Source organism: Carettochelys insculpta, chromosome 2 (assembly GCF_033958435.1).
Source record: "Carettochelys insculpta isolate YL-2023 chromosome 2, ASM3395843v1, whole genome shotgun sequence".
Lineage (NCBI taxonomy): Eukaryota > Metazoa > Chordata > Testudines > Carettochelyidae > Carettochelys > Carettochelys insculpta.
Window position 1 is genome coordinate 47,235,832 of NC_134138.1, and position 71,400 is coordinate 47,307,231.

Sequence of the window (71,400 nt, forward strand, 5' to 3'; positions counted from 1 at the left end):
ACTTCTCAAATTTTCATTATCTCTGATACATAACAAACAAGCAGAAGCTTCCTTATCCACTAAGGCCTTTTGCCTAATATTGCCTGTTCCCTGTAACAATAATATCTACAGTGGTGCAACCCGAATTATCGTTTGATATGAGTGCTACCACTCAGAGGTCCTGGGAACCTTGGCCCCTTCATGGTGTGCCAGTGATAGAGGCTGTGACTTGCATCCCGCCAGTGGCTGCAACTATTTTGGCTTTTTCTCTCTTGAGTTTGCCCAGTCTCATACGCTACCAATTTGGTAAACATCTCTTCAGCTGACAACCTTTGCTGAACCAATTGCTCCCATGGTATATACTCAGCCAGCCTCCTCATTAAAACCTTTTTCATATTTTTCATTTACACTGAAGTACTTTAACCTGAATTCTTGTTCATGCCCATGAGGGTCTTACAACTGAAAACACTCTTTATTATTGAAAGCAGCTATCCATTTCTGTGTCACTGCTGCTTGAGCACTGTCAGTTGGAATTGAGCTGCTGGATTTTACACCTGGGCTTGTCATTTGTTGGAGATCATAAGTCTCCCTGGCCCTAAAGTCAAAATCCCTTAAAGTCACATGCCTAGTATTTATACGACCCAAGACCAATCAGATGTAAGGGCTTAAACCTTGTAGGTACAGATATGTAAGCTCAGGGACGTTATATGCTATTATTCCCCCAACAATATGTCCCAAACCAGTCAACCAAAGCAGTAATTTCTTATACAAGAAATACTTTTCAGGATGTTCATTTGGATTTTGCCATTCTGCATAGGCTCTTCTCACTATATTCTCACATCGAAAGTATGCCTTTACCCCACCTATGTAATTCCACATGATTTAAATTATCATTAATCATGATTTTACGAGGCAGAGTGGCAAATTCCTCTGTTGCCATATACTGCCTAAGCATGGTAACAAAATCTTCATGAGTAAGATTGAGGTGACTGAAACTCAAGCTAAGCATTTAAGAACAGTGTCCCTATTACAAGACCCTAGATGCTCTCCGAAAGCTGGGCCTGTTCTGGGATGTAAGCTTTTCTTTGCTTATAATAGAGGGAGATTGTCTATTCACCTCATATGTTGTCACTGTGGTGACTACTGATATCAGAGGCAATCCTTCAATCAACCCTTGTTGGTGTTCTTCTACTGCAGCTGATGGGACCCCCCTTTACTGCTTTCCTTTCGGCACACTGTGAATATCTCCCTGTTCATGAAATCTGAGGCCCAGTCCTCCTGCTGCTCACTAAATGCAGCCAGCAAGTTACCGCTGACTGCCCCTTTAAACAGCTGCAGTTGTTTCTCCAGATTCATTATGCTGTGCTGACACCCATTATGGTCATGAGGCCTCACCATTGGGCTGCGTCACTCTTTTAGCTGATACCGCACTGCGGCCTGTGATTCTGTCACCTCGATTCCTTTTATCTTGGCCACCTGCTTGGCTTCCGCCATCCACTGCATAGCCTCTCCAGTTGTGAGACGTGCAGAGTTAGGAAGCTGGCTTTTGCCTTTGCAGACATCAAGTAGGCATCCTGCTGTTGTAATAGCTGCTCCTTTTGCCTACCTGGCTCTAGGGCCTGAGCAATTGCTACTGTAGACAGGAGAACTGGTGATCCAGCTCCCTGCTCACAACTGCTAACCTACAGAGGAGGGCACTCTGTCTATCTGCTTTCTTGGGTACTGGTTTACATATATGGTACCTCTGCCATAATTCTTCAAATTTCTTTAGAGAATTCACCCCCAGCAGGGACCCCTCTTTCCAGGGATTTCCCCTGTTATTAAATAACTCAAGGCAAGCATTTAAAGAATTTTTATTATAATGTAACTCCCATCCTTTGCCACTGAACAACTGGTCCTTTGCTGTTAGCCTAAGAATGGCTTACCCCTGTTCTAATGAGAAAAGTTTATGCATGCAACAGAGATACTCCATAGGGGCTATAGCTACTTCTCTGCCTACTTGGAATAGCAGTTAACTAAAATACTAATAATTCCAAAAACTGCTACTTCTGACTGGGCAGTGCTGCAAATAAGAGTAGGAGAGCTCACCTCCCAAACAAGCATTATTCCATCTCTAAAATTGGCACCCAACGAGCCAAGATAGTGACCACTTCATGCAAGGTCCACACGGTCAGAGCACTAACAGTTAGCAACTGGGGTCAGGTCAACTACTGCTACCCCGTTCCGGGCCAAGGCATCCCCCAGTTTACCAGTCACAGGATTTGTCAAGACACCTTGCCAATGGACAAGTAGGCCAAGTGCACTGGACATCACTGCTTGGTTTCACAGCTACTGCTGCTGCTTCTTGCGGAGGAGCGCTGTGCCTTGATCCCACTCACAGGCTGTTGGGCCAACCTGTGATTTCCACTGAATTAAATAAACCCCAAAACCCCTCAGGACCCGTTCTGAACCACTAATTCCGGAGGAGTCCTGCCACAGTCTCCAGTATGTTCCCCCAGAGATTTGGGCAAACAAGCACTAATTACTGCCCTGGACCAAAGACCAGATTCGTCCCCAACTCCATCTGTATCTGTCCACAGGGATTCAGTGCTGAACTCCCTTCCCTCTCCTTTATGTGGTGGTAAAAAGGGAAGAGGAGGGGATATCAAGGTGAAACAGATTGGTGGTACTGAGGGATAATTTACTGAGTACGGATGCTGAGGAGGTGGGGAATCCGATGCAACTGATAAACTCAAACAATAAGCACTAAAAGCAAGTAGAACGTAAAACATAATGCCCAAATACAGCTATCCCTTGGCTAGCTGGAAACAAATGGTAAGTATTTCCCAACATGAATTAATCTTCTTGTCTCGTTACAGAATCATAACGGTGATTGCAGAGTTGCCCAGGACCTGCTACCTTAGCTGAGTTGGAAAAGCTTCAGGAAGGAATGCTGGGGCGTCCACCAATGTCTGGAACTCGAGTGAAGGGGCACCACAGCTGGATGATCAGGATGGTAGATGGATAGTGTCCCTCTTCTTTCTGCCACTGGTGCTGCTGGGCCTTTCCCTTGACGGTGATGGTGAGTCATGGGAACCTGTGAATATGCTGCTACTGGGGCAGACAGCACCCAAGTGCCAGCAGCGAAGTCCTTATGCAGGTTTAGAGGCAGGAAAACGTAAACCCATGTGAGCCCTTTGGCAGGAACATCCAGAGGTAATAGAATTTTCAGAGCCCAAGGCAGGAAAAGCTGGTTTAGTCCATTTGAGCAACAGTCAGCCCTGAAGTAAAAGCCCGCCAAATTGACAGACTCCATCCTGCATCACCTAACTCCATTTTGAATTACTGTTGCCCATAAATCATGTGCATAAAACATACAACTATGCCCCAACAAGGAGTAGGCAGGCTTGCTTTTCTGGGCTGTAGGACTTTCAGCTGCAGGGGCCAGGGGTTGGGAGCGTTCCCCTTCGGAAGGCAGAGCCAAAATAGAGAATGAGATACACTTGAGTCAAGTTCATCTTCTCCTCGTTCTGTGAAGACCCTAGGACTTTAAGGGGACCATTTTCCAACCCCTGTTCCAGCCAGGTTCATGGCTGGCCTTAGGTTCCTTCTTCTCTTCATGAGGCATCCAAGGGTGCACACACTCATGGAGGAAGGGCTCTGCCTTCATTCCTTTACTCCAGGATACCTTGGGGCCAGCGGGAGCTGAGGGTTTAGCTCTAGTTCCTCTCCTGCAATGTGTACAGCAGAGGGAATGAGTGGAGAAAGACCCCTCACCCAGGGGGAGATTGGGAGCTGACAGTAGAATATACTGATGGAGCCCCCTCTCCTTGCCTTCTATTAGAACTCAGCACAGTTCCCCACAGTAGGGAACTTGGTGGCTTAGCAATAACAATCTATGAGTGATTCTGCCAAGGACATAAGCTGTCTGTCCAGGCAGTAGCTTTACTGGCTCTTACACCAGCGGTAAGGAAATCCAGCTAGGAAATGGGACCCGACAGAAAAGTGACACTGATAGAAGCCAGTCACCAGGACCCCTGAAGAAATGATCCACCTCCCATATGAAAGTGTTCTCCATTGGGTAACAGGAGCCCTGTTAAAACTCACCAAATCCTCTGAGACTGACCCTGACTGGAGGATAAGTCTGTCTCTCTCCTCGCCCGCTGACTCCATTTAGGATCAACGCCCCTCCCCAGGTACCAAGAATACTCCACCCACTGTAGGAAGCCCTGCTAGTCTGTGGGGCCAAAGATGCAACCCAATGAGAATGGAAGAATACATCCACCAAAACCAGAGAAATTTGAAGTGGTGTGTTACTGCCACCCTTCCATCTGCACCGCTTCTAGTGGCAGTACTGCCTTCTGAGCTAGGCAGCCACAGAACAATTACCTCTGGTCACTGCACAGCTCAGGCGGCAGCACCCACTGCCAGAAGCAGCGCAGAAGGAAGGGTGGTGTGGTATGGTATTGTCACTTTTCCACCTGCGCTGCTGGTGGTTGTGGCACTGCCTTTGGATCTGGGCAGTGCACCATAAAGTTTGGCAGGTGATAGTACTCCTGTCCTTCTTTCTGCGCCACTGCTGGTGGCAGCTTGATCTTCTAATCTGGGCAGCCGAAAAGGCAGTGCCACTCCCAGCAACACTGCAGAAGGAAGTGTGGCATGGTATGATATTGCCTCCCTTCTTTGTGTACCACTGATTGCAGCAGTACTGCCTTCTAAAGCCGTGTCTACACGTGCATGCTACTTCGAAGTAGTGGCACTAACTTTGAAATAGCGCCCGTCACGGCTACACGCGCCGGGCGCTATTTCGAAGTTAACTTCGACGTTAGGCGGCGAGACGTCGAAGTCGCTAACCCCATGAGGGGATAGGAATAGCGCCCTACTTCGATGTTCAACGTCGAAGTAGGGACCGTGTAGTCGTTGCGCGTCCTGCAACTTCGAAATAGCGGGGTCTGCCATGGCGACCATCAGCTGAGGGGTTGAGAGACGCTCTCTCTCCAGCCCCTGCGGGGCTCTATGGTCACCGTGGGCAGCAGCCCTTAGCCCAGGGCTTCTGGCTGCTGCTGCGGCAGCTGGGGATCCATGCTGCAGGCACAGGGTCTGCAACCAGTTGTCGGCTCTGTGTATTTTGTGTTGTTTAGTGCAACTGTGTCTGGGAGGGGCCCTTTAAGGGAGCGGCTGGCTGTTGAGTCCGCCCTGTGACCCTGTCTGCAGCTGTGCCTGGCACCCTTATTTCGATGTGTGCTACTTTGGCGTGTAGACGTTCCCTCGCAGTGCCTATTTCGATGTGGTGCTGCGCAACGTCGAAGTTGAACATCAACGTTGCCAGCCCTGGAGGACGTGTAGACGTTATTCATCGAAATAGCCTATTTCGATGTTGCTACATCGAAATAAGCTATTTCGATGTAGACTTCACGTGTAGACGTAGCCTAAAGGAGAGGGTCAAAAGGTGCTGGCTGTTGGTCAAGTGCCCAACCTAGATAGCAATCCAACCTCCACCAGCACTGAAGAAAGAAGTGTTCTAATACTGCCTTCCTTCCTTCTGTGCTGCTGCTGGCAGTGGCTTTAACTTCTAAGCTGGGCAGCAAACAGGTGTGAGCACCAAGCACACAAGGCAGTCTGCCACCAACAGCAGTGCAGTAGGTCTGATACCGCCATGCTTGCTTCCGTGCCGCTGATGGTTGTAGCACCTGCTTTCCCAGCTAAGCAGCTAGAGAGAGTGGTGGCTGCTGGCAGGACACACAGCTCAGAAGCCAGTGTCACCATCAGCAGCACAGAAGGAAGAGTAGCACTGTATGCTATTGCCACCTTTCCTTCTGCACTGTTGCTGGTGGTGGGGCTGCTTCTGAGCTGGGTGGCTGCAGAACAAGGGCCTCCAGTGAGGTGTCCAGCTTAGATTGCAGCATTGCTGCTAGCAGCATCCCAGAAAGAAGGATGGTGTGACATGGTATTTTCACCCATCCTCATGTGCCCCAGCTGGTGGCATCACTACCTTCCAAGCTGAGTGGCCAGAAAGAAGAAAAGCCCAGATTTGAAGTCAGTGCCACCACAAGCAGCACAGAAAGAAGTGCATATACCATATACTTTCTTATACAAAGAAACCTCTTACTTACTCAACGACAAAAATATTATGTCTACATTCCACTTGTATCACCTAGAATTTATATAATCTCCTATTAATTCTGTAGCGTTCTGCTGCCTCCTCCTTCATTTTCTTGAATAGCAAAAATTAAACTTAGCCTCTGAGAGATTCCAGGTCATAGCAAAATTCTTTGTCCTGGGAGTACAGCCAGCCTTTGAGTGGACCAACATCAGGAGCCAAATAAAGGAATCATGAGGTTGCCTTAAAATAATGAGATTAAAGAGAAATAAACAAATAATTCCTTTTGGGTCTGTAGTGGACTTGGCATGCAGCGGGCGCCCCTTCTAGGTGGTGCAGACCTCCACACCTTGCCCCCTCGGCATCCAGCCAGCCTTGGGGCCTTGTCCCCTTTAACAGGGCTGCCACCCAGGAACAGATGTCCCCAGACCCTGGCTCAGAGCAGGGCAGCAGGCAACGGTCAGTAGGCCGGCACTGGTTCAGGGCAGGGCGGCAGGCACAGTTAGCCACCAAAGCAGAGTGGCTTGGAAGAGACGTGGGGCTGCCTTTCCAGGGGTGGGGTAGGGTGATTCAGGCCCTCCCTCTCCACTGCGTCCCAGCCCAGGGCCCTAGCAACAGCTCTCACCCCGAGCTTGGTAGTGGGGATCCAGGCTGCAACACACTACCATGGGCTCAGGTGGAGCATTCCCCAGGCCACTTCCTACCTCCACTTCCATCAGTGCTTGCTCCCACTAGGATTGTTCAGCAAGTCCAGGCAGGCAAGTCTCCTCCAGGGAGGTAGCAGCTGGCACCTCTGGCCAGTTGAGCACCTCCACGTCATTCGGGTAGTCCACTGGGGGCAGGACCATGGGCTCCAGGCAGTCAGAGGCCTCAGCACTGTGGGTGTTAGGCAGGCCCCCAGGGTAACTGGTCATGGGCAGCCTCTCCAGCTCCAGCAGGGCCTCGGGTGGTGGGGTCTGCCACAAGCCCAAGGACTCTGGTAGATTAGAGAAGTCTGGTTACAGGGCTAACGGCAGGGTTGGCTGTGGCCCTCTGGGTTAGGCTGGGCAGCTGGCCAGTGGCTCTTGCCAGCCCAGCAATCTGGCCTGGGTATCCCAGCTCCGGTCCCCAGGAGCATGGTCAGAGAGCTCTGCCCTGGTTGGAGGCCAGTCTTTTAATGAGCCTCAAGCCCCACCCCTGGTCCTTCTGGCCCCAGGTGCTGCTCTCTGAGGTGTGGGGCACAGGTGTTCTGGCTCAGGGCCGGCCCACCCAGCCACCCACCCACCAAAATCTCTGAGCAGCCTCCTCTGCCTCTGAGTCATGGGGAGGCCACTGCACCTCACTACAGTGTCTTTTTATGTATCTGGCTTCTGAGCCTTGAGGACTCAAGGTCATGTTTCAGCCTTTTCTCTGGAAACCTGAGGACCTGAAACTCTTTTTATATGAAAGGTGAGGCTGCATCTACACTAAAGAACCTATCTTGACATAGCTATACCAGCATGGCCCCTTTGCTTAGATGCAGCTGACATGTACACAAGGGCTACAGCTACTCTACACTTGCCTTTCAGAGGAGGAATGCAAACGAGAGAGGTCAAAAATTCAAATGAAACACTGATTTACAAATCTTGTGCCTCATTTGCATAATCTCACACAATCTCATTTCAGGAAGAGATTTTTCTGAAAGCAAAAACAGCCATGTAGATGGGGTTCCTTCAGAAAAAAAACATTTTTGACAGAGCCCTTCTTTCTATTTTGTTTCAGGAAGAAGTGTTCTTTCAAAAATGGTTTTTGTTCTGAAAAAACCCCAACTACATGGCTGTTTTTGCTTTTGGAAAAGTCTCTTCCTGAAACAAGATTGCGTGAGATTAGGCAAATGAGGCATAAGATTTGTAAATCAGTGCTTACTTTGCATTTTCGATCTCCCTTATTTGCATTCTTCCTCTGAAAGGAGAATGTAATGTAGCTGCAGCCAAGGAGTTTTTTCCATTGGCATAACAACACCACCTCTCCAAATAAAGCCCTCTTAGACTCATAGCTTGGGCAGTCATGCCTAGCAGCTACAGGAGAGGCTGTCAAAGATCAAGATTCAGAAACATAGGCCAGGTGGGGTCAGGAGTCCAAGAGCAAGCCAACAGATAGGTTTCACTGACTCACACATTAAGGTCAGAAGGAAGCATCACAATCATCTGGTCTGACTCCCTGCACATTTCAGGCCACAGAACCTTATCCATCCACTCCTGAAATAGATGCACAGTCTCTGACTGAGTTACTGAAGTCCTCAAATCATGATTTAAAGATACCAAAGGATGTAAAATCTTTCATTTACACTTGTTGAAACCAGCAAGTGACCCATGCCCCATGTTGCAGAGGAAGGAAACCTTGCCCACGCAGCCCCCAAGCTCCTGCAAATCTGACCCTTTGAAAATTCCTTTCCAGCCCCAAACATGGGGTCATTCAGATCATGAATATTTTGGTAAAACCCCCCTGCCAACACCTGGGAAGGACTTCTCTGAAGTAACTCAAAAGGCTTTGAGTTTTTCTTGCTCAACTTAGCCAGTGTTCAGCTTCACTATACACATGAACTATGTATGAATGGCTTTAATCTCAGTGAAAGCAGTGAGAGGTGCCAGCCTCCTTTATTAAGGGCAGTCTCGGTTTCCACATTCAAACAGTAGTAGTAGTAGGCATCCTTCAGTCTGCATAGACTATGGCTGTAGGGAAATGGCAGCTATCTTGCTGGCTTCAGCCCCATTGACAATAATAGTGTACATATTGGATGCCGGGGGAGTGGGCAGGCTACGCCTGCCCACGGCTACAAGGCCCCTCTCACAATGAGAGGGGACCCATTAAAAACAGCCTGGTCCCAAGTAAATACGGGGGACAACGAAAGAAAAGCCAGGAGCGGGAGTGAGGGTCAAAGGTTTAAAAGAAGGGAGCCGGAGGGGGACACCGAGCAGAGGACCCCAGACAACGCCCACCGTTCCTCAAAGGCATCCAGGGAGTTGGTGGACGCCGCCCAGAGGAACTCTGCTCGGATTCGTGAGCGGAGGGAGGAACGGAAGTAGGCCCCACAGTCGCAGGTCGCCCCCCCTGCCAGCCTCCTCCCCCTGGTTTTGTAAATGGCCATTTTGGCCGTGGCCAGGAGGAGGCTGACGAGGAGGTCCCGCGACTTTGTGGGGCCACGGATAGGGTGTGAGAGGATGAGAAGGTGTGGGAAGAATTGCAGCCAGAACCTCAGGAGGAGGTTCTGGAGGAGCCGGAAGAGGGGCTGCAGCCTGACGCACTCAATGTAGATGTGCGCCAGGTTCTCCCTCGTGCCGCAAAAGGTACAGGTGTCCGGGATGGGGGTGAACCGCGCCAGGTACACGCCCGTGCTCACCGCTCCGTGGAGGATTCTCCAGCTGATGTCCCCAGCGGGCCGCGGGACCAAGGTGGAGTAGAGGCCAGCCCACCGGGGCTCCCCACCCTCTGATGACGGCAAGAGGTCCCGCCATTTGTGATCGGGGCGGGACACGAGGGTGGGGAAGTGGAGCGTGTGAAGCACGAGCGCGTACAGAAGATGTCGAGGCGTGGTTCGGAAGGGGACCGGCTGGAAAGTGTGCAGCCGGCTGAGGTGATGGGGGAGAGGGGGGCGGGCAGGATCGCGAAGCCGGGGGCCCACGGAGAGGTCCGGAGGGCTAGGAGTGGGAGGGGGGCGGGGTGCACCCTCTCGCAGGACCCGGCCGAGGTAACTGTGGGCGGTGAAGGGCAGGGCAGCCTTCACCTCCCGGAGTACGAGACGGGGGGAGCGTAGGTCGGAGAGCCCCATGCGCCGGGCAAGCGCCGGGGCCTCCATCCAGTCCCCCCGCTTGTAGTCCAGGAGGTCTCCGACCCTGGTGATTCCACCTCGGACCAGCCTCCGGCGCACCGTGCGAGACTCCGCCGCCTGCACACGAAGGTGGGGGTTGTGTAACAGGGGCTCCGCGAGGAGGTCTTCTCCCATGGTGGCCCCTAAGGACCTGGAGGCTGCGAGCAGCCACCAAGTGCGGAGGAGGTCCTGGTAGAAGGCCGGCAGCTCTGAGAGGCCTTGCGGACGGTCTCTGCAGGATAAATAGAGGAGCTGCCGGTCACATCAGAGCCCTCGGTAACGGCGGAGGAAAGTGTGCGCCAGCGTGTTCCACGCCGGACTATCTGCACTGTTGGTGTTGAGAAGCCTCTGCAGGGCCCGGAGGCGGAAGACATGGACCTGAGTGCGCGTGCAGGTCAGGCCCTGTCCCCCCTCCTCCGGGGGAAGATGGAGTACCCCTGCAGGGACCCAGTGCAGTCCTGGCCAGAAGAACTCCAGGATTAACCTCTGGAGCTGGTCCAGGAACCCGGGGGGGGTGGGACCAGGGTGCTGAGGCAGTGCCAGAGCATGGACAGGACGAGTTGGTTCAGCACCAGCGCTCTCCCTCGGAGGGAGAGACACTGGAGTAGCCCTGTCCACCTCCGCAACCGCTCAGCGACCCTGCTCTCTAGGCCTTGCCAGTTTTCCGGCGGAGAGGGATGCGTGGCGGAGAGAAAGACGCCTAGATAGAGCAGCGGACCCGCGCTCCACCGGATGGCCTGAAGCACGGGTGGGAGGCGGCTCGTCTGCCATCCGGTCCCGACCACCAGGCCAGAGCTCTTGACCCAGTTGACCCGGGCGGAGGAGGCTGCCGAGTAGATAGCTTGGCAAGCCTCCAGACGCGCCAGGTCTCCCGGGTCCTGGACCACGAGGAGCACGTCGTCGGCGTACGCCAACAGGACTAGCCGCAGCCCTGCCTCTGGAAGCGCCAACCCCGTCAACCTTCGCCGAAGGAGGCAGAGGAAGGGCTCGATGGCCAGGGCGTACAGCTGTCCTGAGAGCGGGCAGCCTTGTCGTACTCCCCGTCCGAAGCTGACCGGAGCGGTCAGGGTCCAGTTGAGCTTGACCATGCACTCCGAGGCAGTGTACAGCACCCGGAGAAACCCGACGAAGCGGGGTCCGAAGCCGAAGGCCTGCAGGGTGCCCAGGAGATACCCGTGGTCCACCCTGTCGAACACCTTCTCCTGGTCCAGGGACAGGAGGGCGAACGACAAGCCGTCCCTACACCCAAGCTCTAAGAGATCCCGGACCAGGGACAAATTATGCAGGATGGTGCGGCCCGGGACGGTGTAGGTCTGGTCGGGGTGGACCACGTCCTGCAGCACGGACCCCAAGCGACGGAAGATGGCTTTGGCAATGATCTTGTAGTCCGTGCTGAGGAGCGAGATGGGATGCCAGTTCTTGAGGTCGCGGGGGTCCCCCTTCTTGGGTAGCAGGCTGAGGACTGCACGCCTGCACGAGAGGGGGAGCACCCCGCTTTGCAGGGCCTCGGCCCAGACGCCGAGCAGGTCTGGGCCGAGGACGTCCCAAAACACGCGGTAAAACTCCACAGTCAGCCCGTCCATGCCCGGGGATTTATTGGTGGGCATGAGAAGGAGGGCTTCCGAGAGCTCGGCCAGAGTGAGAGGAAGCTCTAGCCGGTCCCGGTCGCCCGTGCTGACCGACGGGAGTTGGTCCCAGAGCGCCCTGCGGGCGTCGGCATCAGTTGGATCCGGGGAGAAAAGGGCGGCGTAGAAGGCGCGAGCCCTCTCGCGCATCTCCACCGGATCCGTAAGAGGGGTGCCATCCTCTGCCAGAAGGCAGAGGATATGTTTTTGGGCGCCCCTCTTTTTCTCCAGGGCATAGAAGAAGCGGGAGCCGCGGTCCATCTCCCGGAGGAGTTGGATTCGCGACCTCACCAAGGCCCCCTGTGCCCGATGGGCGTCGAGGGTCCTGAGCTCGTCCCGCTTCTCCTGGTACGTGCCGCAGAGGGATGGATCTCCGGGGCTGGCGGCTAGACGCCTCTCCAGCTCAAGGACCTCCCATTCCAGCTACCCTATCAACGCATCCCGCCGCCGGCTGGCCCCCTGAGTATAGTCGCGGCAGAAGAGCCGCGCGCGCACCTTTCCCAGGTCCCACCACCGCCGTGCCGAGGGAAAGGCGTGCCGCTGCTCGCACCAGGCCAGCCAGAACTCCCGGAAGGACGTCACGAAGCCCACGTCCTCCAGCAGGCTGTTGTTAAAATGCCAGTAGGCCGACCCCCGCTTCCCCGGCGAGAGGGAAGCCTTCATGGCCACCAGATGGTGGTCCGAGAAGGGGGCCGGCCGTACGCTGGAGGCGTGGGCCTGGGAGAGATGGTGCCGCGAGATGTAAATGCGGTCCAACCAGGAGCGTGCAGATTTATGGCCCACCACCCGGACGTAGGTGAAACCGGCGTCCTCGTCCAGGTGGTGGCTGCGCCAGACGTCCACCAGGGAGCGACGGTTAACGAGCTCCCTGAGGACGTCCGCAGCGGCCTGGCACTTCTCGGTCCCCGTGCGGTCCCGCTCCTCGAGGGTGCAGTTGAAATCCCCGCTGAGGACCAGGCACTCGCGAGGATCGATGGTGTCGAGGAAGGCCGCCGCCTGCCGGAAGAAGGGGGTTCTCTCCGGGCCGAGTGTCGGGGCGTAGATGTTGACAAGGTGAAGAGGCAGCCCCTCCACCCGCACCCGGAGATACAGCAGGCGGCCCGGCACGACCTCGACGCTCCCCAGCACCTCGGGCTGCAGGTCTGGGGAGAACAGGGTTGCTACCCCGGCCCGCTGGGCCGAGAGATGACTAAAGTGGACCCCATCTCCCCACTCCAGCTGCCACTTGACTTCGGCGGCCGGAGTAGTGTGGGTCTCCTGTAGAAAGGTGACCGAGTCCCCGCCCTCTCGGAGGAAGGAGAGCACTCGGCACCTGCGGAGACCCGACCCGCAGCCCCTGACATTTAGTGTGGCAAAGATGAACGGCGCCATTTGGAGGGCTGGGGAGGATCCTCGCCAGAGGGAGCGCCGGCGGTTCCCGTGGGGCCACGCAGCAAGCCGTGAGCCACGCCAAAGGTGACGAGGGCGTCACGGAAGCCACGGGCCCATTGGTAGACCGCTGCGTCCCTCTTCCCGGTCCCCTTGCCCTCCCTCAGAAGGGCCCTCGCGGACTCCAGGGCAGAATGGAAGTCTCCCCAGCGCTGGAGGGCGAAAGTAACCTTGTTCTTGGAGCCGCGAACGTCCTCCAAGACCTGGCGCATCTCACCTGCCAGCGTGTGGGGTGCCGAGGTCTCGGGGTCTTGAGAACCCGTCGGCCTCGCGTTCTTTTGGGCCCCCTGGCCAGAGAAGAGGTTGGGGTAGGGACTGGGGCCTGAGTTTGGGAGGGATGAGGGCGGCGGAGGGAGAGCAGCCCCGGAAGTGCTGGGAGAGGGCAGTGCAAGAGGGGCCTCCTGAGGGGTTACGACCTCGGGGGCAGGTATGAGTGGGCAGGGGTAAAAAGGAGGAGGAGGGATGGGGGCAGGGGAGGTAGAGATCAGTGGGGGAAGGGAGGGGTCATGGGGGGGAGGGAAAGGAGGGAGGGGAGGGAGGGGAGGAAGGGGAGGGTTTTGAGGGGGGGGATTTCGGGTTCTGGAGCGGGGCATTGGCCGGGAGAGGGTATGGCGGGGGTGGCAAGCAGTGAGGCCAAGGTGGGAGCAAGGGCGGAAATACGGGCCAAGGGGGTCTCCAGAAGGGGGACTTCCTCAGGCAATGGCAGGGTGGAGGATGAGGTGCCGGCACTCTCAGCGGGAGGCGTCGGCAGGTCGGGGGGGAGGGTGTCGGGGGTTTCGGTTCCAGGGACGAAGGAAGGGTGCAAGGGGAGCCCTGATTCCCCTGGGGCATCCGGGGGCTGGCCGACCTCCGCCGGGGGGTCATCCCTAGTTGAGGGAGGGGTTGCCCCTTGGGACAGCTCAAGGCAGAGGGAGGTAGCAGTCAGGGGATCGCTGGTAGGAGGAGAGGGGGAGGGTGGGAGGGGGAGTGGAGAGTCCATGGGCGGCCCACAGGCCTCCAATAGCAGGCCCTCCATATCCAGGGCCACCGGGGTGAGGCCCAGGGCCTCGACCTCCTGCGAGAGGAGGGCGAGGCCGGGACTCACCTCCTCCGGGCGCTCCGTTACAGCCGCCTGGGTAGTGGCTGGAGGGGTGTCGGAGGAGGGCGCGGGCACAGGAAGGGTCGTCTCGGCCTCTTTTGGCTCTGGCTCCGGGGCCGAGGGGGTGTTAGTCTCCTCTGCTGCCGCGGCGGCAACCTCCGTCGCCCCCGGCAGATGGTTGGTAGCCGGGGGTTCGGCAGGTGGAACGGGGCTGGCAGATCTCTTGGGTGCCTTGCGCGGCACCTCCACCCCGTCCTCCGGCGGGGTGGGGTGCCGGACGCGCGCACTCCCTTTTTTCCTTTTCCCCCCCACCAATACCCAGTCCTCCGAGGAGGCGGGCTGGGCGGTAGAGGGGGAGGGGCCAGGGGATAGGGCTGACAAGGAGGGAGGGAGGGAGGAGTGGGGTGGGGCGGCAGGGGAGAGGGGCGACCCGCCCTGGGGTGGGCCCTCTTTTGGTCCTGCCGCCGGCCCTGCCTCCCTCTCCTCCGCGGGCCCGGCTTTTGTGCCCGCTCGGGCGCCGGCACCTGCTTCTTCTTGCCCAGCACCATGCTGCCGGGTGCCCTCCGACGCCCGAGCAGCGATGGATCCGTCCGGGCCTAAAGGAGGAGGGGCGGTCCCAGGGCCTGTCGTGGTCGGGGCGCCGCCGGTCTCGTGGCTGACGCCCCCCGGGTCGGAGGAGGTCCCGGGCTCCTCTTCTTCGTGCCGGGCCAGGGGGCAATCCCTCTGGACATGCCCCGCCGCCCGGCACCCAAAGCACCGGGCCTCCCCCAGGGTGTAGAAGACCCGGTACTGGGCCCCTTGATAGGGCACCAGTATAGTCCCCTCCTGGGCCACCCCGCCCTGTGCTGCCGCCGGCGGCAGTTGGACTCGGGCCTGCCGGCGGAATGAGAGTACATGCCGGAGGGCGGGGTCTTTGCAGCCTAGGGGGAGGGGACTCAGGACCGTCAAAGGCCAGCCCAGGGCGGTGAGGAAAGGCAGAAGGGCAGTGTTGGGAAGGAAGGGCGGGACGGACGAGAACACCACCCGCATGCCCAGGTCTTCCAGCGGCTCCAGGGGCACGTGCACGCCCCCAACCGCCAGGCCCCTCTCCACCGCCTCCTGGGTGGCGGCCTCCGAAGCCAGGAAGAAGACGATCTTCCCGAACATCCGGGAGGCCGCCACCACGGCCGCGGATCCCACCACCCGTGCCAACGCCCGCACGTAGGTTTCCACGTGGGGCGAGGCAGCCACCAGGAGGCAGCGGACCCCGTGCCTCCTGGTGAGCGCGGGGAAGGGGCCATGACCGTCGGGGATGGTAGTCCTGGCGGAGGCGGAAGGAGCAGGGCGCGGGGCGGCGGCCGCCGCCTGGGCATACGACCTGGGGGCCGAGATGTCGGGGCCCCCAGGGGTGGTGGAGGGAGCAGGGGGAAGGGAAGAAGGGGAGGCTGCGGCGAATGCTTTTGCAGCCGGGGAGAGAGTCCCCGCCATGGGGGGTTTAGCCTTCCGGGCGGGGCTCTTGCCCTTTCTTTTCCCCTGGCCCTTCCTGCCCTTTTGGGGGGGTGGGTTCAGGGCCAGGTTGCTGGAGGACGCCACGGCGGAGGTGGTGGGAGCCCCGGAGCCTGCGCCCGCGCCCTCAGCCGACATGGCGGCAGAGTCTTGGGCGGCCCTGGATGAGTGGGCCGCCATTTCGGGGGTGGGAGGGGTGACAGTGGAAGATGAGGGGAGGGGGTCACTGGATGACCCTCCGGCGGGTGTGGGGGTCATGGTGGTGGGTTTGTAAGATGGGGGAAGTTTGTAGGGCGTGGGGGCCTTTAAGAGAGAGCGGGGGAGGGGAGGAGAGTGGAAGGAAGGGTGGAGGCGTGGCTGCCCCTCCCCCACCGGCCGGGCTGAGGACCCAGTCAGCTGGGGGAAGGGCAGAGCAAGGGCAGTGAGGTCAGGGGAAGGTGAAATCTAAGATGGCCGCTACTCCCAGCACAAGATGGCTCCTTTTCTGCACTGGGATGTGAGGGATTAAAGTTTATGCGTGGGGGGGGGCCTCAGGTGCTTAGGTGAAGTGAAAAAAAAAGGGGGGGGGCGTGGGCACAGCCAACCTGGGGGAAGGGGGTGCCCACGTGCGCCTGAGGGGGGGGCGCCCACAGCAGCTGCTGCAGAGCCTTCAAGAAACCAGGGGGAGAAGGAAGGGGCAGCTGGTTAGAAGGGGGCCTAGGTGGAGGAGGGGCCCCCAGCGGCAGCTGGGTGTGGGTGTGGGGGGCAGTAAGGGGGGGGTGGCTGCAGGGGTGGGGCAGGGGCACACCCTAACACCCCACCCCAGCTATGCAGCCACCCCTCTGGAGTCCCGGTAGAAAAGAAGGGCTCTGCCCAAACTCACCCCTCCCAGGCCACTCCACAGGAGGAGGCCTGTGGAGGGGGCCCAACCGCCACTTTAAGAAGCCCCTTACCTTTCCTGGTGGGTGAGGATGCAGCAGCTGCTGGATGAGGAGGTGGTCTGCTCAAGTGGGGGGCAGCAGCAGTTCCCCCGCCCCAGAAGATGGAAGGAGGAGGGGACAGGGAGCTGCCTCCAGAGACAGGAGAGCAAGCGAGCCTGCCCCTGTCTTTGGTAGTGCAGGGAATGGGGCAGAAGGAGAACGCAGTGCTGCTGAAGGCTGGGAGGAATGTGTCTCCCAGCGGTCATCTGCATGAGAATGCAAAGGGCAGCAGGTGCGATACTGAGGCTGGGAGGAATGTGTCTCCCAGAGATCATTTGCATAGGTGTGCATGTGTGATACCTTTTCAGGCAAAGCCTAATGGGTAGCAAGTAAGCCATGAGATTTGGTCTATTGTAAACATGTAGTTGTAAAATCACAATTTAAGCTGACACTTAATGTGGGAGTTGTGAGATCTCACCAATGCTCTGGGTTGTTGTGGGGGACAGGGCAGTCGCCATAGCTGCATAAGACATTGATGACACAGGGCTCCCTGGTTTAAAGCATTGTAAGAAAGAAGGGGAGGGGTGCTGGCTGAGTCAGCTTGCTGGGTGCTATGGCCCTGCCTATGCCTTGGCCATATAGCTATAGGCCTGGCTTGACTAACACTCCCCACCTGTTGAAAGATAGAGCTGGATACTAGGGTGTTTGTGAAACCCCATATGAGAGATACCAGGAGCTGAAATCATAAAGCGGCAGCTGAGGCCATGCAGAGCTGAAATCACAGGGTTCTGCCTTAGGGTGATCCCAAGCAGTCAGGCTGGGAGTGACAACAATGGTGGGCGGCTGGTAGGAGCAGCAGTGGATGAGGGTGACCAGCGGGCGGCTGGTAGAAGGAGCAGCAGATGATGGCCACCAGCGGGCTACAGCGGGCGGCCGGTGGCAGCAAGGGGATGCTGCAGACAAGTGGACAGCTAGTATTGCCCTGGTGATGTATCTGTGGGCTTTGAGTTTGGGACTGCACCGCAGAGGGTACACCCTGTAACTGTGTGTGTGTGGAAAAGGGCCAAGAGCCCCAGCAAGAGACTGGGTTCTACTGCATATGGGGATGGTATCTGGGTAAAAGGGGTTTTGTCTCTTCTGTGCTGAGATATACTGCATCTGTCGCTGTAACCTTGGGGTAGGTTATGGTCATTAAACAAGCCATTTCTATCTCAGACTCTGTGCTTGTGAGGTGGGGGAGAACCTCCTTACAGGCACCCAGCACAGGGGTGAAATCGTCCCAGGCCACTGGGTGGGGGCTCGAGCCGGTTGGTTGTATCCTTGACAGGAAAACCCCACAAGAGTTGAACCCGGCCCTTCTGGCAGGCATCTGGCATTAATAGAAGGGTTACAATAGGAGACGGTCACCTTTTTTAATAAGAAAAAATGTGTGAAGTGGCAGCCTTTCACGCTACTTTTATGGGACAGGCAAAAAATACCCCAATATCACCAGAGTTGTGATAAGTTTGTGATAGCTGACAATACTGCATCTCTGATTTCCTGCTAGGAACAGCCTTTCCTGTATCAGACAATGACTGTTACATTGCTGATGAATACTCGCTTGTACTTTGTTATATTTTCACACATATTTTTTCCTTTAAGGCTCTCCAGGGGGGCGGGATCTGGCAGAATTGCTATTAAACATCTTCAAAAATAATCCAGCCCCATTAGGATTACAGCCCGTTGACTCACTACTTATGCTCAATATAACCTTAATGAAGTCGTAATAGTAAGGACACATTCCTTAGGCTTAGGGAAAGGGAAGAGGAATAGCCTGAAGCTCTACAGAAGCAAGATTTGCTTGTGGGTCCATAACCATGGAATGTGGTAGACTTGAATTGGTTAGGTGCCACATTTTGCCAAGTCATAAATGCCTTCAGTTTATACCCACCATTAGTCACATATGTATATTAAAACGAGAGTACAGAAGAAAAAGGGAAGAAAATCATTACACAAAGGGGGGAAAGCATGTCCCTAGCAGCTCTTCCTTTTCTTCCTTCCAAATTAAAAATCAAAATAAATTAAACTTGTAAAAAGCTAGTTTATCTCATGCTGTCACTTTTCTGGTGAACTTCTGTCCTCCTCCCTTTTCTATCCATTATATCCTCTTCCTGTCCTTAAAAGCCAGAAAAATTGAGAATATCTTAAATCCATTGCTCACATTTAAATCTAATATTTAGTCTCGGGACTTAATTGAGGTAATCAGTTCTAGATTACTTTAATTAAGTTATCAGTAAATGTTTCCCCCTATTCATATTTGGGTTTGGCAGTAAATTATATTCTAAGCCAACCTCCTTTTATAGCATATGAACTAGAGTTAGTCAAACTAATTGTAGAAAATAATTGTTAAATAACCCTTCAAGTGGACATAGTTTAACTGATTAGATTGTTCTTGAATGAGTCGCTTCTTTTTTTCTCTTGTTTGTTATATTATTATTTGTGAGCATGTCATGAACATTGCCCAAGTCACCTGGTATTGTTTCCACCTATTCTTTGAATCCATGAAACTTTTAAGAGTGGAAATAAAATCAAATACATTTCAAGATGGGCATCCAGTCTCTTCTGGCACAAACCTTTGTGCAAACACACTTTTGCACAAGTATATTCTTGCAAATAAACAGACATCAGAATGTTAACAGAAAATTATTTAGGATGCTTGGGAATACTGTTGAAGTTAATGGTTTTTTATTCAAGCAAATCTGTACAAATACTCTTACATGGTATTCACCTGACTGTAAGACAAAATAAATAATTTATGCACCCTTGGATTTTAATAGTGTTTAAAAACACAAATCAAAACTACAGAAACATAATTCCAAAAGACGAGACTATACACCATTACAATATTGTATTGGTTATCTTACGTAATATTATGATTATTATTTTCTAAGGTTAAAAAATGAGATGTAATCTCAATTTTCACACATGGCGAGATGCACCTAACCTGCAAAAACTCCATCCCGATCTAGATTCTGAATGTCCCACAATTCAGAGTTATTACTATGCAGGGCTTTTGTTTAGAACCATCCCTAACAGCACGTGTACACATTTGCATCTGCCTAACTGCTCCATCAGAAATATTGACTCTGAGTTATGCTCCAGCGGTAATATTAGCTCACTTCTATCATGTTTTTCTTTTCTTTTAATCAAAATCATTGTCCGTGAGCTAAAGTTAATCAGAATTTTTATGAAAAAATCAATATTTTAAGTGTACAGCATCTCTGCAGTTTATCATTCTTTCTACTGTAGCATAGCATGAACTCTTCATTCTGCTTCAGTACATATTGGCAACAAATCAGAGAAAGCACTGTGAGTCCATGGAACACATTTTAAACTAAACATGGAAAGCATGCCAGGGATAGTGGTGCTGGGGTATGAAATGTTTTTTTTAACTCACCAATTTTCCTATGGGGTATGTTCTTCCCTGGCGACAGGCACACCGACGAGAAAGAAATCCACTGAAATGTCATATACTCAGTGCTCACTGTTAATTCTTTAATGTTCTATTCATTTTCCTTCATTTTGCACCTGTGCTCTGCTCAGCAACTGCTGGCAATTTGACTTATGGTAATTAATATTCATACATTTTAATTGTTTTAAATATTTTCACTGTATAAGTTTGTCTGAGAAGTCCACATACAGGTCTGTTGTACTCACTGAATTTGGTTTCATTAGATTAAATTTGGAACCGGGATTCCTAAGGAAGTCTCAGAAGTATTACAGAGGGCAGAATTAGGTCTCTTGAGATGGATTTTGCTCTCATTTACACCATTATAAATCCAGATGAGCTCCACTACTACACTGATGCAACTGAGATTAGAATTTGACTCACTATAAGATCTAGATGTAATAATCCATAAATCACATTTTCTGTCAAAGACATACAGAAAATAAGGCCTTGCTGCAGGTGCTTTTGTCATCTTTCACCTGGAAAACAAACACCATTCATCATGATAATTATAAATTGTATCACTCAAATCACCATTTTATCTTTAGTTTAGTTTTAACAAGTACTCTATCCTGTCTAATCTTATTTTCTTATAGCAGAAGTATAGCCACAAACTTCTGTAAAAACAATTAAATGTAGGCAAATCTAAAACTACACCAGAACTAGCCTCTTGCATATCAAAACCTCTTAATTATTGAAGGTGATTCAATTTTGGGTACCAATCCAAACAACCACCTAAATGTTGCATTCAACAAAGACACCATCACCACAGCAGCATAAATAGGAGGATATATAGGGTCTGGAGGCTGAGTGAGTGGGGGTATTCCTGAGTAAAAGAGATATGGGGACTGTTCAGGTGTATGTTAGGTTAGGGTAAGAAATGAGTCAAGGAGCACATGGGGGTGGGTGCATTACTGCATGGAGGAGGGGACCAAGGGAGTGACTGTATACATAGGTGTGGGGTGTGCTGCTGAGTGAGTAAACAGATACATGTTGTGTTAGAGTAGAGATGTCTAACGGGTTCTGAAATGCACTGAGCAAGTGATTACAGAGTACAAGGCTGGAGTGAGTGGACTCACTGAATGAGTGTGAGCATAAGGGTGTTGACCAAGACTTAATCTATACAGGTGCATCTACACTATGATCTAACTTTGAAGTTAACTTCAAAGTTAGGCACTACATCGAAGTAGCCAGCAGAGAGTCTACACGCACATTTCCCTTACTTCAAAGTTAACTTCGAAATAGGGAGCCCAACTTCGAAGTCCTTACTCCATTCACGGGAATGGAGTAGTGCCCTGCTTAGAAGTTGAGCTTCGAAGTAGGGTGTGTGTAGATGCTCAGCTTCAAAGTTGCTTACTTCAAAATTGTACTTCGAAGTAAGCAACTTTGGAAGTTATTTTTGTAGTGTAGACACAGTCTATAAGACATAAGGATATTGGTTGGCACTGGCAAACATTGTGGGCAACTGGCCAAATCTGCATGGCTGTTCACCCTCATTTACATGAATGTGTCTTCCTAAATGTCAAAAGGATTGGCAGTCTTAGGCTGTGACACCCAGATTCTGAAAGGGGAGCAGTGGCCAGAAACACCTTCAGCTAATCAAGACTATATCCTTTAATCTCAGGTGTGGGCTTTACAGCAATGTTTTTAAGCATATCAGAAACAGAAAGCCTGCCCAATAATAAGTGCGGCTTCTCAATAATCAAGGTGCTAAAGGAGAACAGAAGGAAGTCAAGACTATTGCAGAAAAACTAAATGAATTCTTTACATTGGTCTCCACTGCAGAGAATGTCAGGGGTATTTGCTCACCTATTCATTTCAGGTGATAAAGCCGAAAAAACTATCTGAGACTGAATTGTCAGTAGAGGAGGTTGTGGAACAAATGGATAAATAGTAATAAGTCACAAGGACCAGGTAGAATTCATTTCTGAAGGAACTCAAATATGAAATTGTAGAACTACTAACTGTTGAATATAACCTGTCACTTAAATCAGCCTCTGTACCAGGCCACTAGTGAACAAAAAAATCAGTGGTACATTAACTAAGATGTTCCAGAGCTTATCCTGAGAAATACAGGTTGATAAGCCAAACTTCATTACCAGGAAAATTGGTTGAAACTATAGTAACAACCAGAACTGTCAGCTAATTTGACAAATACAATATGCTGGGGAAGAGTCAACACAGCTTTTGTAAAGAAAACCCATATCTCACCAATCTATTAGAATTCTCTGAGGGTATCAACAAGCATCTAGTAAAGAGTGATTCAGTGGAAAGCTTTTGGCAAGGTCCCACAGCAAAGGGTTATAAGCTAACAGAGTGGTTGTGGGATAAGACGGAAGGCCCTATAGATCAGTAACTCATAAAAGATAAAACAAAGTAGGGAGAAATAAGGGTTGGGAGCTCACAGGGGAAAGACTGAAGCCTGACAATATGGATGAGGGAGTCTCCTTGAATACAGCATGCAGTTCTGGTTGCCCCGTCTCAAAAAAGATATGTTAGAAATAGAAAAGATATAGAGAAGGGCAATAAAAATGAGTAGTAACAGCGAGGTAGCCATGCTAGTCTGTATTCTAATAAAACAAATCAGCAGTCATGTAGCACTTTAAAGACTAATAAAATAATTTATTAGGTGGTGAGCTTTCATGGGGGCAGACCCACTTCCAGATCTGAGGAAGTGGGTCTGCCCCACGAAAGCTCATTACCTAACAAATTATTTTGTTAGTCTTTAAAGTGCTACATGACTGCCGATTTGTTTTATTAAAAATGAGAAAGTATATGGAACAGCTTCTATACAAAAAGATACTAAAAAGATTGGTGCAGTTCATTTTAGAAAAGAGATATTTAAGGGGAATATGACAGAGGTCTGTGAAATTATAAACAGTGTGGAGAAATTGAATAAGGAAGTGGTATCTCTTCATCTAACAATTAACCTGGGTCACACAATTAAATTTGTATACAGGAGGTTTAAAACACACAGAAGTACTTCTTCATGCACAACACATCTACCCGTGGAATTCATTTACCCAAGGAAGACTGTCAAGGACAAAAGTAATGATTCAAAAAAAAAATAGGTAAATTCATGGAGAATTATCCACAATGGACAGAGATGTAATCCCACATGCTGGGTGTTGCAAAACTGACTGACAAAAGGTGGGACTGGATGACAATGGGTTAGATCACTTGACAATTGCCCTGTTCTGTAATTCACTCTGAGGAACCTGAAACTGGCCACTATCTGAAGACAAGATATTAGTATGGCCACTCTTATGTTCTTATGTCTTTATATGGATAGAATGACTATCAAGCCAATTCATGCCATCTTAATTTTTTCTGTGTACACATTTTTCCACTGGTTTGCCCAGGCAAAAGTACAGAAGAAAGTCCATAAAAAACATAATCCAGAGAAAACAGAAAAGAGGCTAATTAAACTATAAGCAATGTAAACAGGAAAAATGTTAAATGTTTTGGAATCAGAACATCAATTTAAAAAGCTTCAAAACAACATCTTACTATTTCCTAGAAATTTATAATTACATAAAATGCAAAATAGGTTTGGAGGGATTTTTGGTTTAATTCATTTTAGACAGCTTCAGTGATGTAGGATTGGGGTACTGGAACAGAATAAAAATTAGTGTAGAACAGGACCACTGAGATACTCCAACTTATATAAATTAGCTTTTTTCCCCCACCAAAGATTAATGAAACACCTCACAAACCCTGGATATTTATGTACAGCATACAGGTAAGTATGCAGTGTACATATGTACTGCACACTATTTTTGTACATTGCCTGTCAGCATCATTATCAAGGACTCTACTTATTTAGACTTCGCAGCCAAGGAATTAGCTGTGGTTCTGCCAAGCAGCTGTGTATCCTCCCCAGACTCTGGAACAAGCTATAAAAGAAAAAAGGTAAACATGCCTTGCCAGGTTCTCGCAAACCAGAGCCAGCTCTTTAAAACCAAGTTGGTCATTTTCTGCCAGGCAAATCTTGAGGCCAGCATCTCAGGTCACCGTCAACCGCCAAACAATTCTAGCAAGCTGTTGTTAGACTGGCAGGCCGAGTAACATAAACAAAAGCCAGAACAAGACAGTATGTTGAGGGGAAAGAGATGAAAGGAATTTAAAACTATTGCTCATAGAAAAGTCTTTATAGTCATGATGGCTGTGTTTTTAATATATTTGGAAGAATTGTTCCATCCTTACCCTCCTTCTACTGGGTCCATATTTCTTATAGCTAAGGTCTTGATTCAGTATAAAGCAGTTCAGATGTTGTGCAAACAGCTGTAATTGCCATGGAAGCCAGATATTACTGTAAGCCCCTCTGTGCATAGAAGCCTCTGTTACTGGGAGGATCCTGTGTGCTGCAGTCTAGCACTAGAGACTACAACTCCGAGGAGGCTTTGGGAAGAAAAGGGAGTCTTTCTGGCTAGGCTGCGAGGGAGAAGGTGGTGGTCTCCTGTTGGTGGCGAGTTAAGGCTGATCAAACAGACAACTTCAGGGTAGACGTGGAGTTTTCTCCCAGCCAGAAACTGCTTTGGGGAGCTACAGCCTGCTAATGAGAAGCCCTGCAGGGAAGGAGCTTTATCTGTGTCTGTTAAAGTGCTCCAGAGGCCAGCTCCAGGCCAGAGGGCTGGTCGGCTTGTTGCCTTGCCTTGCCTGGACTGATAAACAGAGCCCTCACCAAGGTGTCTGCAATCCAGTGGTACAACAGCCTCATGCCAACACAAGCACCTGTAACTTTGATAATTAAAGAGTGTACACTCTGGGGTGAGATAACTGATGGCGGTGCACATGCCAGTTATACGCTTCATTTATTTCTGTGTATGTTTTTAATTGATATTACTTATGTTTAGTCTGTAACCATGTTTCCTTATGTTGTTAAATAAAGCATTGTGTTAATTTTAATGTGGGCTATTAGATATATACTATTTATAATTGCTGTTTGTGAGTTAAACCTAGATTATAACTGAAGTAAGTTTCCTGGAGGTTCCCAAGGCACACCATTAAGTACATGCAGGGTGCAGCCAGGTGTAGGTAGCACAATTTTATAGACCTTTAGAAATCAGGAGTGGAAAGGAGTCCCAACTATCCATCATCGTCACTGGGACTCTCAGGATCTCCTATTATATTAAATCCATCAGGCGCACAGGCACACAACTGAGTGCTGCCTGCTCCCAAGTAACCCAGAAAGGAAAGAAAAGCATTTTCTTTACTAAACTAGACATTTAGTTCTAAGAGCTGCTCTTAAAAGACTGTTAAAGTTTATAAAATTATTGGCCCAACTATTCATAAGTGAGTAGTTCTTTTGAGTGCCCAAGTTGAGACATCTTAAGGAGGCCTGATTTTCAGCAAGTCCTGAGTACCCACACTCTGGAAACCAGGCCTATTTAAAATGTTTTTGTTTGGGTACCCAATAATCGAGGCAACCTGATTCAGTATTCACTTTTCAAAATGTATGCCATTGTTATGTATTCGTTAATATTTACAATACAGTGTTGCTAAGAGGCCTCTCTCAGGATCAGGGCCTCACTCTGTTAGGCATAGGTGTTGGAGATAAGCATGCAGTGGGTGCTGCAGCACCACCCAACTTGAAGTCGTTTCCATTAAATACAGAGCCTCCCGTTTGGCAGGGTACTTTGGCAGCGGTAGTGACCGTAGTTCCAGGCCCATCTGAAGTGTCTCAGGAGTGCTGCTCTATGCAGCTGTGGTGAAGGGGGCGTGCCACCAACTGAGCAGCACTAAGGCCTGACTGACTTACGTCCTGCCCCTTCCACCCTTAGCCCCGCAACTTCAGGGTGGGTGCCCACTCCCACCTAGCCATAGGGCCCACGGTGGCTGTTGGCCCCACTGATAAAGGTATCTAAAGTTATACTTTGTCCTCAGTGTGTGAGCGTCCTGGTTTTCCACCTTGAGACTTCCTACAAGATATTGAGAGAACGTGTTGTGAAATTGTGAGGGAGGCTGCAGCCCTTTTTTGTCCTGCAAAGCAGAATACCTGTGAGGTTAAATGCACAGTTTTGTAAAGAAGCCAAAACACGACGTCCTCGTCATTCACTGAGCTCCAATTCAGGACAGCACTTAAGAACCTGCTGACTTTGAGCATCAATGGGGCTTAAGCATGTATTTAATGTTAAATATGATCTTAAATGCTCTCCTGAAAAGGGATGATTTCCTGAATCAAGGCCTGAATATTTGATTTTTAAAACATTTTAAATGTTTTTCCCAATATTTAATTTCTTTCACTCTTTCACACTGGTCATCCACACGTTCAGGCCTGCTGACAGGGATGCAGAGGGCAAGTATGAAGGGGGCAATTCCCCCTGGGCTGGGTCTTTCAAAGGGGCTCAGAGCTCTGGCAGCTACTGCTGCTACTTTGGCAGTGGTGATGGATGGAGCTCCAGGCCTCTCTGAAATGCTGTGGCAGTGCTGCTCTGGCTACCAGCAGCTGTAAGGAGAGGGGGCAGCACAACAGTCCAGGCAGCACTGAGGGCTGACTGCCCTTAGCCTTGCCTCTTCCACCCTTGGCCTCACGCTTTCCAGGGTTCAGAGCCAGATCCCTCTCCCTTCTTGCCCCACGACCTGTGGTGGCTGTTGGCTCTGCTGCTCACATGCATGGTTTACTTACTTCTCATTTAAATAATATCTATCATGTTACATTTGCATCTTCCCTTTATTTTGTTGCTATTTCCCACAACCCCATCTACGCAAGGTATTTACTGAAAGCCAAGCATTCCTTTGTTTCTGTGTATGATGTGCTGCATACATTTGTTATTTAAATTACAGTATTTCCTTCTCTTATTTGCTTTGTTTAAACTATATTTGTAACAACAATTTATTTTTCACCATAACTTCTACATACTCTCTTTCTCTCTCCTTCTGTAATTTCTACACTACTTTAACCAACAGCAAATTTAGCATTTACTTTTCCTTTTTCTAAGATATTATCACTGCCTTTTTTAACTTTTTTTTGTACAGATGATAACACAGTCTCTTGGCCTAAAGCCATGTCTTCTCATTTCAGGCTGGAAAAAGAATAGAAGTTACGTACTGTCTGCAGCATTAAAGGATAAACTATTTTCATTAGGTTTAGATTTTCCTTCACTTTTACACCACACAATGTCTTTATCCATCCATTCCTATATTAATCTCACTAAAAACAACTCTTGATCTTAAATTTCCAGATAATCTATTGCCCCAATGAAGATCATTAAAATCAACTTTAGACTGCTTCAAATTAAGTTGCTTCAAATACAATTTATGTTCTACTAGCTTTACCTTAAAAAAAATAACCTCACCCTGCAGTGTCCCCTGCTGGTAAAGATGAGCTGTAGTTTTAACAAAACCTGTTTATCGTGTTTTCTAGCACAAGGCAATATTTTTTTAAATAAAATTATATGGATTTTCACTTTTAGGATGAAATCCTGATCCTGTGATGTTAATGGGAGTTTTGGTATTCACTTTACAGGGGTCAGGATTTTACTCAGTCTCTCCCTCCCTCTTAGGAAATCACACTACTTACCAGTCTGAAAAAAAATAACTGGATTAGCTAGTCATTTCAAATACAAGTGATAATCCCACTATTACTTTTATTTTTAAGGTTATTAAATAATTCTGTTTTGTCATGTACACAAACTAGTGCAAACCTACCGAAATATACTGATTTAAAGGAAGCACAGAACAGTCTGAAACATTGTTTCTCTTTATGTTCATAAGGTAATTAAACATAAAACCTTGTTTGAACAACACTCATACATGACCCATGTGCTAATCTACCTTTTAAAATATACAGGCAGCGAGATCCAGGTGTGGAAGAAAAAGACTCAAGCACTCAAAATACAGGAAGACAAAGAAGAATATGCATATGGAACCTGGTGCAATAACCATAGTTATTTATCCTAAACTTCTAAAGCTTCTGGATCTTTGCCAGAAAGGGAAAAGGGTAGTAAAATATCTCAGAAATAATTAAACCAATATGACATTAAAGCAGGGTTAAAAATTATTCACAAGAGCCTTAAAATACATCCATAAAGAAAATGAATAAAGAAATAACAAGAAATCCTGTGGCACCTCATAGACTAACAGGTGCCACAGAACTTCTTGTTGTTTTTGCGGATACAGACTAACACAGCTACCCCTCTGATACTTGAACTTCTTTTTTTAGTTTAGTGGAAAATATGTAAAGGAAGCAGCTTCTTATTTTGGCCAGACTGGGGCAGATCCTTAGCCCAGCATGCAACCTGATGAGCTAGCTAGGAATGGGTAGTGATAAAAGGCTGCCCTGGCTTTAAGACTTAATAGCTCACCATGTGCTCTGTCACTCGGCAAGGAGACATCAAGGGGAAAAGATAGCATGAGAGAAATGATCAACACCACATAGGGAGAGAGATCTCACAGCCTTGAGAAGGAGGAAAGGGATACCCCACAGTGTACAAAAGAAAAAATTACAACCTCACCATGTGGAGCAGAGGACATAGGGAATGCTCCTTGGGAGCAGGACAAAGGACCCCTTCACAAGAGAGAACAAAGGAATATATACAACTAATCATTAAAAGGCAGTGTGGTCCACAAGACACCTATCTGTGAGACTTGGGTTCTCTTTCCACCTCTGCTACTGGCCTGCTGGGTGACCTTGGATAAGTAAGGTCCTCCCTCCATGCCTCAGTTTCCCCTCCCATCCTTTGTTTGAACTGGAAGCTCTTCAGGGCAGTGACTGTGTGTCCAGTGCCTAGTGCAATAGGTCTTTTTTGGGTTCTCTAGGTGCTACTCTAATGTAAATAATAACACGAAAGACAAGAAATGGAGATCCTACCTGGAGGGAATAGAATTTGAGGAAGCTCAAAATAAAGCATGAAAAGCAAAAGGCACTCCATCAAAATGTCACACACCAACTGGGGATAGCAGACCACAGCACAGATGGCTTTAGAGATGGATAAGCAGACCAGTTGCCCTAGATGCCAGCTACTTGGAGGCAAAGTGCTACTATGCTTTTTTCCTACCACTAGCTGCTTGAAAGGAAGGGAGAGACCAAAAAAGCTTTTTGTCCTGGACAACAAAATGACTAAGGCCAATCTTGGGGTACAGATGACGAGCTCAAGAGAGGGTCTTATCAGACTAGTTCAGTAAGTATCCAGATTTTAGAATGTCCTTCCGAATAGTAAATTCTTCAGTTTCTCCCATTATAGGTTTCATCTACATTTTGCAATAGTGTTAGATTTTTGCGTTATCATCCTGACTAAACACCAGAAGCTAACTAATGCAGTGTCATGTTGCAGTAGCTGGGTAAGAGAATGTAGGAGTTCCTGGCATTTTGATATCCTAGCAGAACTGATACTTAAGAACAGTGTAAAACTATATCAGGGTTAAGAGCCTGATAAGAAAGATACTTTAACCAAACAAATAAAAGCAATAAGAGTTCACTGGAACCACAATCTCCCATTCACCCAGCCCTCCGCATCTGCAATCTCCTAGTGGTTTGGTGCTTAACAACCCTATCCACTCAGCTTACCTGGAGAATTATCCTGGAAAATATTTTCCAGTGTTGGCAGCGATGTAAGTAATAGGATCACTGTTTTATTTTTTATCCCTTCTATCTCTCTACTAACATAGTTTCTTACGTTGTTTGTCTCTCTCAATGCAGTTGTGCAATGGGGTGATAGTCTGAATGATTTTTCCACAATAGTCCCCAATCCTTTTAAAGATCAGCATGCTGAACAGCTACCTCATGTAAATCATATTCCAATGCTTGGCTCCTTCCTCCCAAAAGAATTATTTTATAATTACCACTAATTAATATTTACATCTTTCATTGTTTCCTTAGCATGAGATGTTTCCTATGCACCAATCTCCTTTATCATCCCTTCCTTCCTTCCTCCCTAATTTACAGGGACAAACACCCCATGTGCCAGAGAACACAGGTGCAGTGATCTGCACAGCCTGGCAATGCACTGTTTATTTGAAGTTACTCATAATTATTGTTGATTTGGAAATACAACCTTTTTGATACACAGCATTACAAGCCAACATGTTTTACAATGTTTGTTATGCCCCTCAGAGGTCAAAAATATCATGGTTGTGGGCAGAATTTTTAACTCTGTCAAATTCATTAAAAGGACAATGGCCCAATGTGTAGATATGTTTTGCAGAACAATATTTATTTAAAATCTTTCCTTCCCTTGCTAACCCCTGCATAATCGTGGAGTTGGCCTACTTATCTAAAAATTGGCCAGTGTGGTTCTCAACATTTGAAAACACATTAGCTCCTCAGCAAAACATACCCAGCACTTCACTTTGGAAGCTTTCCAACACTTTTTAGGAACATTTTAATATTCAAGAGACCAGGATGTCTCAGAGGACTGATGAGATACAGAATCTTGAAATTCTCAGTTCAAATCAAAGTGGGGAGTAACTGAAAGTTATTATAGTCCTAAGTCTGTTTGATGAGCTACATTTTTGACCTGAGTCTGGCCTCCAATGGACAATTCAGTTGGCAAAAAAAACCCAACAATCCACCATTAGAACCAGTCCCTTTGTTGGAAGGTTCATCAGACAAGACAAAGACTGAATCAGCCTCGATCTTAAATTGCTCTCTCGTCTCTTGAGCTTGTCCCTCAGCCTCACTGGGAGACACATTCATGTTCTGGCATTAAGAATTTCACACTTGCTACTGCCAATAATTTATTGAAATAGATCTAATAGTTTACTGAGTATTAAGTTAACACAGAAATTATTATTAAAGATTAGACTACTATAAGGCCACTTCTACACATGCTCCTTCCTCTGGAAGGAGCGTGGTAATGAGCAGCCCAGAAAATGCTAATGAGGTGCAGATGTAAATTTCCTGCACCTCATTAGCATATGACCATGTGATTCAGAGTCCAGAAGAAGCTCTTCTGGACTCCAAAATAGTTGTGTAGATGCGCAGCCCGCAGGGATCTCCCAGAAGGAAACAAAAAGGAATACTTTTCAATGGTGTTGCAGGCATTGGAAGATCACAAAGGTCATTTCACCAACATAAACATTGGATGGTTGGGAAGGTTCACAACACATGCATCTGCAGAAATGCTGGGCTGGATCAGATTTTTTTCCCAGACTGGAAAAACCAAGATTGGCAACATGGAGATACCTATAATAATACTGGGTGATCTTACTTACCCTCTGCTTCCTTGCCTCATGAAGCCATAAACAGGTGCCCTGGACTGCAGCAAAGATTACTTCAGTTTCAGACTCAGCAAGTGCAGAATGGTGGCAGAATGCACTGTTGGCCATTTAAAAGCGGGTTCAGGTGCCCATTGACTCACTTGGAACTTTCAGAAAAAAAAAGTCCCCACTGTGGTTGCAGTGTGCTGTATTTTGCATGACCTTTGTGAATCCAGGTGGGAGAATTTCATGAGTGCCTGGAGTGCAGAGGCTGATGCCATGAGCAGGGCGTTTTTGCAGCTCCCTACAAAAGCATTCTCCAATACCAGTGAAGAGGCAATGGCAATTAGGGAGGCTTTGAAAGATAGCTTCATGAGTGATCTGCCAGCCACATGATTGCACTGTATTTCACTTTTGTAATACCACCCCCACTCCCAAAATTATTTGTGCACCCCACCAAAAGTGAACCAATAAATCAGACTGCGGCTTTCACAGAACGAATATGTCGCAGCCGCTGCCAAGACGCCGAACATGGCAAGCAACCGCGAGATGAAGGTGCTGCGTGAGCAGCGAGAGCCAACCAAAAATGCCAAGCTCCATCAGACCTAGGCTCTAACAATGGTTCTAGGTCTGTGGTGTAACGACCCCTCATGGGTTTCCCTCTTTTAATAAAAAACAATTTGCTTTAAAAATAAAACACAGTGATGCCTAATTGAATTAGAAAGACCCAAGGGCAATTTAGCACGGTGGTCAGATTAAAAAAAACACCAGTGTCAGCAATAGCTAGTAAAGTTCCTTAGAGGGAGTCCCCTGGTGTTAGGTCCCTGCAGTTCCCTGTATGGCCCAGAGAAAATGGAGGCTGAGAGTAATTAACTGTTACAAAAACAAAGTGGAAGTTTATTATAAGTGTTCACCAAAGAAACCTTTTGATTACAGTTAATCCAGTTATTTACATTTACTTACACAAAAGATGAATCCGACTGCCATTCCCTTGTCTTATTTGCAAAAGTATTAAAGACCGACAGGGTGTTGTTAAACCAGACAACAATCCCTGCTGTCAGTTAAGTCCACTGAGGGCGCTACTCCTCAGGGACCCAAAAATGAAATATAATACTGTGTTCAGGTATGATACGCTTGGGGGCCCTGATACCCCCTGCGTTTACCTAAAGGGGGGCAGAGCTGCTGCTTTCTAACACCCCTTATTTATAAATGTTCAGCCCAGGGGTTGCTAATCCCTGACGTCAATAGTGACTTATAACGAAGTTGTAAGTATATATAATTGCACTAAGTTAACAGCAATAAAGGTCTTTAAGAGACACTAAACAATAAGCTTCTACTAATAATACTATACCTAATACTTAGCAATAACAATAACAACAGTAATAATTAACAGTAATTAACAACAATATCAGCAACTGTGAATAGGAGTAAAGGGAAAGAAAAGAGTCAATATTAGAAGGATACAGCAGCTGAAGCGGCCTTTCTTTTGTAGCCTCAGCTCACAGCTGCTTAGTTGATGAGTTGTCCAGTCTCTTAAAGAAGTCTCTTTGAAGTGAGGGCCGGCCCTGGCCCAGTCGGCCCCTGCCAGGGAGCGGTGTCAGGTGATGTAGTATACCGCTGTCACTGCTGGGCTTTGGCGCAATGGTATGGCTGCGAGCTGCAGATGACGCCTGGTGCGGCAATCCAGGTCCCCTCAATGCCGCTTGTCTGTCCAGTGGTATTTCAGGTGCTTCACCTCAAAGGGCTACCGAAAGGGACTGGTCCAGGTCAAGAGACAGGACCTTCCCGAAAAGCCCCTTCTGTGGTGAGCGCCCTTCTTTTATTCACCCAGCTCATGAATAATTCATAAGTCTGGGGGCTGGGTACGGACCTGATAGAGAACTACCCCTAACAGGTCCAGAGACTTCAGACCTTTCCAGAAGTTTTCCTTTTATGGTCATAGGTGGCAGTTACAGTTCATTAATATTCACAGGCTGTTGCTTTCCCGCCTAAAGTTACCCCCTCAGATTAAATGGATGGCTATGTATTGATTTTAAGTTAAAATCACTTTGTGAAGAAATTTCTGAGGTAAAACTTTGTGCTTTGTTGATGTATCAAGCATGACCTGTCACCAAGGAGACCCTGCAATACACCAGAGGCTGGGGGCATCTCGAAACCCTGTCAGGGGCTTTTCTGACAAGATTTCTTGACAGAATAATTTTATTTGGGAGGAGGGGGTTAAGGTGCAGGAAGAAGAATGGATGGAAGAGGAAGGTTATTTTCACAGAAAGAATGTTTGTATTTTGGGGGGTAGACAGGTTCTTTTTTTTTTAAATTGAGTTGAACACAAGCGTGAAAGAAACCAGGTTTGGCATTCCAGGTATTGCCTCCTGAGCCTCGTCAGCTGCATCAGCTTTTGCAACCCCCACTCCTGCCTGCGTCCTTCTGCCACAAGTTCTCTGCAGACCTTGCCGTAGCAGCAGGCAGCTGTGCAATCGGCCCTCTCCACCCTTGCCTGAGTCCTCTGCAGACCTTCTCTTGCCATCCCCAGGATCAAAAACATAGTCGGGGAGGACAGTAGCAGGGCTGACGTATACCACACTCTGGCAACCTCACCGTGGAAAAGCCATAGGTATGTCTACACAGGAAAGTTATTTCAAAATAGGCTACTATTTCAAAATAATGCAAAAGTCTACACAATGCGACTTATTTCAAAACTGGTAAACCTCAATGTACAAGGAATAGCGCTTATTTCAAACTAGGGCCATTTTTACACATGCCACTTGTTCCAGAAGTCGCATGCTAATGAACAGCCCAGAAGATGATAATGAGACATGGATGTAAATGTCTGGTGCTTCATTAGCATACGGCCAGGAAGACAGTGCTTCTGGAAGGAGGATTTCCTTCCAGGAGATCCCCGGGGCCCACACTTCTGCACACCTATTTTGGAGTCCAGAAGAGCGGTATACTAATGAGGGGCCAGAAGGTTACACCTGCACCTAATTAGCATATTCTGGGCTGTTCATTAGCATGCTGCTTCTGAAACAAGTGCCATGTGTAGAAACGGCCTAGGTGAAATAGGTACTTCGAAATAGTGGCTGTGTAGACATAGAATAGAGCCTAGTTCAAAATAAGCCAGAGGCTATGTCTACACTTACAAAAATCTTCAAAATTACCATGCTAATGGCCAAATTGAAGAATACTAATGAGGCACTGAAATGAATATTCAGTCCTAATTAGCATGCCACCGGCCATGTTACTTCCAAAATGCTGCGGTTCGCTCATCCATGGCTCATCTACACAGGGGTCCTTTCTGAAAGGACCCTGCCAACATCGACATCCCCTTATTCCTATCAGCTAACTTATATGCACCACTAACTGATAGAAATAAGGGGATTTCAATGTTGGCACCTGTGTAGACAAGCTGTGGGTGAGGGAATAAGGGGATTTCAATGTTGGCAGGGTCCTTTCGAAAAGGACACCTGTGTAGAGGAGCCATGGGGGAGCAAACCGCAGCATTTTCAAAGTGCTGTGGCCGGTGGAATGCTAATGAGGCACTGAATATTCATTTCAGTGCCTCATTAGTATTCTTCGATTTGGCCATTAGTATGGCCATTTTGAAGTTTTTTGTAGGTGGAGACATAGCCATAGTGTGTCTAATGCTTCTATTTCAAAATGGTCTCTGTTGCATGTGAGCACTCTATTTTGAAATATCTGAGTGCTATTTCAAAATGTGTTTTGTTTGTAGGGTTGTGTCTATACTTGCATTTCTCTTTCAAAAGAGGAGGAATGCAAATGAGGGAAATTGAAAATGCAAATGAGGCACTGGTTTACATATCTCATGCTTCATTTGCATAATCTCTTTTCAGAAGAGATTCTAAAAAAAAAAAAAAAACAGAGTAGATAGGGCTCTTTTGAAAATAAACCCCATCTTCAAAAGAACCCTTCTTCCTGAAACAAAATAGGAAGAAGGGTTCTTTCAAAGATGGGGTTTATTTTTGAAAAAGACCCGTCTACACTGCTTTTTTTCTTTGAAAGACTCTCTTCCGAAGAGATTATGCAAAAGAAGCACAAGATATGTAAATCAGTGCCTCATCTGCATGTTCAAATTCCCTCATTTGCATTCCTCTTTTGAAAGAGGCATGCAAGTGTAGACACAGCCTAGCTATGCTCTTTTGGAATAAGCTGTTCCAGGAATACCTCTTCTGGAATAGTTTATTCAGGAATAACGCTGTTGTGTAGACATAGCCCATGATGGCAGTTAGTGGTGCATATAAGTTAGCATGGCACAGAAGCTGCCCCAGCTGATTCCAGGAGTAGGGTTGCAAAGGGGTCTGAAAGACAACTATGTCTCTCCTTATACCCCCATTCCTGTGCTGACCTTAACTTAACTTGGCCAAAATGAAGAATCTGGTGCATATAATAAGATTCACTCTAATGTAGGTCTATTGACCGTAGCACCAGGAATTAAGGTGGCCCATGTGCCATCTGTATGATTGTAACAGGCGAAATTTACAATAACAAGGATCCCAGCAGCACACAGGAAATGTCATAATAGCAATCTCCAATGAATTTTGGAAAAGATGGCACAGGCCTTCAAACACTTTTCAACTGAGCAAAATCTACAGTAGGTTCATGAAAGAAGCCCTTCAGCAGTCCTGATTTTGGCACCATTATCCTGTAGCAACTCCATACATTTCTGGCACTTAACAGACAGCCACATTGACAGCCATAAGGCTGATTGAAGTGGAAAGAACCTGTTTTGCAGTCAAAAGAAAATGGACTCAGATTTCTAAGGCCATTTGAAAGAATGCCAGAAAATTACTTGATTTCAGCATTCTTAAGCTCCTTATGATGATGCAGCAAGTGGTCTTTCCATATGTGATGATGTATTTCAAGACAAGAGGTTCTTCAAAATTTTCCAAGCCTGCAGGCTCCTGATCCTTTTTCAAATTACAGAGATGATAATATACCAGGGAGAATTGTGATTAGTCTAAACTACCCACAGCTGTGAGAGATGAATGCAAAATTCCACTAAAGAATCCACTTCTTCTGGACTAAATTTACCTACATGACACCAACTCCTAGCCAAGGGACTACTTAAAAGAGCTGGAGCAGGATCAATGCTATTCAATTTCTTCCATAGCATCAACCACAGGGGGGCTCACAAGTGTTCCACCTAACATCTCCTAGCAGTGCTGTCATTATAAGCTGGTAATATTCAAAGAGTCCTGAGATGTGCGGGAAGGAAAATGGAACTCTGAAATAAGAGCTTAAGTACAAGGGAATTCAAAGACAACTTGCAATTCATTACTTGTAGTACCAGGAGAATTATAAAACACCTTGTAACCCAGAGGCTTTGCCTAGAGCTGTTAAGGACTGTATACTCACTTCATCACAGGCTGACAAATTTTGAAAAGTGCCTGCAAGAGAAGCCAGCAATGAGCTTTTTGTCAGCTTGCTAGAAAAGACAGCATTGCTTATTTTATTTCTCTCACTTTCTCTCTAAATTGCTTCCTCGAGTTACCAATCAAACATAACATACAACATTCAACTCCATCATTTTTCTTAATGTGTTACAACTGAGAAAACTGGCTTTGTGCCGACATGAAACGTTCACCTTCCATGTGTATTTAAAGATGGAGGAACATATGGTACTCTCTGGGAAACCAGTGATTCTTTATTTATTAATAAAGAAATGAGTGATACTCCATTTTTACAGGAAGCACTTCAAAAATATGATAAAGACAATGCAAAAAATCCTGTTTAAGACAGCTTCTAAAAACTATTTTAAAAATAAACACATACACATGTTTAAGGGGGCACCAGCAACTCAAAATTTACCAGTTTCTAAAACTGTTACAAGTAATATCTAGTATTTAAATTCAGAGTACCTGTGCCAGTTTCATAGGATCACAGGATGTGAAGGGATGTGAAGAGGGCATCTAGTCCAGCCCCCTGCTCTCATAGGAGCATGCCTTATGGGTGTTTAGCTAACCGGCTCTTTAAAATCTCCAGGCTCTGTCCACACAGCTTCCTAAACTGGTCTGAAGAAGTGGGTCTGTCCCACAAAAGCTCACCTAATAAACTATTTTGCTAGTCTTTAAAGTGCTACTTGACTGCTTTTTGTTTTGATAGTGTATACACTAGCACGGCTTCCTCTCTGTTACTATTGAAATAAGCTATGCAATTTGTGCCATGCAAATTGTGTATCCTATTTTGAGTTCATTTCTAAATAAGTTATTTTGACATTTGGCACTATCTAAACAGTGCCAAATGCCGAAAATAATGCACTAAAAATGTCTAAGCATCCCTTACTCCTGTGGCAACGAGGACTACAGGGATGCTGAAATAGTGCACCCATAATTTTGGAAAATATTTCAAAATAACGGGCATGTTTCAGAGACGTGGAGTAGCCATTTCAGGATACCAGCTCTACCATGTAGACATAGCCCCAATGAGGAAGATTCTACAATCACTTTAGGCAATTTATTCCCATGTTTAACTATTTCATATGGTTTTAGCATTACAGTTTTAAGCCTCCACTACCGGCCATCAATCCTGGAGATGCTAGGCATTGTCCTGCTCCCCAAAGTAAGCTACAAAATCTGTGTCAGCATCAGGGGAACAGGTGGATGCTTTGGTATCACAGCCACACCCCAAACAGCAAATACAAGGAGGAGGCTGACATTGGAACCATAGTGCTGGCTCTGTGTCACCACAAGATCCCCTATCCAGTGGAGGATAATACCAGTTTCTGCTCCAAGTGGAATTGGACCATTTTCTCAAATTGCAACATATGAAAAGCTCATGTTTTGTTTTAAAGGGAATAATATATATAATACTGAACTGTACTAGTCATTTTATATTTTGCCTCTGAATATAGACATACCCCAAAGCTACTCAGGGTATATCTACATTATGCAGAAGATCGACCCAGTCAGGGTCCATCTGCTGGGATTCGATTTCACACGGTTGGTAGGGACATGCAAAATCAAACTATCTGGGGCTGGCAGTCAGCCCACGTATTCCTCAATATTGTGAGGAATAAGTTAGGTCGATGGGAGAGTTTCTCCAGTCGACCTTCCTCTGTGAGGATGGCCAGGTAAGTCAATTGTACATCAGTTGATTCTAGCTATGCAATTGCCATAAGTAGAATTGCATGTCTATAATTGACTTTGATGTCTAATGTAGACCTGGCCTCAGTCATACTGCTCTAAAGCAGGGATGAGCAAAGTGGGAGGTGGGACCCCTTGTGAGTATGTGAAAATTCATAACAGGGGCATGGCACAAATGGCTCCTGGGTCTCAGGCTCATTCATCTCATTAAAAATGTTGCAGTATGTTACTTTTATGTATGTGTATTTACCTTTACTGCACATACCAATTAAAGTTTTTACATTCTACAGACTTCTTGTCTTACATGTGCTGTAAGGGTTGTTTGTTTTTTCTTTCATCTGGACATAACCATCAATTTGGATTACAATAGACAGGTGGAGGGGGGACTCTTCTAACTGCAGGGACAAAAAGTGGGGCCCAACATAAAAAGTTTGCTCACCCCGGCTCTAAAGCATCATGGGTACAAGTTTTTGCCACAAAGACGTAACTTATATTTTAATCTTCCTGCTTTTGTCCTTAGCTATAAAAGACATTAATTCTAAAAGTTTGTAATCATAGTAAGTGGTGCTCACCTGATGGTCATGCGTCTTCCTCTGTCTGATGTCATGTTTTGAAGATGTCATGTTTTAAAGATGAGGATGAAATGAATGAGAAAGGGTTGGGGCATGTATTGGGAAGCAAAAATGTGGGTTCGGCACAAACACTCTGCCTCACTCCCTACCACCTTACTTGGGATCACACAAAAAAATAATAAATGTCTTGGGAGGTTATCACCCACATGGATGATTAAATGATTCTTACCTTCATGCACATGTTGATTTTTCCTTCAAGCACAGACTTGGCCTGTCACCATTTAGAGTTGCAGTAAGATCACACCCACTGAGTTTTCCCCATGTCCCAATCATGAACAAGTTGTCCTCTGAGGCAAGGTGGGATGGCTACAGCTGTGTAAAATAGTGGGGTGGAGCCCAAAATCCTAAGCAATTAGACAAGGATCAAACATATGGGGACTTCTGCTTCCAGTCTAATATCTCATAAAAGCAGGCAGCAGATTGTACTTTGGAAAGAGTGCATTTCCTACATATCAAACAGTGGGAATAGACTGGTAGGAGAGCCAGAAAATCACACCACTAATGAAGGGGACAGTGGGATACAATGAGTGGATCAACACTTCTCTCAGCAGCAGGGAGCATATTTTTCTTTCTTCAATAATCGCTTCCTTTTCAACCTCTCAATGAAATAAGTCAGCTAGAAACCTATGTTATGGAAAAGGGGAGCTACAGACCAGTGAGGAGCCTTTAAGAGGCTCTTAATGGAACAGGTTGCATAGCACTTCCAGCATCTGTTTTCGCAGAAAACCTGCTGAATACCAAGAATCAGCTGGGAGACGGGCCGTAAGCCTCTTCTCTGTGCCCCAAAGATAATTTCATGGTCACCCCTGAACTACCTGTAATCCTCCCCACCCACCCTTCCAACTGTCTTAAGTCCAACTCTCCCGGGATGGACTTTTCCTTGTGGAATCCTTCATCTCTAGCCAGGCAGCCCACCAGGACTCAGCAGGCTGGGTTTGGTATCCTCCTTAAATTGAAGCTAAGCGGGGGACTCTCAGAGTGAGTTTTTTGCATGTCCTGTCCCTGCCTGATTTCACAGAAAGTCCATGTCAGATTCCTCCACTAACTGTTGTTCAACCTGGGATTCCTGCTAACAGCAGTATGTGGCATGAATTGCCCATTCTCAATCTGAAATATAAAAGGGCACATTCTGTTTTAGCTGCTGCTTAGGGTAGCTGTATCTCTATTCTGTTCTGTACAAGGAAAGATTCACCCAGTAGGGAAAGCATCTCCCAAGGAAGGGAGCCCCCTCATGCTCTTTTATCATCTCCCTTGTCAAGTTCCCTACCATACAGAGCTCCTGTTTTTCTCATATAAACCCAGGATTATTCAGTGTGGAGTGAGGGAGGTGGGGTGATCACCTCCTCAGGATGGCCCGGCCTGTTTACAGGATATTTAACGTGATACTCTGTGGAATCTGCATCCAACATGGCCTAAGGAACCACAACGGTCACTAAGCTGAAAACACAGAAATGTGCCTGTCTAATAGGCCTGGCTAAATTTCCTCCTGCCCACCCCTCGCTCTAGCCTGCATCATCCCCAAGGTCTCCACCACAGACCGGTTCTTTCTGACCCATCCCAGGGCTTCTGAATCAGACACTACTTGCTCTTACCGGCTAGCCCTTGTGGTACCAGCACTAACGTGTTTGCGCCTCCAGATCCGGCACTGTTGCATCTCTAAGCCTACCTCACTGGGCCCACTTTCCTCTCGCTGAGGTGCTGAAGCCAATGGCCATCTCCAGGGAAAGGGAGACCTGCATTACTCATACTCGGCTCACCTCTCACTGAACTAGCCAGGGGACTTCCAGGCAGGGCTAATAACTACCATCTCCTCAGGCTCTCTTGGGTGACAACAGATTTGTTGGCCCTGCCCCCACCCCATAGAAAACACTGGCTCCTGCGTGTAAACTATGCCTACCCAGAAAAAAAAGAACATATTTGGGTGAATAAAATGGGGCTTGTGGGGGTAAAATATGTGGGTAGGCATGATAAGTGCATCTGCAAAAAATAAGAATACTTGGATAGGTGCAAACAACTTTGAATGTGGCAAAAACATACATGTGAAGGGCACAGCTGTGGGGAAAACACCTGTAGGTGCCAGTGGCTTTGCAGGGCAAAAAAGTGACTAACAGGTAGCAGACTAAAGCCTGGCTTTTGAGGGTCAGGCCCTGAGCTAGTAATCCAGCACTGACAGGGATGAACCTGCGGGGACCAGCGATGAACAGCAAAGCAATGAAACAAAGAAGAGTCACAGATACACAAGGCCTGTGACAATGCAATGTGTGCCTTGCACCAGACAGAGCCCAACCACCAGGGGAAGACGCAGAAGGCAGGCGCCGATAAAATTTCTCAGGTTGCAGCAACTATCAATGCCAGAAGTAGTCGTGGCCGAGTGGTTAAGGCGATGGACTAGAAATCCATTGGGATCTTCCCGCGCAGGTTCGAATCCTGCCGACTACGGCCGGGCCTCGCCAGCGGTAGTTTTGGCGGGGCCCTGTAGGGGGCGGGACAAGAGGACGTTTTAGCAGCTGATACAGGGGAGGAGGGGGCGACAGCCTCTTCGCGGGGGCGCGCATGGGACAAGCCACATCCCCTCGTGGTGCGCGTGCCCGCGGGCGCCTTGGCAACCGCCGGCGGCGCGGCCCGGCAATGGCGGACGAACTAGACGCGCTGCTGGACGAAGTAGAGACCAAGTTCTGCCGCCTAGAGGCGCTGGGGGCCAGGAAGCGAGACCGCGGCGGAGGCGAGGAGGCGGCTGAAGAGAGACACAGGTTAGCGATGGGACTGGGGGCGCAGAGTTGCGTTCGGCCTCCCGGCCCTGCCGCTCAAGCCCAGGGCTCCGGCCCTGCCTTGGGGATCGCGTGTGTTCCCTATAGTCCCGCCGGGGCGCCATTCGCTCACACACCTCTCGCTCCCTGGGGCACCGCGCGTGCCCGTGTCCGCCACTGACTCCCTTCCCGAGATGCCGCGCGTCCCCTCAGCCTGCCCTGTCCCTGAGGGTGCGCGTCCCCGCGTCCCCTCAGCCTGTCCTGTTCGTGGGATCGCGCGCGCCCGCGTCTCAGCCTGTCCTTCCCGTGGGGGTGCGCGTGCCCGCGTCCCCTCGGGCCCCCCACCTTCTCGGGGCGCCGCGGGCGCCCGTGACCTTCATTGTTTCCCCGGCCCGCAGGCGCTGTAGCCCTGGCCCCTGCTCCTCTCTTTTCCCCTCTCTACCCAAGTTGGGCTTGGGACCCGCTGTCACCGGGTTCTCGGTCCCGGCTCACGTTCTTGTCTCTGCGGTGGGGCTCCTCTCTGGCCCCGGCCCTGCGGGAGCGGCCGCGTTGCCTGGGTGCCCCCGGGGCCCTCCCCAGCCGAGTTGGCTACGTTGGGTTTGTCGGAGACCCGCTCGAGGAAGAGAAATCAAAACCGGAGCGGGCTGAGGAGACGCCCCTTCCCAGTCAGCTGTGCGCGCCTTCGCCCCTTGGCGCTCCCACTTCTGGCTGGCTTTGGTGCTGTGTTGTCAGCACGTGGCTGTGAAGTCAGAGAGAGAGAATTTCATGTAGGGAAAACTAAACGTGCCCTTACTGTTGTTCCCAAACTGAACAGTAAAGTTTTTTCTGAATATTAAAGGGAAGCCAGCTAGAAGTTTTGTGACCATTGAACTGTAAAAGTGGCTGGAAAAACATCCAGCGCTATCAAAATTTTGAAACAAATTGAAATTGTGCTTGAGAGATCACTGTATTCTGATTGGTATGAAAAGAATAAGGAATCATTATCAGACAGGCCTATATATTTTACATTGGATAGACAATACAGTAGCATGTGCAGCTGTTTGGCTGATTTCTAGTTTATCTGTGTTCTAAATGCCTTTAACACTGGGGCGGCAATAATTTTGATGCAGGAAGCACTCCAAGAGTTTGATAAGTGGTCAGGGGCTGCAGTTTTCTTTGGAGGGGGCTTGGGGTCTGGGATGGCGGTTGGGTGCAGAAGGAAACCTGGGGTAGGGGACTGCAGTGCAGGATAGGGTGTGGAGTCCAGGAGAAAGTTTGGTTGAAGGAAGGGGTTGTGACCTGGGTCAGTCTATTGGGGTGCAGGATCCGGGAGTGGATATGGGTGCAGCAGAGGATTATGATTTGCGGGAGGGGTGTGGGCATGGATGCAGGATCTGGGAGAGAGTTGGGTTGCAGAGCCAGAGGCAGGCTGTGGCCAGGAGGTGCTTACCAGCAGCACTTTGATGCAAGCTTCCCTGCCTGCCAGCAACTTCAGCCCACTGTCTGTTCCATGGAGCTCTCTGGGCTGCATGGGAGAGCTTTGGCTGCTGCCCTCACCCTCCTGCAAAATCTCTCAGCTCCCTTTAGTTGGAGCACTGCCCCACCTCCAGAATAATCTCTCAGCTGCTATTAGCCAAAAAAAACAGCCAATGGGATTTGAGAAGCTGTGCTGTACTGCCCTGCACCCAGCAAAATCTCTCAATTTGCATTAGCTAGTTTGACATGCTGTCCCCTCCCCCAGAAAAATCTCCCAGCTCCTATTGACCAGAAACCAGCCAATGGGTTCTGAGAAACTGTTCTGCCCTCCAACAGCAACGAAGGGTCCTGTGGCACCTTATAGACTAACAGAAAAGTTTTGAGCATGAGCTTTCTCAGATGAAGTGAGTCTGTGCTCACGAAAGGGTCCTGTGGCACCTTATAGACTAACAGAAAAGTTTTGAGCATGAGCTTTCTCAGATGAAGTGAGTCTATGCTCACGAAAGCTCATGCTCAAAACTTTTCTGTTAGTCTATAAGGTGTCACAGGACCCTTCGTTGCTGTTACAGATCCAGACTAACACAGCTACCCCTCTGATACTTGTTCTGCTCTGCACTCCCTCCTCCTCCCCCACCCCCAGCAAAGTCTCTTGGTTCCTGTTGGCCAGTTTCATGCACTGCTCCTGCCCCTAACAAAGTTTTATTCCCCAGTTTCTGGCCAATGGAAGTTGAGAGATTTTGCTGGGGGTGGAGGCATCATCCCTGTCCCAAGCATTAGGTCTGGTTGTGGGCAAGATTAAAGGGCTTGTTGGGCCAGGTCCAGCCCATGGGCAGTACCTTGCTCACCCCTGTACTAACATTTCATGCCTTAGATACAAAAGATGCCTTAGAGGGAAAATACCTGAATGTTTTTATAATGCTTCTTGAATCCAGATAGGTATGGCTAAAATGCCTGAAACTAGTCTAACTGCTCATTTTACACTATGATGGATTTTCCTCTCCAATTTTCAGATCATCAAAAATACTGACAAAGGCTGATGATGATGAAGAGGACATAGATGACATAATTAAAGATATCATTGATGAAAGCAGCTTTTCCAAAAAAACTGTGGTAAGTAGAGATCTGAAAAATGCTGCAGGACAAGATTCATTCAGAAATGTTTTCTGAAAAGGGAGATTTAGGGAAGTTTCTGTTTCTTAATTTTGAGAGAATAGGTGGGTGTCTTGAACTTGGGATAAATGAATATATAGGCTTCAATATTTAAGTTTGCCTAGTAATTTTCAGTGCCATACTTGAGACATCCAGTATGTAGTATATGAAAAAAAGATGCTGAGCACCTACACTCCCACTTGTATAGATTTGAAAGATGTATATTTTGGCTTCAAGTTGTTTCATTACTATTCTGGGGAGAAATCATTAGTCCCTCCCGTCCCTTTCTCCCCCCAACACCCAAATATATTTGTACAGCAGAAGGGCAGAATCTGCTCCCTCCTTTGCATTGCCCTCTGCAGAATGGGGGAATCTGCATTTGGGGGAGGAAATTGAATGAGTACAGGTGTGCTATGAGCCTGGTTCCCTATCCATCTATGGGGGTATCTGCTGAAATTGTGATGCTTTTAAGAAGAGCCAGAACACTGTGTGGGGCGGCTTGCAGTTTTTCTGCCCTCATTCCAGCTTCATCAGAGTGGTTACTGACCCTTGCTTACTAAGCAAAATCGAGTGTGTATGTTGTAATGATGCCAGTTTCTTTCTTTTGAGATAGAAATCTGCAGCTCCCACATCTGTAAGAAATCGTGCTTCCATTCAGGCTCATGGTAAAAGGTATGTGAAGAATGCTGAACTGAGTACACTAGTGTATAGATTCAATAATCAGTCTAGTAATGTTTACTATTTAAACTACAGTAAACTCTTTCATAACCAGCAGCCCTGGGACTGGGAGGTTGCTGGATTTCAAATATTCTGGATAATAGAGAGGTATACCAAGAAATGCATAACACTAAAGAAAAACAAGTTTAGATACTGAGAAACAAAAATATACGCAGAGTACTTTATTTACCAATAATAGTAGTAGTATTGTAACTCCGCCATGAAGCCTCTAGGGGTTCCATGCCAGTCCCAAGCCTGGATAAAGGAGGAGGGTTGGTCAGATGAGTGTTGATGCACTGATTGTGAAAAAACAGTGTAAATGAAATCTAATGCCAGAACGACTAATTGATAAAAGATGCTGCCTCGGATGTCGCCCAGATAAACAAGGTCCACAGCATCAATCAAGTGATTGGGGTTGGGTCAATAAGTTAGCTACTGAAAGAAAATTACAACTAATACATATACTATCAATTGGAACGTGGAACATCCAAACACTGTGGGCAACTGGAAAGTTAGAGCTGCTTAGAAAGGAGATGGAGAGATACTGATGCAGTATACTTGGACTGGCAGAGATGCATTGCACGGCATCAGGAGAGATGTGCGGTTGCAAAGTCGTTTGGTCAGGGAACAAAACAAAGCATGAGGCAGGAGTTGAATTCCTTCTTAGCAAAAGACTTAGGGGAGCATTGTTAGGATACAAACTGGTGAGTGCAAGACTGATGGTAGCAAGATTCGAAGCAAAACCGTTCAACACTTCAGTTGTTCAGGTGTATGCACTCACCTCAGATAGTACAGAAGAAAGGCTTGAGCAATTCTATAAAGACTTGACAAAGATGCTGGAGGAGATACCGAAGAGAGATGTGTTGATCATCAGAGGAGATTGGAATGTGAAGGTCAGAACAGGTAATGAAGGTTGGGGAAGACTCATGGGACAGTTTGGATACAGACAAAGAAACAAACAAGGTGAGAAACTACTAGAGTTTGTTATGGAGCACGAGATGGTGATCTGCAACATGAGATTCCAGCAAAAGGACTATGGAAAGTGGACATGGTGCTGAATGACGGGAAGTCCAAGAACATGATAGATACAGTCTTGATAAGAAGATGGGTAACTTCAGTGCAGCAGTGGTGAACTTTCCAAGGAGTGTATATAGACTCATACCACAGTCTAGTGATCGTGAACATCAAGATGAAACTCAAGAGAAAATATAAGACACGATTTAAGAAAAGAAGAGACATGGCAAAGCTAGGTGAGGAAGAAATAGGGAATGCATTCAGAGCAGCACTCAAAGAGAAAATTAGGAATGTGGGCACAGCGGAAGACCTAGATAAGAGAGTTGAAGGGATAGCCATGGCAGTAGAAGAGGCAATTGAGCAGACTGTTCTGGAAGAAGAGAAAATCAAAAAGAAGTGGATTACACAGTAGACATTGAAGTTGGTCCAAGAGAAGAGAGCATCGAAGATCAGAAGGGATGTTTCCAGGGGGACGTAACAGCAATATAGAATGAAATGCAACAAGGTAAAGAAAGTGGCCTGAAAGGATAAGGCGAAATGGCTAGAGGAGAAGTGTGAAAATATGGAGAGGTACTACGGAGAGTGTAAGACTAGTGAGGTGTATAAGATGATAGGGAATGTTAATAGGAAGTGACAGCTGAAGCAGATGGCGATCAAAGACAAGAACAATGAGGTGCTCATGAACAAGGATAAAGTTGTACAGCAATGGACGAGATATTGCACTGATCTGTACAATGCACCATAGGACCCAAGTGTCTCGTAGGGACTGATTAAAGAACTTAAACAGACATCTCCACCAAGCATCGAGATAGACCAATATTTCAAAGAAGGAAGTAGGAAGAGCAGTGAAACGACTAAAGAACCACAGAGTCCTGGAAATGATAAGATTGCAGGAGAGATGATCAAATACGGCAGAGAAAGTATGATTCAGGAAATACACTGACTATGTAATATAGTATGGAAAGAAGGGAAGGCACCTAAGGAATGGACAAGATCCGTGCTAGTTACAGTACACAAGAAAGGAAGTGCATTGGAATGCAAGAACTACAGAACAATTGCCCTAACAAGTCATCTAGGCAAGGTCTTGATGATGATACTGATGGAGAGACTAAGATAGCAGACAGAAGAACATCTAGTGAACAAGCAAGTGGGATTCAGGAAGGATAGAAGTATCATACAGCAGATATTGGCACTGAGATTGATAGTGGAGAAAGCTTGATGAAAGAACAAGAACATCTACAATTGCTTCGTCAATTTTCAGAAGGTATTTGACAATATAGATCAGAAAGTGACTTGGATGGTATTGGAGTCGTACAGAGTGGATAGCAAACTGATACTCTTGTTGAAGGATATCAATGGCAATGTGGAGGCAGCACTGAGAATGTGCAGAGAGATGGGAAGTTGGTTTAGAACGAGTAGAGGCACGAGACAAGGAGATCCGATATCACTGAGTATCTTCATCATGTGCTTAGAGAGGGAGCAATGGATAAGAGCAAGGAAGAGATGGAAGGTATATCTGTACGCAGGATGTGAATCAACAGCTTGAGGTTCACGTATGATACAGTTATCATTGAAGAAGATGAAGGGAGGCTAGCAAGAATGATGCAGGTGCTAAACGAGGAAGGGAAGCAGTACAGACTGATTATGAACATCGATAAAACAAACACAATAGCATTTGGAGATAAGGAAATTGGAAAGAAGATTGGTGTAAACAGGATTGAACTAGAGAACATAGAGAAGTTCGTGTATCTGGGAAACACCGTAACATATGATCTAGACTGTAAGAAGGAAGTAACAGCTAGAATAGCCGAAGCAAGAGTGAGTTTGAAGGCAATGGATAAGATCTGGAAAAGCAAAACAATTAGCTTAGAAACAAGCTGAGCATCTTGAGAACGTGTGTATTCAGCAGTATGTTGTACAGATGTGAGACATGGGTGATAACAAAAAATTCAACGAGGAGGCTATTGGCATTTGAGAGGAGTTGTTACAGAAAGATCCTGAGAATAGGATGGATGCAGAGGATCACCAATGAGGAATTATACAGGAAGATACAGCCGAAAGAGAACCTACTGCAGAAGGTTATACATGGAAGTTACAGATATTTGGGCATATCTGCGGAATGAATGACAAATCAAAAAATCAAAGCCCTGGTATTTGGCATAAGTGACTGTTTGAATAGGAGAGGCAGATCCCCCAAGGAATGGGCAGATGATATAGTGGATTTGTGCGGAGCTAGTCTACAGAAACTAAGTCACTCCACACTGGACAGGGAAAGACGGAAGAAAATAGTGAGGAAGGCATTGGACACCAATGGGCGCTGAGCCCATGGTTGTTGTTGATGAAGATGAGTACAATTCTACACTGTAAACTTATATTGTATTTTCTGTATTTATTTGTATTTACTTTCTTTATACTGTACTTAATGGAAAATGTAACTAACATTTACTTATGGTTAAAATGCCAGCTATTTGAGAGTTCTGGATAATAGAATGCTAGATGTGAAAGAGTTTACTGTATGATGACACTGAATTACAAATGAGCTAAGTATTAGAACAAATAATTCAGCATTTTGACCTTTTGTGACTCCATAATGCAAAGGAATTTTTTTCATTCCTTTAATAGAGTCATAGGTTCCAAGGCCAGAAGGAAACATTATAATCATCTGGTCTGACCTTCTATGTAACACAGGCCATAAAGCCTCCCCCAGCATAATCACTTTTGAATTAGAGCATGTGTTTTTTTAAAAATCCAGTCTTCATTTTAAAAGCACTCTAATGGAGCAGCCATCACAGCCACTTGGTAAATTGTTCCAGTGGTTATTTACCATGTAAATAACATCTTATTTCCATTCTGAATTTGTCCATGTTCAGTTTCTAGCCCTTGAATCTTGTTATACCTTTGTCTGCTAGATTGAGGAGCTCGCTATCAAAGATCTGTTCCCATGTAGATACTTGTAGCCTGTGGTCAGGTTTCCCATAAGGCTTTTCTTTGTTAAAATAGACTGATTAAGCTCCTTGAGTCTATCAGTAATAGGCATGTAATCTATAATGCTAAGTACTAAAGATTATTGTAGTTATAAGTAATGTTCTGGCATGTGCAAAAGCATTAATAGTTCAAAATTAGATGTTCTTTTTCACTTTTCTGTGCTTAAATCCCCTACACTGTTTGGTGAACACATTACACATAATACAGTATTTTTGGGTCTTCCTTATACACATGATGAAAAACTTTTAACTCCTTTTATGCTCCTGGATATTCAGCATTAGTCCAGTAAAGTAACACTTATTTTATAAATACTGTCTCTTGCCATTCTAAGTAATGGACTTACTGAAAGGGTATATGTTCGTTGGCGCATAACAGACTGTCAAATCAAATTAGGTTGTTATGATTATGCTACTTTTCCCAAATGGGTATCTAATTTTACTATTTCTTTGTTGAATTCATGTAGCTGTTGTCCAGTGTATCTTGGTGGAAGCTCTACACCATATGGTATAGGAACAAATATTTCACAGAGGTAGGAAATCTGAAAGATGTTGCTTTATTTTCATTATTACAATCTTGATCCAAGATAAGGTGCTTATGTTCAGTTTCTGTTCAGAGAATATAAGAACAGCCATACAGGGTTAGTCTAAAGGTCCATCTAGCCCAGTATCCTGTCTCTCCACAGTGGTCAATGCCAAGTATCCCAGAGGGAACTTCTGAACAGGAAATCATCAAGTGATCCATCCCTTGTTGACCATTCCTAGCTTCTAGCAAACAGAGACTAGAGACACCATCCTTGCCCATCCTGACTAATAGCCATTGATGGACCTATCCTTCATCAACTTTCTAGTTCTTTTCTGAACCCTGTTATAGCAAATTTAAATAATTAGGTTAAACCTACCATACTTCAACATAGAAGAGATTTTGGTAAACAGAATTACATGTGGTTTATTTCATGCATGTGTTTTAGAGACCTCTGGAGCATTTATTCACTCAGTATTGAAACTAAGATTCTATAGCCCTCAAAGTTTCAGGTTATCTTTAGGAAGGAAAAAGCATGCAAGGCAGTCTTTTTCCTTTGCAGACAACATTTTAAAAATAAAATAACTCATCAACTTACAGCCAGTCAAGAAGTTTCAGCCCAAAGAGCATTTTTTTCCTAAGTAATGCTTTTAAGCCATGTCTGTGCAATCAAAATTATAGGCCAAATCTTGACTCCTGTGCTAAGGATTTGGACAGAGATTTTATGTGGGAAACAGAATGCTTCCTTGTAAAGCCACTTTGGTGCCTACAAACTTCAGTTGTGTAAGTGACCGATACACGTTACCTCAAAATGCAGTTTTGTTTCATTGAATTATTTTTTGTGATTACACAGTTCATGCAGCCACTTGCTACTTTGCTTAGAGAGAGGAACTGTTGTGTATTGCTCTTTAGTGCACAGGGGAAGCGCTCTTCTTCAATGACCTTTTCCAGTGTGCCTTTTAATAGAGTATCTATCACAGCTCAGCTGCACTGGAGCCCTTTGCACTGTAAGGTGACAATCTGTCCTGTTTTTAATGGGACTGTCCCTTATTTAAGCTCTCTTTCAGTTGTCCCAACATTTAAAGAAAAACAGACAAATTGTCCCATTTGTTGCTTTGGCATTCCCCCTGCTGGTCAATTGTGGTCAGTACCTCTACAGCAACCTCCTGTTTGTGGCTAGCAGGTGAGTGTGGTCAGGCTGTGGCCAGCAGGTGGTGCTCTTAGACAGGGTGAGGTACAGCCCAGGGGACAAATCCATAGCTCTTTTTCTCCCCGCCCTCTGCCAGGTGAGAAGCAGTAGTGGAGCCATGGGGCAGCTGCGCCTGATTGGTGCCCTGACACAGGCAGTGTGCTGCTGCCTTTTCTGCTGCTGCTTGCAGCGGGTTGAAGCCGTCCCTCAGCTCCCAGCCCCCTTGCTCACACAGCTGGTAAAAGTGGGCAGGCAGAGACTGGTCAGGGAGAGCACATGTTGGCCTCAGACCAGGAGGAAAGGTGGGAAGAGGCAACATCAGAGAGAACTCACCTTTTGCAGACTTCTCAGTGGGATTCTGCAAGCCTTTTGTGCCTGAACCCCAGCACCCTCTTGATTCCTTGCATGCCCCTCCCCAGGGCTGAACCACAATCACTGCCACCCCTCAGCGCCCCCACTGAAGCTGGCAGCTACAGGGTTGAGTGCCCTGTGGAGCTGAAGACAGGAGCTGCAGGGCTGAAGCCCTGATCTCTAGTGTTCCCCCTCCCTTCCACTTGTGAAGCCGGGAGCTGCCGGGCTGAATCCCCACACTGTGGCAACCCCAGGGGCTGAAAAGAGGAGCCAAAGGGCTGAAGTCCCAATCCTTTGCCCCTTCCCCAAACTGAAGCTGAGAGTGGCAGGGCTGAATCCAGGTTCCTGGTGCTCCCATGCAGCAGAAAGCCCCTGAGCCCAGGGGCAGAGCTGGGGGCAATGAAGATGTTGCCACTCCCCCGCCCCAACAGGGCAGTCCCAGGAAAAGACCCACCCTTCCTCTTGCCTTGTCCCCTGGCCAGTTCAGAGGGGGAAACCAGAGCCAGGCAGTGCCAGAGAGCTGCTCCTCTGGCTGTTGTCATGGCACAGGCAGAGTGGTGGTCTCTACTCTCCTCCTGCCGGTGCAGGAGTTTGCACTGTCCCTCAGCTCCCAGTCCCTTTTCTCACACACCTAATAAGAGCTGCAGGGCTGGGGAATCTGGATCCATGGCTGGCAGAGCCCTCAAGAAACAGGCCACAGGGGAGTCCACCTGGCACACCACCTCTAGCTACCCCCTCCCTGCCCCCTGAGCTACCCACTGCCTGTACACAGCTCCTAGCTATTGTCTTGCTACCCTTGCATTGCCTAGCTACCCTGAGGTACCTCCTTGGCCATAGAGAGACTCTTAGCTACCCCCTCCTTGCACCCTGAGCTGCTCCCTGGCCACACACAAGCCTGAGCTGCCCCCATCTGCATAGTCCCTAGTAACCCTTGTCTGCACTCTGAACTAGCTGTCAGCATATAAACTCCAGCTATTTCTTCCTGCAGTCTGAGCTATCTGCCTGCTCACATACAGCCCCTTGTTACTCCTCTACACCCTGAGCTGTTGTCAAGCTTTGAGCTGCATCTCCCCAACCTTTCAGTTATAATTTTTAATTCCCCCACCCACCCCTGCCACAACCAAGACAGAGTGGGTGGCCTGCAGGGGTGAATTGGGGTGGAGGTGGCACTGCCTCCCTAGTTCTGCCATAAGCAGTTGGCTTCAGCCTGCTGGCCCATGTTCTCCAAAGAGAAGTCACACTACACCTATACCTGAGTGCCCCCTCAGCGCAGGCCCACGGCCACCTTTTCCCACCTGGGCCCTGGAGTTTTTATAGAATGTTTGGAGGAGGGCTCCCACATAGTTCTGATTGATTGCGAGTGAACTTGCTTGAATTCAAGCAATTTTTCCAGGTGTCCAGTATTCACCATAGGGAAATATGGTCACCCTACTCTGCAGCATATTATCCTACTGCACTGCACTAGCATACCTCTACAATCTAATAGCCCAAATCCTGGTGTCCAGTATGCTCCCAGTTTCACCATATGTGGTGAACCGGGCAGCATAGTGTGGCGAATGCGGCTCAGGAGAACCGCACCCATGGGGTGCCCCTCTGGCCGCTCCCCACATGCGCCCCACCACTTGGTGGGACAAGCGTGTGGCAGAGGTGAGGCGGTGGTTTCTCTAGCCCTGGGGGCTCCAGCTGAGGCACAGTTCCAGCCCCAGGCGGCTCACGCAGCAGCTCCAGCCGCAGTGCAGCTTGCATGGCCACAGTGGCTCCAGCCCCATGTAGTTCTGGCCCAGGTGCCACTTGCATGGCAACAGCACCTCCGGCCCCAGCACGGCTTGCGCCACATGAATAATTTGGCTGGGCGGGGTGGGCCCTGGTTGTGGGCAGGGGTATGCTGTGGCTATTGGATAAATTTCAGTTGGAGACCACTGGCCTAAATATACATTTCTGTGTTTTTTCCATCAGGAAAATTGGCAGTCTAGCCTAAAAACCATTGTGAAAAAATAAGCTTTTAAAATATCATTTTCTACTATTACATAATTTACCTAATACACTCAGTGTAAAGGAAACATTTAACATTCATAGCCATGAAACCATCTCTTCTCTTCCTGCAATCCCCTGCCTCATTCACTGCAAACCTTACACTTCCACCATCCAAATGAGGCAGGAGTTGAGACAACAGTCTACAGAAATTATATTAATCTAGTTGGTTCCCAGTGCACTATCCAGATTGTGCACTGACAGAAGCAATGTAAAGTATGGTAGGTGATCATGTCGTTAAAGCACATAGAGTGCCTCTGCATTAGAGGGCAACTTACTCCTGGCATTTTGTAACTTTTGAACATGTGATTTTGAAATTTTAATGTATTTTTGTAATAAATCACTGATATTAGATTCTTTTATTTTGAACAGAGCATGCGATCAGCTGCGTTGTACTGCCTGTGACTTCCACGTGTCTCTTTACAATGACTACCAGTGGGATAAATCCTGTGATTATCTCTTTTTCAGGTATGCCTCAGATAGACATAATTATTATTTGGGCAGTAGTATGCTTATCAAAAATGTACATTTTAACAGCTAAAGGGCCATATTTACTGGCATAATCAGCTGCTTCTTCACGTAAATCGGTATCATTTTCATTAGTGATGAATTTGGCCGCTTGTATTCTACTGCAATATGTCTCATAGATAAAGTAAAAATATGACTGTTTATGTATGTTTGACACCATGCTTTGGAGACACTGACATATTGCTTCTGTCAGTTTTCTGTCTCTCCCTTCCCCTCACCACACCGTTGTACACCTCCCAGTACAGACCCAAACCATACAGGTCACCCACGGAAGGGATCGGTGTTACCACAGAATAAAATGTACCTTTTCTTCCGTCTGATGTCACTGAAAATAGTATAATAGGAACATTTTGACCCAATACTTTGCTTTCTTCAACTTTTATTTGCTAGAACATTGTTTTTCTTGTTACAAAAACATTAGTGTCTTGAATACATAAGCTTCTGACTCTTAATTAAACCAGAAAAGCTATTGCACTATAAACTCAGTCCTTACCATGAACATCTTTTAAAAATTACACATAACATGAGACAAGCCAGGTACATAGCTTTATTCAGCATTGTATAGGGACTTTTCTGGTTACTGTAATCAAAGTTCCTACAGTGACAGCACCTAGCGCTGCAAGTCCATTAGCCAAAGGGAACTGGTTTGAAGGGCAGCATTGCCGTTTTTACTGGGGAGGGTGGGCAAGTGCTTCTGGCCCTCCATCAGATCAGGAACAGGATTCTCAGTAACTGGGCTGGCACCAACAGAGAAATGACCACAACCACTGCACATGTTCTGAAATGGCATGTGTTTTCTCACTTCAGGTCTCATGACAGCAGTAGGTGATGAGAGAGAAAAAACAGTCTTGGGAGCTTGTGGGTTGGAAGAAAATAAGTAATGAGCAACAAGACAAGGAGCATGTAGAGTAGCAAGAGAGCAGGAACACTGCTGTTCTCACAGGCAGCTTCCTATATGTGGCCGTGTCTTCACTCAACAGATAGGAGTAAGGGGATTTTGAAGTTGGTGGGGTCATTTTGAGAAGGATCCCGTCTGGATGAGCCGCGCAGGAGTGAAAAGCGGCAATTTTGACGTGCTGCGGCTGGTGGTATGCTAATGAGGCTCTGCATATGCATTTCAGTGACTCATTAGTATTCTTCAATTTGGCCATTTCAAAGTTTTCTCTAAGTGTAGACATAGCCTGCATGTAGACTGCTATAGATCTGTCCAGCATTCACATTAAAATCTAATGCACCAGGATGGTAAAAATCTGTTTCAAAAAAAGCAGATGTAATGAGGTGTCTCTATAAAGTTAGTGTGTTAGACTGTTACCAGCTGGTTAAGATATTTTCTCAGCTTCACACACTAAAGTCTGTCTTGTACACACATCCAGTGCCAGAATTTGGAACCATGGTGCTAAGTGCTTATTTTATAGGGAAAAAAACCCACCAAGCTGACATCATACTAAAATGAACTTATTTGATTGACAGAAATAATATGCCTGAATTCAGTAAATTAAGAATGAAGATGATACGGAAGAAGGGATCGCGGGCTTATGCTTGTCAGTGCAGTTGGAGATCCATTGATGAGCTAACTGACCTCCAAACAGATCGGGAGCTTCGTTGGGTCTGTGGTAAACATGTAGAATGAAGTCTTCTCATGTGTTTGACATGCATTCCTGTGTGAAAACAGGCTTTCAGGACAACTTCCTTTTAGCTGGTATTCCCCACTCCACTTTCTGAGAACAGAAAGGAACCTGACTGTTTTGTCTAGAACTAGATCATGATACTGAAATCAAAACTGAACATTTTTCCTCTCACTGTAACCGTCTCATGAATTAAGGGGATTCAGAGAGGAAAATACCAGCTTGGAGGCCATCTGTTCCCTAAAGAGCCAGCTACAGGTGACATTAGAAGAGCTAATGATAAGTGAGACTGATCGTGGGGCACAGAAAAAGGAAAAGGAAAGTGGAAATGCCCCTAAGCATAGCCCCCTGAGCCAGCAGTAGTCCTGTACAAGATTTTTAACTCCCATGTAGATCAAAAATGTCAGGGGTAGAAGTAGCCATGTCCTATGTCATTCTTTCTGAGGTAGGTGAATATCCACACAGGAATTAATACTCCTTCTCCCACTTTGCCTGTAGCACTATGGAGGGAGGTGAGGTTTGCAGTCCAAGGGCAAGTAGTCGTACAGAGTGGGTTTTTCAGTTAAAAGCTTCACTCCAGAAACCAGTCATATGACTGGCCCATTGCATTCCCTCATAAAACAACTTCCAGTATCATGTTAGTTGGTGAGATGTTTTGATTTACTGTTTAATTTCATTGCAGCTAATAAGGCCTTGTTTTCTTCACTACCTGTATACATAAATTATTGCACAAGTATTACATGTGGCTTGTTTTGTGTTTTTTCCCCCCAGAACTGAAAATTGTATTGAAAAACTGGACTACAGTCCAATTTCTGCAAAGAGGGGAAGGGATCATTTCATAGAGTGATGTAAAAGAATAGAATGAAAATACTACATTGAAAATATTTTTACTATTCAATAAAATAGTATTCTAACAATTCAGTTACTTGATGCATGCAATTCCACATATGCAAAGTGGTAACTGTTTTTTTAAAATCTGTCATACTTTGTAGCAAGAGAAATATGAAATGCGTTCTGCAAGAGGCAGTGAATGGAAATCCTGAAATACTCAAATACGGGGAATTACAGGCATTAATTTGTTGGCAGGGAGTTGTGTCTTATAAAGAATGTCATGAACCTAAAGTTCTGAATTGGTGAGTCTAATGTATGGGAATATTTCCTTTTTACCAAGAAAAGTTTTCTTGCCTCTTCTGTTACTGCTGTAGAGTTATCTTCGGCTAGCTACTAAAGGCAACCTTTTCACATCCTTGACCAAATTGTCAATGTAGTACTTTGGTTTCAAGTAAAATTTAGTAAATTTTCTGCTGTAGACTTGGCTTACCAGAGAAATCCTTGGTGAGCTTAAATGCAAAAAGGGTGTGTATAAGAAGTGGAAACTTGGACGGATAACTGAGGAGGTGTACAAACGTATGGGTGGAGAATACCAGGGGGTAGTCAGGAAAGTAAAAGTACAACTAGAACTGCAGCGCGCAAGGAATGTGAAGGGCAGCAAGAAGGGTTTCTACAGGTATGTTAACAATATGGATTATCAAGGGGATGTAGACTTGTTACTGAGTGAAGGAGGTAACTTGGTGACAAATGATGTGGGAAAGGTTCAAGTCCACAATGCTTTTTTTGCCTCAGTCTTCACAGACAAGGTCAACTCCCATACTACAGCACTAGGCAATATGGGAAGGACGTGGGCAGCGCTCATTGGGAAAAGAACAGGTTAAGAGATATTTAGAAAAGCTAGACACACACAAATCCATGGGTCCAGATTTAATGCATCCAAGGGTACTGAGGGAATTGGCAGATATTGCAGAGCCTTTGACTATTATCTTTGAACACTCATGGAGATCAGGAGAGGTCCCAGATGACTGGAAAAAAGCAAATGTAGTGCCCATCTTTAAAAAAGAAAGACAGAAAATCCAAGGAACTATAGACTGGTCAGCCTTACCTCAGTCCCCGAAAAGATCATGGAGGGCAGCCTCAAGGAATCCCTTTTGAAGCAGTTGGAAGAGGGTAGAATGATCAAGATTAGTCAGCGTGGATTCACCAAGGGCAAGTCATGCCTAACCAATCTGATTATCTTCTATGATGAGGTAACTGGCTCTGTGGACATGGGGAAGTCAATGTATGTGATATACCTTGACTTCAGCAAAGCTTTTGATACAGTCTCCCACAACATTCTTGCCCATAAGTTAAGGAAGTATGGATTGGATACATGGATTGTCAGATGGATAGAAAGTGGGCTAGGCGGTCGGGCTCAACGGGATGTGATCAGTGGCTCAATGTCTGATTGATGATTGGTTTCAAGTGGCGTACCCCAAGGGTCAGAACTAGGGCCATTATTGTACAACATCTGTATTAATGACCTGGATGAGGGGATGGATTGCACCCTCATTATTTTGCAGTTGACACTAAGCTAGGGGGAGAGTTAGAGTCACTGGAGGGTAGGGATAGAGTCCAGAGTGAGCTAGATAAATTGGAGGATTGGGCCAAAAGAAATCTGATGAAGTTCACCAAGGACAAGTGCAGAGTCCTGCACGTGGGATGGAAGAATCCCAGACATTGTTACAGGCTGTGAAACAACTGGCTAAATAACAGTGCAGCAGAAAAGGACATGGGGATTACAGTGGATGAGAGGCTGACTATGAGTCAACAGTGTGCTCTTGTAGCCAAGAAGGCTAACAGTATATTGGGATGCATTAGGAGTGGCATTTCCAGCAGATCTAGAGAAGTTATTATTCCCCTTTACTTGGCCCTGGTGAGGCCATATCTGGAGTATTCTGTCCAGTTCAGGGCCCCCCAGTATAGAAAGGATGTGGATGCATTGGAGTGGGTTCAGCAGACAGCAGCGAAAATTATTAGCAAGCTGGAGCACATGATCTATGAGGAGAGGCTGAGGGATTTGGGGTTATTTAGTTTGCACAAGAGAAAAGTGAGGGGCAATTTGATATCAGCCTTCAACTTCCTGAAGGGGCATACTAAAAAGAAAGGAGAGCGGCTGTTCTCGGTAGTGATAGATGACAGAACAAGGATCAATGGTCTGAAGTTACAGAGGGGCAGGTGTAGCTTGGGTATTAGGAAAAACTATTTCACCAGGAGAGTGCTGAAGCACTGGAATGTGTTACGTTGAGAGGCAGTGGAATCTCCATCCCCAGAGGTTTTTAAGTCCCAACTTGACAAAGCCCTGGCTAGGATGATTTAGTTGGGGTTGATCCTGCTTTAGGCAGGGGGCTCGACTAGATGACCTCCTAAAGTGCCTACCAGCCCTATGATTCTATGATTAATCCTAAGAAAAATCTGTCGTTGTCTTTTCTAAGAAAACTCCTATCTGTAAGTTCACCACAATTAATATTTCAAGGCAAAGTTCTATGTTTCAGAGAATACAGAACTCCAGGTTCCAGAAAATAGGCATATTTAGAGATCATCTGTTGGCCTAGTTCTGAAACAGCTGTTGGAAAGGCAGCTCTGCTCACCTGACAACCCGATATGAAAAGCTTCACCATTCTCAGTTTGAATTTGTAAGGGGTAAATATTCCTGAGTTTTCTTCATATGTTCCAAGTGGTTTACAGTCTTAGACTACATCTACATGAGAAGCATCTGTCGACAGAAGAGACTGTTGGAAGGGATTTCCCTGCAGAACTTCTGCTGACAGATTGCCTGTACACATCACAGCAGATTGATCTTTTGAGCCGCTCTGACAGAAAGTGGCCACACACTCCAGCCACTTTATTGACAGAACTGGCCCCAAAAACCCCAGAAGACAGGCTTGCATGGAGGGCAAGCCCTTCTGAGACAGCTGGCCCTGTGCACCCTTAAAGGGCCGCCCAGTCCACGGTTCCTGCCCCTGCTGAGGCTTATGTACCTCCTCAAGGGACAGCAAAGCTGTTTTAGGGCTCCCTGGCTGTTTGTGTGAGAAGCAGTTCTTGCCAAATGGCTACCATGCCAGAGCAGCCCTTGGGCCCACCCTGGCCTGAGGGCCAGCTGCTGCTGGCCTTGCCACTCATCCTTATGGGTCTCTTCCACCACATCTGGGGAGATGACCCCAACAGGTGGCCTGCAGAGCACGCCCATGGTGCCTCAGTGCCCTGCCTACCCTCGCCCCCCTTGGGTGCAAGGGCAGATCTGGCAGTACCCCCACCAGCTCCAACTGAGGCAATGGGAAGACCACTGGTGGACAGAGGATTTCTGGATGTGCAAGGAAACCTTTCTCAAGCTTTGCACCTGGCTTGCCCCTGCCCTCTGACAGCACGACACCAACATGCAGCCCGCCATCCTTCTCAAGAAGCCAGTCGCCATTATGTTGTGGAAGCTGGCCACCCCCAACAGCTACCGGTCCGTGGGCAACCAGTTCGGTGATCGACAGTCTACCGTAGGGGCCATAGTTATTTAGGTAAGGCACTCTAGGGCTGCAGGCCCTGCACAGTGGGAGATGGGAGGAAGGGGAGCTCTCTGGGGCCAAGGAGTGCTATCCCCCACCCGCAGTCTCTCACGTTCATGTCTGGTCTCTTCCTTTCACGGGTGGTGCAGACCACCAACATGAGCCTGCTCTGGAGGGTCATCCTCATTACCGCCATGGATGCCATCATGGCTGGCTTTGACTCCCTTAGTTTCCCCAGTTGCTTCTGGGTGCTAGACAGGACCCACATCCCCATCCAGGCCCTGGAACACAGGGCCACATGATACACATGAAGGCCTACCACTCCATTGTCATGCAGTCCCTGGTGGACCACCATGGCCAGTTCCTAGACATGTATGTAGGGTGGTCAGGCCAGAGCCATGATGCCAGTGTATTCCAAAACTCCAGCCTGCTCCAGAGGATGAAGAAGGGAAGCTATGTCCCCCACTGGGAGCGGGCCATCAGAGGCATGCAGTTGCCTATGTGCATGGTGGGGAATGTGGCCTGCTCACGCATGCCCCGGCTGATGAGGTCATACATCAGGCACATGGACCCAGCCCAGGAACTGTTCAATACTCGCCTCACCCAGGCACAGAACCAAGATGAGTGTGACTTCAGGTGCTTGAAGGCAAGGTACCATTGCCTCCTGGCCTGGCTGGATGTGGGGGAGCAGAATTTCCCCCATGTTGTGGCCACCTGTTGTGCCCTCCACAATCTGGTGGTGTGTAAGTGGGGGGAGCTTCCTCCAGGAGTGGGCAGCAGATGGAGGGGGCTCCTACAAACAGCTGGGTGCAGCTCCCAGCCGCTAAACATGCAGAGATAAGTTGCACATCCAGGAGGCCCTACAGGAGAGCTTTACCCACAATCCCCAATGATCCTTCTCAGGGCTCCCCTGGGAGGCAGCCTGACCCCTACCCTTCCCTTCACTCACTCATTCAGCCTTGGCCCCCACCAAACAATGAGGGACGTGGGAGTGGTACTTAAAAAAAGTTATACTAAACAAAATATAACTGCAAGAACAATTTGAAAAAGAACTATGTACAATGTGCAACTTGTCTGACTACATACAGCAGGGAGGGTTGGGACCGGGGGGGCATTAGTCCAGGGAATGGGTAGAGGGCTGAGCCATGTCGACTATGGGATCCCCTCCCTCCCTGGGTTTGGGGTCCCCATCAGGGCTGGGTTGGGGCTGGAAGCACAGGTATGGGCTCAGCAGGAGGAGCTGGGGAGACCTGAGGGACAAGCGGGGGTGACCATGGCCATTGCCCACTGCAGTGCCTGCAGCACCACTTGGGGCATGGGGAGCAGGAGAGGGAAGGGGAGCAGCAGGGGGCTGCAGGCGCAGGGCGCAGACCACCCTGGCCTCCAAGATGTCCAAGAGGGAGTCCACCCAGGCCAGCCACGGGTCCAAGGCCCTCACCCACTCCCTTTGCCACTCCTCTTCCCCACATAGTTGCTGCTCAGCAAGCTTGTTTTGCTGCCAGATGGCGACTGTGTACGCCTGTAGGACGTCATCATCCAGGCAGCAACAACCCCTCTGGCCATGGGCATGCCCTGGTGGTGGTAGGGTGCTCTTCCCATGGTGTGCTGCTCTGGCTCCTCCCTGGGGCTGCCTGGCTGCATGGTGGGGCTGGCCTAGCCCTCACATGGTGCAGCTGTAAGGGGAGAGGGAGAAACAGCAAATCCGTCCCACAGCACAGCCCACAAGGCTTCACCCTGTACCCCTCACAAGCAGCAGCCGCCATCCCTGGGCCATAGGATAGGGCTGTCCCTGCTGCACATATCCATGCACATTGGGCCCTGCAGCATGGGGACCTTGTGGTGTCAGGGACTGGCTTGACTGCAGCGCCCCCAGCCAGTGGGCCAGCGGGGCAGGGGGGGGGCGCGTCCAGCCACAGAGGGGTCCCTGCATGGGTGACGGGCAAGCTGAGTGCAGCCAGGCCCTCCCCAGGGTCCCCACACATGCATTCATGGCCCATGGCGCTGTCCACGGGCGGGTGCTGCCTGCCGCCTCTGGATATGTCTACCAGTGGCAGGCATGGGAGGGCACACGCCTCAATGGGGTGTCCTGAGTCGGGTCATCAAACATGTAGCTTGCCCTCTTCCAGCCATGGGTGGGGCAGGCAGCCCCCACTGCGTCCAGGTGGGCTGCACTGCCATGTACACGGGCACATGTGCCAGGCCTGCAGCATGGGTTCCTGTCCGAGCCATGCTGTGTAAATGCTTTGTCAACACTTTTACTGCCACACTACTTCTAGCCCTGATAAATGGCTTTGGCTTTGTTGGCAGGCGCATTCTTGTGCCAACTGTTTACACTTTTGCTCGCTGCTGCAGAACTCCTGTCCAGGGGCAAGGGGCGGTACGCACCTGTAAACAACAGGAGTTTGTTGTTCAATTGCAAATGTAGACATAGCCTTGGACGCTAGGTAGTCAGAAGGGGAATTCCGTGATCATCTAGTCTGACCTGCACATGGCAGGCCCCCAGACGTGACCCATCCACTTCTCTAATAGACCCTTAATTTCTGATATGAAAGTGAAGGGTGCTCGTTTCTTTTCTCATGTCTTTCTGCCAGCCCGCTTCAATGATAAGGTGGGGTTTTTTTTGAGGACTCCAAAAGGGAAGGGATAAGCATGTCCACCAGCTAGGCCTACTTGCTAACAGGCCAATTTTGAGTAATTGATTTCCATCTCATGCAGTTCATGTTAACCAGGTCTGATCTTAACATGCATGAATCATAAATAATACATCTTGTTGTTTGGATTAATTGCCTGGTTGCCCCACCATCAATTATTATTTTAGGTTGTTTGACATTATGGCCCTGGCTACACTAATACAAATCTTCAAAATGGCAATGTAAATGGCCATTTCGAAGATTACTAATGAGGCGCTGAAATGCACATTCAGCTCCTCGTTAGCGTGCCACCGGCCGCAGCTCTTTGCAATTGCCACGTTTCGCTGCCGCACGGCTCATCCAGATGAGTCCTTTTCGAAAGGACTGCACCAACTTCGAAATCCCCTTAACCCTATCAGCAGATAGAAATAAGGGAATTTCAAAGTTCCCGGGGTCCTTTCAAAAAGGACCCCATCTGGATGAGCCGCTCGGCAGCAAAACATGGCAATTTCGAAGAGCCGCAGCCAGCGGCATGCAGATGAGGCGCTGAATGTGCATTTCAGCACCTCATTAGTAATCTTCAAAATGGCCATTTGCATGGCCGTTTTGAAGATTTGTACTAGTGTAGACGTAACCTATATGACGTAACCTATTTTCATTCACCTGCCACAGTTAAGGTAAATTGTCAACCCAGTCATTGCAACAGTGACTAACAATATAACTGGAAACTGGAGACTAGAGATAGGTAAGAAAAGGGAAAAAAATACCAAATGGGGCTGAGGGCAAGTGGAATAAAGAAGACTTTCGTCTTCAAGGAGAATGAAGGATGAATCTATTTACAATATAAATCAGCTGTTTTCTTAGGTCACTTTGCAGTTCAGCGTCTTGAAAGCTAAGAGCATTATGAAAATGGTGTCCTATTTCTGAGTAAAGGCAGTTATCAGTTAACAGCACCAGCTAGTACCAGCAGAGTTGTGCTGCAAACATATAAGAAGAAGTAAAAATGATAGAAGAATATTGGGGGCAGATGATGGCCTCTTCTAGAAGATGTGGGTAAACGCCTGAATAATCAAATGAAAGCCTCCAACCATTCATAGTGTCCTCCTCAAAGAGGATCACTACTTGTCTACAGCCCTGGTTAAAATGGTGGATATGAGAGGTCATCATACATGAAAGACTGGTATTTACAAAAACGCTTACTGCATTTTGATTTTCTTAACTTTTTAGTTATAGTTATGACATTTTGCACAGTTTCAGGTTTGTGAATAGTTACAACACCTGCAATTTTTTAAAAATAATGTAGTTCTATTTGAAGGTGTAGAATGCTCAACCTATTAGGCTGGAGTGGTAATTCTTGAAGGGTGAAGGGCCAGTCCATGTGCAGTCTTAACATATTTTATGTATCCAATCTGTTTGTTAACACAGGTTGAATTTATCTAGTCTGCCACCCTCAGGACCTGACTGGTGCCAAACAATAGTATTTGCCAGACCATGGAAGGTCAATGTTGTCTAGCACATGACTAACACTTCCATTGCTTACTGGGCCCTTAGAAGATATTTAGGGGGTAAATTACAGCTAAATAACAGGACAGAATACTGAGAGCCAGGACTGGTGGCTGTAGCAAACTTTATGGGACTATGGGAAATTTGGCCACAACCATGATGAGTAGGTAGACCAACCATCCAGCATTTGGCAGGACAGTCCCATATTTGTGACACCAGAAAGGTGCCCCAACTTATTTTTTTAAAAGGGATGAATTGTCCCTCATTTAGGCCCTCGGGGCTGAGGGCGGGGGTGGGGGTGTCCACGGCTGCCACTCTCCCAGGGCTCCACGTCCGGAGCTCCCACGGGTCGCCGATCTCCTGGGGGCTTGCGGGTGGGGGCGAAGAGCGCCGGCTCCCCGGGGCTTGATGCAGCCCAGAGGAGCTGCCCTCCCCCCATCTCCCTGTCCCGTATTTGGGACAGGGAGGTATGGTCGCCCTAATGATAGGTAGTCATCCAGCTAACTAAAATCATGACAGATTGTGGATGTTGTCGGATGAGCGCCAGTCTAGCCAGATTCAGCCTGTACCTCCTTGTGAAGCATTTCATTTCATCTACCTAACACCTCAGATGTGGAAAAGTGCTTTATTTAAAAAGAAACAGACAACCGGTGCCCAGCATGTGTGCTTCCATTGGAAACACTCTTCATGAAGCAGATAACAGAACAGTAGCCACATACCTTCTTTGGCTGTGTCTAGATTGCCAAGAGCTGTCTGCAAAAGATATGCAAATTGCACATTGCATTTGCATATATCTTGCCAACAATTGTGTCAGGAGAAGTTTTCCTGTCATTTAGCCAGTCTACATGGGGCCAAATGTCAGAAAAACCCCCTCTGCTGAGACATCCCTGCTTCCTAGTGGACTGAGAAAGACCGGGGTGTCAGCAGAACACTTCTGACGCAGCAGACTTCTGCCAAGACCCTGCACTTTAGACATAGCCTTTGAAACTGATGGAATGAGTCTTACCATCAGACATGTGGAAATAACAGGGTAGAACATAGCTCTGAACATAGGTTGCTTTCACAATCTTATATTGGCATTATTTCTCTCCTGCAAAGTTACCCCTCTTCTCAGAGGAAGCTGCTCCCCTCTGATCTAGATATAAAACCAAGAAAGGGGCCATGCTTCTTGTGGTTTAGCCTTTTTCAAACTTGGCTGCTTTCTGGGCAGAGTTTACAACCAGAGCATATGAAAAGTTACTCATTTTAAAATTTCATTCACTCAGACTACCGTTTTCTGTTTTCTCAAATGACTGTATTACAGAGAATCGCTGATAAATGCAAGTGTGACCTTTGGCTTCCCTCAGTTGTTGCTTTGGAAGAATAACATTACTGCTTATGTGGCTGGAGAAGACAAGAAGAAAGCCTAGAATTTCTGTTTTGCTAAGACCACTCACCAGCAGAGAGAATGTTATCCATTTTGTGGGGGTTTTGGAATAAATGAGAAATAAATAAAAATACATAACATTCACTCTGAAATAGCACTGTTTAGACTCCATGTTCTAAAATGACATTGCTGCTGAACGGCGAGAAAGTTAACAGCTGTTGACAAGAATCAGATTAAAAGTTATCACTAATCTTATGTTCCAGTTGAATCTCATGAGTTTTGCTGTGAAATACAGGATATGAGAACATGGGTTCTGGATCTAAATAGAGATAGCAATTACAAGCTGTACTGATTTACTATAAAGGCTTACTGTGGCTCTGTAAGTAGTATGTATGTATTGCAAGTGCTATGTTATACACAGTATAAGATTTTGTTTTCCTTTTGCATCATAAGCATGCTCTCTGCAGGAAGAAGGGGCCCCTGAAAGGAGAACTTCCTTCCAGAAGACCCCCTCAAGGGCCCACACGTCTACACACCGTTTTGGAGTCCAGAAGAGCATCTTCTGGACTCCAAATTGTGTTCCCTTATGCTAATGAGGTGCTGGGAATTTACATACATGCCTCATTAGCATATTTGAGGCCATTTATTAGCATGCCACTTTCAGAGACAGCCAAAAGGAAGAAAAGGCTCATTAGATCAGAAATGTATAATTTTCCCCACATATTTCCGTATTATATTTCAGTTTGCTGTTAGCAGACAAGTAGCATTGGAAAAGATAATACAGTACGTGTTGGTGAACTGTATTCGGTCAAGTTAAAGAATGGTGAGTTTTTAAATGAATAGAATGCTGAATGTCAGAAATTACACCTTCAGCCTACAGAGGGCAGAACTGCATTCAGCAGAATGTCCCCTCTTCATTCTTGTATTTAGATGACTACAAAAACAGCTTGTAACATACTTTTTTAGAAACAGAGACTAAAAAGTAAATGTGAAGTTTTAAATTAAAGCTCACCAAGACTCCTTCAGTTTGCTTCCTGAGATCAGGGAATTACAAGTGTCATCCAGTCTCTGCAAGCCTTATAAATCAAAGAAACATACACCTCTCCCTTCACACCATCTTCAACATATGACACTGATTCTGTTTTCTTTCTTTGCTGTGTCACAGAATTTACATCTCCCCACCTCCCAGATTAAGGTTCACTTGAAGCACAGCTAATGAGGAGATGCTGTACTATTTATTCTGGGACTGGCTGGAAAGGAGATGTAATTTAGGAACTCGTAATGTGCAATAAGACATCTAGACATTGTGGTCCAATCGACAGAAACAGGGAGCATCTTAAAGAGACACAAAAGGCCAGAATTTAGCACCAGTAAAGAAGTTGCATCAATCTCCGCTCCCCCACCAGCCTCCATACATTACAGAAGGGATGTGTGCTACCATGGAAGCCACAAGAAGTCAGGACTGCCCAAGAACCTTGTAAAAAAAAGAAAAAAAGAAAAAAACAAGAATGCCTGGATGAGGCCTTTGAGGAGATCTCCAGAAAGGAGAAGTGCTCCATCCCAAGAAACATTAATTCACTGTTCTGAGGGGTACAGAACCATAGCAGCCCTGCTAACTGTCTTATGTTCATGACAAAAACTACAAACCATATACAAAGGAGGACAACTATATACAAGGGGGACAACTATATACAAATGGGGGCCTGGCAGATGGCTCGGCCGTCAGCCCATCAGTCTGGGGGTAGAGGGGCACAACCCCTGGTGGGTATGGCTCATGACAACCCCCCCCCCGCCCCCCGGTCTGCGATCCCCACATGGCTGGCTGGGGGCTGGGAGGATCCGCAAGTACAGCCAGGATGCCTCCAGCAGCCAGTCTTCAGCCCCAGTGGGCTCCGGTCCTGAGGGGCTGACAGGCGGCAAGGCAGGTGGGGCGGAGGTGGTGAGGCAGGTGGGGCAGCAGGTGGGGTGGCAGGTGGTGCAGCGGGGGGGCATCGGGTGGAGCGGCAGGGAGGGTGGCACAGGGGGCAGTGGGGGACAGGAGCCAGGCAACGGCCTCCCAAATCAACCTGGCTCTGTCCTGGAAGACCTCCATTAAATCCTCCCACACTGCCCAGCTCCAGGTAGACTCCTCCCTGTCGAAGCGGAGTCTCTCCGCGGCCACCTCCGTCTAGTGCCGGAGAGCCGCCAGGAGCTTGGGGTTCACAGGGGCCATCCCCAGGGTCCGGCGGTGGCAGGACCATCCCGCTGGCCTTGGGGGTGTCTCCGGGCGCTGGTGGTGGCTGACCTCCAGCAGACTGTCGGGAACGACAGAGGGTGCCTGGCTGCCTGGGGCGTCGGATGGTGCAGCTACAGAGAGGGAGCAAGGGAGGGGACGGCTGTTAGTACTGTGCCCTGGCCCATGGCCCATTCCCCCTGCCCTACTTGGGTGCTGGGTCTCCGTCCCCATCGGTGGGTGTGATGTCCCTGTTGGGTGTCACCATTGCATGGTCCCCCTGCCCCCGGGGTTAGGGCACAGTGCTGTCCATGGGTGCGGGTGCTGATGGGCGCTGATGGCCGTGCCACCATCCTGGGACTGTGCTGTGGCTGGGCGGTTGTGGATCAGGGTATGCTGGGGGTGTGTGAGGCTCCTGGTTGTGTCTGGTGCCCCCGCCCTGTGGCCAGGGGTGCATGCCCTGTGGGGTATGTACCTGACTGCCCATTGCCACGGTCAGGGAAACCCCAGTGGGCAGACGCCCAGCTGGTGCTCTGGGAGGGGAGGTCTTTGAGGAGCCTCCCCTCCTCGCTGCTGGACCCCTCCTCTGCCGTCCTGAGGGGGTGCTCCTTGGGTGGGCCCCGGGGTGCGGGGCTGGCCTCCAGGCCGGACTCTGGCTCTGAGGCCTGCTGGGGCTCATTGGCCATGGTGTCAAGGGTGGCCGGGGGGAGGAGGTGTCCTGAGGACCCAGGATGGCCCTGAGCTCCCTGTAATAAGGGCAAGCAGCGGGGGCATCCCCAGACCGGCTGGCCAAGTCCCAGGCCCGGGCATACCCTGCCACAACTCCTTCACCTTGCTCCGGACGTGATCCAGAGTGTGAGCAGGGTGACCCCGGGTGGCCAGGCCCTCGGCCAGTCGGATGAACGCTTCTGCATTCTGCCACTTGCTCCCCATCACGTGGTGCACCTCCTCCTCACCCCAGAGCCCCAGCAGGTCTCAGAGCTCGGCCTCTGACCAGAAGGGGCCCCACCTCCTTTTGGCCCCCCGCTTGGCTGCTGGGGGTGCCTGGGTCCCCTCAGGAGGAGAGCCCTGGGGGCACTCTGGGGGCTGGCTCAATTCCATGGCTGGTGGAAGTGCAGATCGGGGCCTCTGGAAAGCGTGCAGGGTTAGCACATGAGTGTGCTGCTGCCTGCACGCTCTCAGCTTCCTGCCACAGGAAATCCGGGTCTGTGGTGCTTTAAGGCCTGTTGCGCATGGGGACCATAGAGCACCGCAGGGGCTGGACAGAGCGTCTCAACCCCTCAGCTGATGGCCGCCATGGAGGACCCCACTATTTCGAAGTAGTGGGACACAGATTGTCTACACACGCCTTATTTCGACGTTACACGTCGAAGTAGAGTGCTATTCCCATCTTCAGATAGTAATAGCGATTTCGACGTCTTGCCGCCTAACGTCGATTTCAACGTCGAAATAGCACACGGTGTGTGTAGACGCGACACGTACTATTTTGACATTGTGCCGCCTACTTCAAAGTAGCCGGCTAGTGTAGACGCACCCAAATACAGAACCAGATATGGTAAGACTGAGCAGGAGTCAAAAGTATTAGATCCTTGTATTGATAACATGAATGTTCATCTTTCTAATATAGAATAGGTAGAAAAGTTCTTAAAGAGATACATAATGTCATTCAGAGCCAATCCCTAGCTGTTAAGGGACAGGACAAAACTTCCTGAGGTATTGTGACAGAGTGCTGATAACAAGCTCTGATTAGTTCCCCCAGAGAAGACTTTGATAGCAGAGTGGAGTACTTAATTATCGAATTAAACTGTGGTCTGGGGTGCAGGTGAGTGTTAAGGAGCTACCTAACCCCCATCTGGAAGTAAAAGTTGAAAAGCACAGGAAGGGAACACAGAGGGGGAAATAGTTGGGTGACCAACTGTCCCATATTGGACAGGACGGTCCTGTATTTGGGATGCCAAAAAGGCGTCCCTACTTATTTTTTGAAAGGGGCAAATTATCCCATATTTAGGCCGTTAGGGGCTGAGGCTGAGGGTGGGAGTGCCCACAGCTGCCACTTCTCTGGTGCTCCAGGCAGGGGAACCCACAGTTGCTGCTTCCCCAGGGCTCTGGGCCGGGAGTGCCTGCGGATGCCACTTCCCTCGAGCTCCAGGCCAGAAGTTCCCACGGCTGCCACTTCCCCAGGGCTGGAGGTGCGGGGAGCGCCATCTTCCTGGGGCTTGGTGCAGCCGAGAGGATCTGCCCCTCCCGCCCATAGCTCCCTGTCCCATATTTGGGATGGGGAGATATGGTCGCCCTAGGGAAAAGGAATCTCTGGCAGGTGAGAGACTTCTCCCTGGAGAAGGGAAGGATGTTCAAATATTGTAGACAGAGTTGTTGCACTGGACCATGATGGCAATGGCAATATTGATAACTCATACTGATGTGTTAACAAATGAGGTATCCAAGACTGTGTTTGTGTGAAACTGCAGGACAGGAGCAGAAGCTGTCTTGGGCATGTTGAGGATTTGTGCAGCATCCTTTTCCCCAAACCATGGTGATACAGAATCAGATTGGGAGTAGGTGGAGCTGATGAGACTTGACAGTCTGAGCAACAGAGGTGATGCTGTATGGTTGATGGATAGTGGAATGAAGCAAAAGGTCGTCTGTTCTTTCAACAACCACAGCCACAGCACGTGGGATAGCAAGCTTCCCTGGGCTGGGAAACCAAACAGCAGAAAAGCTGGCAAGTGTTTGCAGAGATCAGATGCCAGTGCATCAGCAGATACTCCAAAATCTGGTGAGTCCCTGAACACGGGCTTGGAAAGATGGGCCCAGCAAATGACCCTGATGCATTCTTAGTTGCATTTGAAAGAGCACCTATGGAAGCCAATTGGGAAAGAGAAATATGGGCCCTCTAGTTAGCACCCTGCTGAATGGGGATGAGGAGAAGTAGCGAAGGTGACCGACATGGCCCTGAGAGATGAACAGACCAGAGACTATGATATTAAGATGGTCATAATGGACCAAACAGGTCTTTTCGTCAAGAAGCTTCAGGCTTATAAGTAGCTGGAGGGGTATAGCCCAGGGCTACTTGTTGGCTAAGGCTGCATATATAAAGCGTGGGTGAAATTATGAACATGATAATCTTGAAGCAATTCCTTCCAAGGCTCCATAAGTACAACAGAGTGTTCATGAACCCACAACACTCTAGTTCAGGGTGAGCCCAGAGGAGCTGGGTGCCCTGGAGGAAGACAGCAATGGAGAGATGGTAGGGAGCAACGAGCAGAGGACCGAGAAAGTAATGTACCCTCTATGGAATTATTCATTTTATTTATATGAAGTAGTTACAATCTATTTTTCTCTTGCACTCATCAAAATGGTTTCATACGTTTGTTACACCTTTTTACTATCCTCAGAACTCAGCTTGCACAGTGCTTGGGGCTCTAATAAATACAAAGACTCTTTCAAAGCACTGTTGTAGTTCCATTTTTCCTAAAACATTCCACACTTTCTCTTTTCTCCATGTTAAATGTGTGTGTCACGTTCCAGTTCTACTCCAGTGAGGAGGGACCAAATTACTTCACTACTTCCACTAACTCCATAAAGAGACGTGAAAAGAAAGGTACTAAGAGACAGTGTTCCCAGTAAGCTGAGTGCTCGAGCAGCCACCCAGGAGAGATTCAGGTGCAGCCCAGCGGATTAGCAGGGCTCCCACAGCCACCCACAGTGCACAGCATGTGTTTCTATTGGTGGTGCACCTCAGCACATACGTGGGTACAGATCACAAAGTTTATTCTGCCCATGAACTGAAAAAATTTAGAGGGAACACAGCTAACGGATCAAGAAACCTAACCATGATTCTGCACGGGGCAGGGGGAGAGCCAGGAAAGCACAGGGCCTGCGGGGAGAGACAGCAAAGCACACTGTTCTTCGTAGCGGCCCAGTAAATGCACTAATAGAAAATTGTTGAGGTTAGACTGAAACAGCATTTCCCAGCTTGCCCGACTCTCTTGTTTTTGGAAGAGAACCACATTGACTCCTCACCACTTCTTAGCACATGTGCGCTGTGCCTCAAGTGAGGCTTGACCAAGTGTCATCACTGAATTTGTTTTACAGGTTGAACCATTAACTCCCCCAGTGTAGACCAAGTACTGATAGGGAGTGTGAAGTGATCCATGCCCCCCATCCCTCACTACTCAGAGAAGCGAGCAGTGCTAGCCCCCCTTACTCCTGGAACTCTGGCCTTGGGCTTTAAAGCCAGGATACACAGCATGGGCAT

The 71,400-nt window shown here is 47.9% G+C and overlaps 1 protein-coding gene and 1 non-coding gene across 4 annotated transcripts; both read left to right on the top strand.

Moving 5' to 3' along the window:
* The first annotated feature begins 39,678 nt into the window (after window positions 1-39,678).
* On the top strand, window positions 39,679-56,058 carry CFAP418 (cilia and flagella associated protein 418). Of its 3 annotated transcripts, none has more exons than XM_074986912.1 (7): window positions 39,679-41,504; window positions 43,967-44,066; window positions 44,719-44,777; window positions 49,285-49,350; window positions 53,284-53,379; window positions 54,910-55,052; window positions 55,836-56,058. In XM_074986912.1, exons 1-7 carry the CDS (start codon window positions 41,308-41,310, stop codon window positions 55,904-55,906), a joined length of 732 nt encoding a protein of 243 aa, XP_074843013.1. In that variant the 5' UTR covers window positions 39,679-41,307; the 3' UTR covers window positions 55,907-56,058. The 3 variants fall into 3 exon arrangements, with proteins under 3 accessions (XP_074843013.1, XP_074843015.1, XP_074843014.1); XM_074986914.1 differs by having other exon boundaries at window positions 39,685-41,504; window positions 54,910-55,045; window positions 55,836-55,931; XM_074986913.1 differs by lacking the exon at window positions 55,836-56,058 and having other exon boundaries at window positions 39,693-41,504; window positions 54,910-55,822.
* TRNAS-AGA (transfer RNA serine (anticodon AGA)) lies at window positions 41,112-41,193 on the top strand. The gene has a single exon. It is a non-coding gene; the product is annotated as a tRNA-Ser (tRNA).
* Window positions 56,059-71,400: the final 15,342 nt, after the last annotated feature.

Bases quoted from the DNA above. Each gene is read 5' to 3' on its own strand.
- CFAP418 (XM_074986912.1), top strand. From the start codon at position 41,308: ATGGGACAAGCCACATCCCCTCGTGGTGCGCGTGCCCGCGGGCGCCTT. The intron at 44,067-44,718 runs GTAAGTAGAGAT...CTTTTGAGATAG, and splicing joins GCTTTTCCAAAAAAACTGTG to AAATCTGCAGCTCCCACATC. The intron at 44,778-49,284 runs GTATGTGAAGAA...GAATTCATGTAG, and splicing joins ATTCAGGCTCATGGTAAAAG to CTGTTGTCCAGTGTATCTTG.